A 71,328-nucleotide genomic window follows, 5' to 3' on the forward strand; every position below is an offset into this window, starting at 1 on the left:
AATTTGCCTAAAGATTCCTCAGAAGAAACCAAAAATCTTGAGCGGTATCCAGTTTCTAGAGAAGAAAGAGAACAAGTTGTCAAAAATTCGCCCCCCTACACACCTCAAAAACAGCAGGCCCAAGGTTTTAGAGGGCAGGTAATTTCAATGGTATTTAAACTGGTCTAGAGTATAGAAAGAAAATCTTCTTTTTGTAAAGAAAGTATTACATTGGTATCAAAACCTGGTAAATGTTTCACACATGGTAAAAACTAAAGACAAATCTCACTTCCTATCTATGCAAAAATCCTAAATAAAATATTAACCAACAGAAAGCAACAGCACATCAAAACAATAATATGTCTTATCTAAGTAAAGTTGATTCTAGGAAGGCAGAGATGGTTTCATATTAGGAAATCTATTGATTATTCATATTTATTGATCTAAGGAGAAAAGTCATAATGACTCCTTAGGGGATGAAATGGCATCTGATAAGCTTCTACCCCTAGTCTTGATTAAAAAAAAAAAAAAAAGGCCAAATACCCTACGAGCCAGCAGTTGCATTACTAGGTATTTACTCAAAGAAAACAAAAATACTGATTCAAAGAGACACACACACCCTAATGTTTACAGCAGCAGCATCAACAATAGTCAAATTATGGAAAGAGCCCAAATGTCCACTGACTGATAAATGGATAAAGAAGATGTGGTTATATATAAATATATACAAACACACATACAATGGAATATTATTCAACCATCAAAATGAATGAAATCTTGCCATTTGCAATGACACGGATGAAGCTATAGAGTACTATGCCAAGTGAAATAAGTTAGAGAAAGAAAAATACCATATGATTTCACTCATATGTGGGATTTAAGAAACAAAACAAATGAACATAGGGAGAAAAAAGAAGCAAAAGAGATTCTTAACGAGAGTGAACAAACTGATGGTTACTAGAGGGGAGGTGGGCAGAAGGATGGCTTAAATGGGTGATGGGTATTAAGGAGGGCACTTGTGATGAACACTGGGTATTGTATGTAAGTGATGAGTCACTGAATTCTACACCAGAAACCAATATTACACTGCATGTTAACTAGGTTGGATTTAAATTAAAATTTGGAAAAAAAAACATAAATAGATGACAGCCAAATAACATAGGTAGCTTTGAATAATTCTGTGGGTATGTGTACATATATGTATATAGGTAACATATATACATACATATACACATATACATATATCCTTGATATATATTCCTTAATATGTTATTTCTCATATGTATGTATATATCATATACATATATATGATATGTACACATACATACACTTATTCTGAAGACAGCAATCTAATAAAGTCAGAAACAAGAGGCTCACTCTATTACAACTTAACCTGGTCCCAGGAGTAATATGAATATAATTATAAACCTAACTACACAAGAGAAAGAAATGAGAAGTATAAAAACTGGAAATAGCAACATAAAACTACTACTGTGATGTGATATATCTGGAAACCATAAGAGAATCGACAAAAAAAAAAAAAACTGCTATGAGCAACAGGAAAATTCAGTAAGACACATGATTGATAACAAAGAAAACTGGAAGGAGCCCCAAAATCCATCAGTTGGAGAGAGGTAAATTACACTATGTACACAGAAGAACACCCATTAAAAATAATGATGCATAACTATATTGATATAAAAAATGCTCACAAAATATTGAGTGGAAAAAATTACATTAAAAAATAGTATGTGTAATATAGTCCCATTTATATAATATGTATATATGTTTGCATGTGTGTGTTTTTGTGTGTGTGTATGCCTAAAGAGATATTTGGAAGGATGTGTACCAAAATGTAAACAGTAGTTATCTTTGGCTAGTAGTTTGTTGATGATTTATTCTTTGTATTGTTCTACATTATTTGACATTTTTGCCAAAAGATTGCATTATTTTTATAAAAATAATAAAGCCATTTTCAAATCATACTGAGACGTTAGAAGAAATTAATAGCCACTATCAGACGATGTTTTTGGTCCCTTGCAGCTATAGAGATTCATTAATGCTGTGTATGCCCTTATATCACACAAGGGTTTTGTTTGGGTGTTTGTGTATGTACAAAATTAGCCCTCAAAAAAGACAGACTTACTTACACTTGAATTCTCCAATCTCTCCTTTCCAGTGGATTAGAACTCAGACTTCACAAGAAGAGGAGGAGAGACAAATCTGAATGGCTAAAACCTAAACCTCAGTCAATGCCTTCCTTGTAAAATTTCCAGTGGCCGCACTATTCACAGTTTCAAAGAGTTCTGTTGTACAAACTTAGACATGGGGAAGATAATGTGCTGTGGAAAATGTCAGATGACCCCAAAATGGCTTTAGTGAAGACAATGATACTAGTGATAAAAATGCACATAAAAAGATTAAATAAAATTGTTTTATGAGGGGTGCCTGGATAGCTCAGTAGTTAAGCCTCCAACTCTTGATTTCCACTCAGGTCAAGAGTTCAGGGTTGGTGAGATCAAACCCCTGGTTGGGCTCTGTGCTGACAGCAGGGAGCCTGCCTGGGATTCTCTCTCCCTCTCCCTCTTTCTCTGCCCCTCCTCCCCTCTCAAAATAAATAAATGAACATTAAAAATTTGCTTTAGGAAATGTAAGAGTGTAAAATGTAATATTCTAAATTAATGATTTTCTGCTACTTGAGATTTTTTAAGGCTTTTTTTTTTTGGTTGTGGGTTTGGTTTTTTGTCTTGGTTTGGTTTGTTTGTTTGTTTTGAGAGAGAGAGAGAGAACACAAGCAGGGGAGGAGCAGAGAAAGAGAGAATCCCAAGCAGGCTCTGCACTATCAGAGCAGAGCCTCACACAGCTGGAACTCACGAACCATGAGATCATGACCTGAGTCAGATGCTTAAGGGACTGAGCTACCCAGGTGCCCCAACTTGATATTTAATAGGTGTAACAAAAGTAACAAAAAATATGTATTAAAAGTAGACATGTGGCTTTTTTTTCTACTCCCTTGAAAGTGTGTGTGTTCAAAGGAGGCCACTTAAAAAAAGATCTTTTTTTCACATTTTCTCCAAAAGGAAAAAGAGTACTCGCCTTGTCATTTCATTACAGGACAGCTTGAGAAGCAGTATGGGGTCTGCAGGCAGAGGTCTAGAGCTCCTACTTAACTGGTACTCCTACCTTCTTTTTCCGGGCCCAGTGAAGCCCGAATCCAAGGACTGATGATAACAAAGCAAAAGGCTGGAGGCCGGGGCAGGGCAGGGGAACTGAGGACGCGCCTCCTTTCCTTTTCCCCCGGGGAACCCACAATTAGTGTGGCTGTGGAAAAAGTGACAGAGCGTCAAAGCAAAAAGTCTTGGTGGCTGATTTACAGGCTAGTCATCTCCAAGGCCACGTGGTGGGTGAAAACCCACCGCAGAGCAGCTTTCCCCTGAGTTGGGCAGGGGCTGCCCTTAAGGAAGCGACTGGAGACTTAGATGGTGGAGGGGAGAAGGGGGCGGGGGGCCAGAGAGCGGAGCTGGCCCCACCCATCCCCGCCCCACCCACGGCAGCGCCCAGGGCCCGGATGCAGCGTCTGCCCGCCCACTCCACTCCAGGAGCCTTGTGAGGCGACCTGCCTTGCCAGTGATTGAGGCCTGGAGTCCTTCAGGGCGCGTGCAGATACTCACACTGACGGACGATGATATGTACAAGGAGCCCTGGGCAGTGATGGCAAGACACACTGAGCATCTTTGGTCTGAGATCAGAAGGTCCTCCCGAACCCTCCTCCCTTCCTCCTGTCCTTTCTCCCTCCTTCTCCAATGCAGAGAGGCTCAGGGTGTGCTTGGGAGTGACTTGGACATTCATATTCCGGGGTAGCGGTGAGAAGAGCCTCTGAGCACTCCCTGGAAGTAGAGAGAGATGGTCTGGAAGGGAGAGAGATATGGAGACATCCTTGCCCTGCTCCTCCAGGAAACTCAAAATGTAACCAGAAAAGGGATATGGCCAAGTGGTTACTGCCTGCTAAGAAACCAGCTGACACTTTGCTGGACATTTTGATGCGGCTATATTGATGTGGCCCGGTGTTTTTGGAAACTTGGGGTTACTAAGAAATATGAACAATTTAATCAGCTAGCCTCATCCCTTGCCCAAACCCCACCCCATTCCTGACCCTCACTCAGCCTGTATTTTCTTCTAAGTGTAAGGGAAAGTGGGCATGGGATGACAGGCTGAAGCTCAGGGAGGCAGCCAGGGATGAGCAAGCATCAGGATCAAGGTGAGAGATGGGGTGAGGCTCAGGCTTGGGGTGGGGGTCTGCCCGCATTCTTTGGTAAAACTGGTTTTGGGTGACAGGCTCAGAACTCCTCTAAATCATAACAGGTTTAGTGGGGGGTAAGTGAGAAAGAACTGCCAACAATGAGGAGCTGTGCCGAGAGTGACCCGGGGAGGGGGAGGGGAAACCACTGGCTTTGTGTGAGTCTACAGAGACCCAGAGAAGAACCACAGAGGGGAGCTAGCCTGAAACACCCACCCCATCCGTGCCTTCCGCTCCCACTCCCAGCTGACAGACTTTGCCCCAGGTCAGGAGGACAAGGACGTTTGAAGATGTTGCTGCCCCCGCCTCAGGGCAGACCTGGCCTGAAAGCTGCAAAAGACCTAGCCTCTAAAGAGCAGCAAGCACTTTAGGAGTAAAGCCTGACACACGCCCATCAGGGCCTTTTATTGCTCCACTCAGTCTCAAAGCTTTCTGGGTGAGCTGAGTGGCTCCCAACCGGAATAACCACTTCTGTGGCACAGGCACCAACAGCAAGAAGAGAAGCTCGGAGGCACCCAGCAAAGCTGGTACAGAGCAGGAGTTAATCCTACTTCTGACTGGTTTCCTTTAGAAAATGATACTTTTTTAAGCACTGACAACTGCTTAGTACTGGTTGTAAGGAAGTCATACTAGGGGTGCCTGGGTGGCTCAGTCGATCAACTTCAGCTCAGGTTAAGATCTCACAGTCCGTGGGTTCAAGTCCCACGTTGGGCTCTGTGCTGACAGCTCAGAGCCTGGAACTGCTTCAGATTCTGTGTCTCCCTCTCTCTCTGCCCCTCCCCTGCTCATGCTCTGTCTGTGTCTCTCAAAAATAAATAAAACGTTTAAAAAATTTTTTTTAATAAATAAACACTAAAAAAAAAAGAAGGCTTAAAAAAAAGGAAGTTATACTAAAAATGCATTACTTAGTAGTAATTTTATTAGTAGTCCAATAAAATCACACCCTGACGAAGACCCTCTCCTTCACCAAACTTTGGTTAGGCTCCTCTCAGTCTCTCAACTAGGCCTCAGCTTTGGCCTTGCCCGTTCCTCTTGTCCTTGCCAGACACAGCCCAGTTGTAGCAAGAATCCTCCCACCCTGAATATCTGATCTCTCTTGATATCTGATCAAGTTCTTCTTGATGTCTAGGTCCTTCTCCTGCCTTCAGCAAGAATCCTGTTAGGTCACTTTAACAAAACTCCTCTTACCCTTTTAGTAATTTAGTAAAATTTACTCATTTCTAGTCATTGATCCCCTGACTCTGCTTGTTAGTTATAAATCCCCATTTATCTTTGCTGTATTCAGAACTGAGCCTGAACTCTCTCCCCTATTGTGATATTCCTTTTTTTTTTTTTTTATGTTTGTTTATTTTTGGAAAGACAGAGCACAAGCTGGGGAGGGGCAGAGAGAGGGGGAGACACAGAATCTGAAGCAGGCTCCGAGCTGTCAGCACAGAGCTCAATGCGGGGCTCAAACCCACTACCTGTGAGATCATGAACCGAGCCGAAGTCGGACTCAACCAACTGAGCCACCCAGGCGCCCACCCCCGATTGTAATATTCCTATTGCAGTAGTCCTGAGTAAAGTCTCCCTTACTATTTTAGTAAGTATCAGAATAATTTTTAACAACATGTAATAATAAAAATAATAGCTAATGCCTACTGAGCACAGACTCTCTGCCTGACACTGTGCTAGGAGCTTTGCTTTAAGTCCTTACACCCACAAAACAACCCAGTAAAGCCAGTTGTTTGCATCCCCATTTTACAGATGAGGAGTCTGAGTTTCAAAGAGTTTAAGTAACTTGCCCAAGACTACACAGTTAATAATGGGTGGGACCAGGATTTTAACTCCATCTGTCTCACCCCAGGGCCTGGGCTTTTAGCTACTAAATAACATTGACTCTCAGAGAAAAATTTTTTAAATACTATAATCCCAACTGGGTAAAAATTATATTATGCACATAAACAAAAAAAAAAAGGGAAGGTATACACAGATGCCAAAACAGCTGTTTCATTAAGGAGATGATATTTTAGGAGTCTTGTTTTATCTCAACTTTTTCTAGATATTGTAATTTTATTATACTGCAACCAAAAATATATATCTATAAGATATATAGATATATATTCCTATTTCAACTTTAACCAGAGATAATCTGATTCAGAAATAATAATTCTATAGTCAACTTCTCAATATATTTACCATTATATTTCAACCACAACTTGACAATAATGAAAGATAATGATAAATGTTCTTCTGAAAACTTTTACGGCATTATTGCCTTCCTCACATACTATTTGTCCCCACAAATAGTTGCTGTTGTTGGGCAGCAACAAATTGCCCAAATTTTTTCATCAGCGTCAAACTGCTGGTGCCATGGGCAGTTTAGCACAGTGCTTAAGACCTTGGTTCAAATCCCATCCCCAGCACTGACTACATGTATGAACTCACCAGATGTATGAACTCATTAAATACGCGACCTTGGGGGGCGCCTGGGTGGCGCAGTCGGTTAAGCCTCCGACTTCAGCCAGGTCACGATCTCGCGGTCCGTGAGTTCGAGCCCCGCGTCAGGCTCTGGGCTGATGACTCAGAGCCTGGAGCCTGTTTCCGATTCTGTGTCTCCCTCTCTCTCTGCCCCTCCCCCGTTCATGCTCTGTCTCTCTCTGTCCCAAAAAAAATAAATAAACGTTGAAAAAAAAATTAAAAAAAAAAAATAATAAATACGCGACCTTGGATAATTCTCCTAGCCTCAGTGCCTCATCTGTAAAAAAGGAGATAACACAGTACTTACCTCGTGGTATAATGCTGGTACACAAAGAATGCATGGAATAGTTACTTAGCACACAGTAAATGATCAATAAATGTTAGTTCTATTGTTCCTATATAATATAATGATTTAATTTTATCTCCACACTTTTATGATCACTAACAACAACAACAACAACAACAACAACAACCAGCTCACTGCTTACTTTCCGAGCAGCACCATTACATAACAAGATTCAGACATGGGAAGATACAGCAACATATACATTTTAAGACTGTGCTTCAGGGAGTTTCTCGGTGGCTCAGTCGATTGAGCGTCTGACTTTGGCTCAGGTCATGATCTCGTGGTTACTGGGCTCAAGCCACAAATTGGGCTCTGTGCTGACAGCTCAGAGCCTGGAGCCTGTTTGGGATTCTGTGTCTCCCTCTCTCTCTGCTCCTCCCCTGCTCACACTGTGTCTCTCTCTTTCTCTCAAAAGTAAGTAAACATTTAAAAAAATTTTAATTAAAGACTATGCTTCAGTTTTTCCTTCAGAATAGAGGCTTTATTCTGGAAGGGGCACTCTCAGATTAGTAACATTTCTTCCCTCCGGGACTGAAAGAAAATGCTCATTGTTAGGGTGTCAAAGTCCAGAAACTAATTCAACATAAATAGCCAGACAGGGCTTGAGAAGTAAAAAAAAAAAAAAAAAAAAAAAAAAAAAAAACCTTTTCCAAACAGCCCTGCCACGTAATCTTCAAACAGCATGGAAATGAGGTCCACCCAACTCTTGGAGCATTTGAGCTATTGGCAAATCTCACCGTTATACAAAGAAGGTTAAGTGAATACGTTGGGCACATACTGATTTAATGGTTCCTTTCTTCCCATCGTGTCTTAGTTTTATTGAGGTCTGTTAGGAAGATGTGATATCAGTAACGAGCCCAGCACTCTAACTGGCAGGGAAAAAATGGCAACATGATGGAATCCTCCTGAAATCTATAAGCTAGGGAGTGGAGAGTGCTGGGGAGCAGAACTTGGAGGAAAGAGTCTGTCACTGAATTTGGATTTCTAATTTAATTCATATATAGTTCAAATTAACAATTTTCTAGTATCCTCCAAATGTTTAGTAAGATATATCTTGTTAAAAGGATACTCAAAAAATAGTAGATATGGAGAGAAAACATGACAGAGAGCAAGTGAGCAAAAGACCAGCCCCTTTAAGAGTTCCCTTCCTACTCAGGAACGATCTTCTGGAGGTTAGCTTCCATTCCTTCAGAGGTACAATCTTGATTAAAAACAAAACAAAACAGGGTGTTTGGATGGTTCAGTTAGCTGAGCATCTGACTTTGGCTCAGGTCATGATCTCATCGTTCGTGGGTTTGAGGTTTGAGCCCTGCATCTGGCCAGGCACTGACAGTGTGAAGCCTGCTTGGGATTCGCTCTCTTCCTCTCTCTCTGCCCCTCCTTAACTTGTGCTTTCTCTCTCTCTCTCAAAAGAAACAAATAAACTTAAAAAAAAAAAAAACCTTTATAAACTAAAACCGCTAACTGGTTAAGGATGATTTTATTTCTTTTATTCAGGTTCAGGGATTTTGAAGTGGACGTGACATCAGAGAAGGGCAAGTCTGAACAAAGCACACATCAGTTTCCTGTGATATTTGCTCATTAGATCCAATTGCTGCCAATTGTGGCCCAAAATGCACATCCATTTTCCCAGTCTCAGCCATTCCATGAAAATCAAATCAAAGTCTGACATATGCATATTCTGTCATAAGCCCTTGAACAGCCAAGATCTCATTGGGTCCCAGTTAGGCCCCCCTCTATCTATGAGCAAGTCACCTAGACTCCCAAATGAATGCCAAGAACACCACAGGGAAGCAATTTTCAAAGTTAGTATAAGTAAGATCCTCCAGGTATGTGTGTAAAAATGCAGACTTCTGGGCCCCACTGTCAGATTCTGATTCAGTAGGCCTAGGAAGGGGCCCAGGAGAATGCATTTTAACAAGAACCCCAAGTAATTCTGAGTCAGGAGTTTTCCAAATGTACTTCCAAATGGTATGCTATGTTGCATACCATGTAATTTAATCAGCTAGAATCGATTTTGCACTGTTCACCTTTTGTTTATTTTTTTAACATTTATTTATTTTTGAGAGACAGAGAGAGGCAGGGGAGGGGGAGCGTGAGCAGGGGAGGGGGAGAGAGAGAGAGAGAGAGATACAGAATCTGAAGCAGGCTCCAGGCTCTGAGCTGTTAGCACAGAGCCGGACGCGGGGCTCAAACTCACGAACTGTGAGACCATGACCTGAGCTGAAGTCAGATGCTCAACCGACTGAGCCACCCAGGCGCCCCTGTTCACCTTTGTTTAAACTAGATTTATCATCTCTGCAACTCAATTTCAAGTTTAAATCCTAACTTTGCTATTGACTAGCTCTGAGATCTTCGGCAAGTCGTTTGACCTTCATGAGCCTGTTTCCTCAGCTGTAAAACAAAGGAAATCAACTCTAAATGTGCTAATGTTGCTAGTGCTCACAATATTTCCAGTTCTGCTCCTCTTCCTAGACATGCAGAAAACTACATATCCAGCCCCTTGCACATAGATGGAGCCATCTATCAGGAGGACCAGATAGCAATCCAAGCAGGAACAAACCCCAAATCTTCCGCTAAGAGGTGAAGTACAGAACCAAATCAGAAATCTAGGAGTAGGGTGCTACTTGAGCTGGTATACATCTCTGGACTCTCCAGGTTCATATGCCTCCTTCATGAGAGGGCAGAAGTGCCTGACAATATTTCTTACCAATGAATATTTTTTGACCAGTGAGAAATTATTTCTAATTACCTTTATGTTGTTTAAAATCCTTAATGCAACTAGATACAACATAGTTGGAGCAGTTAGAGGAATCATTGAAGAATGTAGGAATATACTTCTTATTGAGTATTTCTGATCAGGGTGCTAATGTTAACTGCTCACCCCTAGAAGGCAGATTAAAACTCTCTCTCTCTCTCTCTCTCTCTCTCTCTCTCACACACACACACACACACACACACACACACACACACTATCTTAGGTTGAACAGTGAGTAAATTACAGACCATATAACACCAAGGATAACATAAATATATGTGATCTATGTCCTTATCCCAGAAATGAGTGAGCTAGGGCTCCAATCCTCTAACATCGAATGAATTGCTTTGTGTTTTCTTGCTTGCTTCCCCTCTGCCTTCAATCCTTCTCTGGTTCTACACCCTTCTCTTCCCTACCTTCCTCACTACACTTAATTGTTTTATTTCCACAGAAGAATCAACATGGCACTGTGGAAAGAGAACTGGACTCGAAATTAAAAGGTCTCTACACTAGCTCTGCCAGTCCATTGACTTTGGGACTCCAGGAAAGATACCTACATCTCTGATCTGTTTATAAAGATAACCAATATTTACTAAATGATTATCATGTCCCAAGGCATGTGCTAAGTGCCTTACATAAATTACCTTATAGAGATGTGGTTAATACCATTTCTATTTCCATTTCTACATAAGGAAGTGGGCTCTGAGAATGTTCAGTTCAGGTAGCCAGAAAGTATGAGAGTCAAGGATTAAGATTCCAGAGGCTCTTTCCCTGGCACCATGCTTCCTGGACAAAATAATGGACTACCTAAAAATCTAACTAACTGCAAGTGATCTAGGATAAAGCATATCATCAATAATAAATTAAAAAGTTGATTCATTTCAATTCCCTTTCTTTATTAAAGGGGAACAATAAGGCCATCTGTTCCATCTATCTCAAAAAACTGTCCTGAAGACCAAATGATAAAGACACTCTCTCAGGGTTTTCTAAGTTGTAAAGTGCTGTACAGACATAAGGCATCCTTCCCCAAGTCTTCTACCCAGCAAGAGCAAATACTGGTGGCTCAGGGATAAAGAGGTCTCAATTCTGCCCTAAGGTGAGACTATCTTTGGAAGCAATGCCTCTTGTAACTTATCAGTAAAGAAAATGAAAGGAAAGTGGTTTGGAGACTTCTCAGCCTTGATACAATACTGGGACTCCAGTTTGCCTCTCTAAGAGAAAGACAGTTTGGCAGAAAAGGAGAGTTCCTGGAGGTAATGCCAAATCCACAGTGGCCCAGTACTTGCCCAGCGCACCGCCATTCCCTGTCTTTAACCTAAGCTTTTAAAAGGCTGCTTGTGTCTGTTTAAATTAATTTGGAACAGGGACATATCCTAAGAGATGCTGTGAGTGTTGAAGATTAAGACACTAATGGCATCACCACTTCATCCATTCACCCTCTGATCTTTAAGATGATGAGAGTTTTGTTTTGTTTTTGCATTAATCAGTATGTAGGGGAGCAAAATTTGACACCCCCAAAATGTGTGTTTTTGGCATGAGGATTAATTTAGGCCTATTAGTTTTTAGAAACAGAAGACTCAAGACGTTTTTCTTTTTTGCCTCCCTGCTACTTTCTAAAAGAATTTAGACAGAGGACCTGCTCCAGGAATGGAGCCATCACCATTCCTATGTCCCATTGTTTCTAGATGGCCCAGTAAACATTTGTTTATACCAAACATTTACTCTTTTCATTTTTCCTGTGAATTGCCTTCCTTTCCTTTGTAGCCCCAAATCCTTACCCCTTTCTCTCCTTAGTCATATATATATATATACATAAATATATATACATATATATATATACCACATTTTGCCCCACTGTCTTTGGAAACTTTCATGTCGATGTGGCTTCCCTGTACATACATAATTAAATTTGATTTTCTCCTGTTAATCTGTCTCATGTCAATCTAATTTTCAGACTAGCCAGAAGAATCTTGAAGGTAAAGGAAAAAATTTAATTCAGTCCTTTTAATTCAGCTAAAATTTTCAAAAAAAAAAAATCCCAAATTAGAAGCATCACTGTTGGGGTGCCTGGGTGGCTCAGTAGGTTAAGTGTCCAACTTCGGCTCAGGTCATGATCTCATGGTTTGTGGGTTCAAGCCCCTCATCCAGCTCTATGCTGACAGCTCAGAGACTGGAGCCTGCTTTGGATTCTGTGTCTCCCTCTCTTTTTTGTCCCTCTCCAACTTGCACTCTGTCTTTCTTTCTCAAAAATAAATAAACATTAAAAATTTGGGGGAAAAAAAAGCATCACTGTTAAAGAATTATAATTATCTTGATACTTTAGAAATTGACTGTAAGAAAGTGGCCCTACGGAGTTAAGCAGATGAAGCAGAAAGATTAGGTAAATAAAAGCTACCTTGCATCCAGGGTCTCTCTCCTCTATAGCATCTGCCAAGATCTAAAATCAAGAACTCAATAATGGCTAATAAAATACACCTAAGAATAATGTCCTTTCTAGGTGGCTTCTATGCATTGACCAGTGGTTTTCAAAGTGTGATCCCTTGACCAGCAGCATTAGCAGCATCTGGGAACTTGCTAGAAACGGAAATTCTCATACTGTTTGCCAGACTGATTCGCTAATCAGAAACTCTGGAGATGGAACCCAGGATTCTTTTTTTTTTTTTTTAATATTTTTAACTTATTTTTGAGAGAGAGAGAGAAAGAGAGAGAGTGTATGTGCAAGTGGGGGAAGGGCAGAGAGAAGGAAAAGGAGGATCTGAAGCAGGCTCTGTGCTGCTGACGCGGGGCTCAAACTCACGAACCATGAGATCATGACCTGAGTCAAAGTCAGACGCTTAACCTGATCCACCCAGGCACCTCCGGCACAGGATTCTGTGTTTTACAAGCCTCCAGGTGAGTGTGATACACGTTTTGGTGGTAACAGAATCACCTGGGAAATTTGGTTAAAGAAAGTACTAAGACCCCTGGCCTTATCCCATACCCATGAACCTGGGCTTCTGGAATTTGCTCTCCAGGTGATTATGATAAACACCAAAATTTGAAAATCACTGGTGCTAACATATAAGAGGACTGAGTCATAGGCAAATAATACTGAAGAGATTATTAGCCCACCAAAGTTATACAAAATTTGCTTTAAACTAAAAATATCTGATTGGCAGCAATAGAAAGAAACATTACCTAAACTTAAGCAAAGCCTCCCAAAAGTTCAGCTGCAGATGACCCTGCTCCTTTGAGGGAGTTTCCAGAGTGAGAAAAGACTGATCCTAGCACTGGGAATTGTGAAAATTCAGCTGCCTATTAACACCCAGAAAGCACAATAGAACCTTCTATACTTGGCCACTGCAGCCCTGAACTACCCCTCTTTGTTGTTGTTGTTGTTGTTGTTGTTGTTGTTGTTAAGTTGGTGTATAAACCTTTACCTCTGGCTATTCAACAAGTTACTCATTACTAAATATTCCCTTATGCAAATGTAAATAAACCTTTTCTTTTCTCCTTAATCTATTGTCAGTTAATTTGCAGGACCCTTATCTTGAATCTAAGTGGGTAGAGGAAAAATTTTCCTCCCAAAAGTGATATCCTTATCAAGAATCACAGAGGACTTAGATGGAAACCAAGAACAATGAAATTCAGGAAGACAATGTTCCAAGACCACCATCTGACAAATATTGGTTGCACTTTGAAACTAGCTCTTGCAGGACACACATTTTCCAAATGTTAAAACAGCAAGACAAAAGAAAAAAAGGACAGTATCTGAAAATTGAAAGAGCCCCAATAATTTTAATACACAGATCATTAACCAAAAAATCACTTTACTCAATGATATCAAAGTTTCTCCCCATCCAGAGGAATTTCTATTTATTTATTTATTTATTTATTTATTTATTTATTTATTTAGAGAGAGAGAGAGTGTGTGTGTGTGTGTGTGTGTGTGTGTGTGTGTGTGTGTGAGTGAGTGGGGAGGGGCAGAGAGAAAGGGAGAGAAAGAATCCTAGGCAGGTCAGAGGCTGATGCGTGGCTCGATCTTACGAACAGGAGATCATGACCTGAACTGAAACCAAGAGTCAATGCTTAACCGACGGAGCCACTCAGGCACCCAAGAGGAATTTCTAACAAAAGCTAGAAGCTTCAGATAATCTACTGCAGATTATTACACAACAGACAGATTGCTGTGGAAGGTTTTTTGTTTATTTGATTATTCATTTATTCTGAGGTACCCTTTTACTGAAAATGGACCAAGCTGTTCCTTCCTTTCTAGCAATGAGTGGGTTCCCAAAACTTTGAAAAGAAACAAACATACAAAATATCCATTCATAGGGGCACCTGGGTGGCTCAGTGGGTTAAGCGTCTGACTTTGGTTCAGGTCTTGATCTCATGGTCTGTGAGTTTGAGCCCCACGTTGGGCTCCGTGCTGACAGCCCAGAGCCTGGAGCCTGCTTTGGATCCTGTGTCTCCCTATCTCTCTGCCCATCCCCTGCTTGCTTTCTCTCTCTCTCTCTCTCTCTCTCTCTCTCTCAACAATAAAAAAATATTTTTTTTAAATTTTTAAAAATACCCATGCATAACATATGCCAGGTCTCCACTTGGGTTTTGACACCATATCTCATTTAATCTTCACAACGGTATGATGACAGTAGTAGGGAACCATCAACATCTATAAGAAAACAAGTCTCAGAGGCCTAAAGCATTTAATATTGGATGAGGAGAAACAGCTGGCCTTACTGCTCTAACTCTACACCCTGAATCTCATTTTCCCCATAAAGTTCTCTGACTTTAACTACAATATTCAAGATGACTATTTCTTCCTTAATACTCTGACACCTTTCACCCAGGACTAGTGCAATTTCTCTTGGTTCCACTGACCATAGTTGGGACAAAATAAAACTTTCAAAGGACATTACTAAATAATAAACTAAGGACTAACAAATGGGAAATAAACATACAGCACTTAGAACAAGTAGCATAGAGAAGTGGATAAGAACATAGTTCTAGAGCTAAACTACCTGGCTTTAAATTCTGGCTGTCATTTACTAGCTGTGTGACTAGTTTCTTAATCCCTCTGTGTCTTAATATCTTCATCTGTAAAACAATAATAAAAGTATCCATCTACCATCTTATAAAATAGCATCTGGCACATAGCACTTATTTATACACACACACACACACACACACACACACACAATCAGTTTGGCTTGTAAAGTTCAAGTTTTAGTGTGCATCACAGTTACTTTGCTCTCAGATTCACCAGTTTTGTTCTGTTCTACCCAATATTTGGAGAAATCCAATCGAATCCAACAAAGAGCCACCCAGCTTCACAGGTAAAGGAAACTAACCTCATTTTTAAAGATGATAAAACTGAGACCGATCTGCAATTCCACATATCTAAACTCATCAGACTTTAAAGGTTTAAGCTCAAATACCACTTTTTTAAAGAGCAAAATATAGAAATCAAATAACTTTGCATATGTATCCTAGGTGATATAAAACTCAGAATGTCGTTTTCAGTTGGTGATTTTCTTTATGAAATAAAATGGAAGGAATGGAAAAAATGAATTCTTATACATTCAAAAAGTTAAAGTTAATAGTATTTAAAAGTGTGTCCATCAAATCCAGAACAGAAATTAACTGAATGCAAATTCCTAGGAATTGGTCTCCAGGCATTGTAAATGTGTGAATTAATCACAACATCCAAATCTTCTGCCCACATCATCAAAAGTGTGAGAAAAAAAATATGGTAATATTCTTTCATGGAGATAGATACCTACATACATACATAGGTAGATATATAGATTTGTATTTCAACTAATATCACACACATACATACACACACACAAATTAATATTAAAGAGTTTCGCAAAGGAAGTCCACATTCCATCCACTGTAACTATGATAGATCATAAGATTATATAAAAACTAAATTTGTGGGGCGCCTGGGTGGCGCAGTCGGTTAAGCGTCCGACTTCAGCCAGGTCACGATCTCGCGGTCCGTGAGTTCGAGCCCCGCGTCAGGCTCTGGGCGGATGGCTCAGAGCCTGGAGCCTGTTTCCGATTCTGTGTCTCCCTCTCTCTCTGCCCCTCCCCCGTTCATGCTCTGTCTCTCTCTGTCCCAAAAATAAATAAAAACGTTAAAAAAAAAAAAACTAAATTTGTATCCTATACATTAGAAAATATTAAGCTTCCAGATACTTTGATAATACCTTACCCTTGTAGAGTACTTACAGTTTACAAATCACTTTTATCACCATAACTTCCTTTGAGTTTCATGGAATAGGAGATGTTACAACTCTATCTGGACTCATTTTTAAAAAGCAAATAGTACAGGCTTAGAAAATATAGGTCTTCTGCCCTAGGATGTAGAGCTTAGCAGAACCCAGGTTCCCTGACTCCAAATCTCATTCTCTTTCCATTAATACCCCAAAGACAGGTCCTATGAATGGAAAAAAAACTAATATATTTTACAGTGATAAATCCCCTCTTGCAAGAGCAATGTATATGTATCTTCTTTTAATTTTTGTTTAGGAAGATTGTTTGAATAACACAAGAACAAATAAAAGCTAACGGATAAACTCACAATATTTTTTAGAAAAAAATTCTCCAGGGAATAGGAATACATGTATAATTACCTCTCATGAGTCAAAGTGTAAGCCAATCTCCCTCTCCACTAACCTCGTCCTTTTCTGTTTAGGGGAACCAACATTGTGCACTGGATCCAGTGAGACCTTTTTGAAAACTCAACAGACAATAGCAGTGACCATCACAACCTTGCCTGGGATAAAGTGGGGATTCATGTGAAACCAAAAGGCCAGCTGATGTATTTAGTAACTTCTAGTGTGAGAGATTTTTCTTTTAATTACATGTACCAACTGAAGGACTTTTCTTCCCATTTACACGAAGTAGGACCTGCCCTATGAAATGGAGCCTTTGAATATTTCAAACTAAAAATTGAAAAGTTTCACTATTCCCTTCAGTTTTAGCTGAAGAGGTTCAGAGATCAGGTTCAGGCATAATACTGAATATCTGCACAGCACTTTAGAGTTTCAAAGCTCCATGCTCCATATGCTCAAAGCTCCATATGCACTGTGTCTGGTTAGATTTTTCCAGCTACCTAGTGAGATTCAAGTTATTATCATCCCTATGTCACAGATGATAAAATTGAGGCACAAAGACAGCATCCTGCCCAAAATCACAATGAAAACAGCAGGTGGAGACTTAGGTCCACCTCAGTCCTGAATCCTGTGTGCTCTTTTCACTTCTCCCTTGCTGCCTCCCTTAACAATGTCTTCTCCCAAACACACACCCCAAGCCCCTTCAGAAGAGACTAGTTCAAATACTGGTTTCCTTCTTCACACATGGAACTAAGGTCTTAGACAAGCAGGAATCTCCTGCCCTTTTCCCATTTCCCCTGGGAGGAGATAGGAAGATGCACCTCATTTATCCTTATCCTTCCAAGCCAACAAGGGAGACCTCGCTGCCTGGTGCCAGCGCCAGTACAAAGCTGGGGGAAAGGATCCGTATGGCGGAAACTGCGTTGCTTGCTACTGTTTAAACCCCTGTGAAAGACGGTCCTTCTGAAATAACTCTCTATTGACAGAAATGAATCTTAACTTGTAAAAGTTATGGGCAAGAAAACAAGGAAATTGAAATCCTGTTGAGAAACAGAGCCTTCATTTCTTCCCCTGCTGGTAAGAAGCCCCCCACAGGTCTCCAGGCAGCAGCTCCCTGCGATTCCTACATCCCTGTGCGAGATAAGACTCACCCGTGGCGCTACCGCTCCGGGGCAAGTAGGGCTGGGACGTACTCTCTGCACGCTTCAGCACCGCGGACAGCTCCAGACTCTCTAACTTCCCGCGCTCTTCCGGGCTCGCCGCGGCGGACTGAGCCTCCCAGGCTGCCGACGGGTCTGGCGTCTCCGCCCGCTCGGGTCCTAGTCTCCGGGTCTTGGGGAAGGCGAACGGGTCTCTTCGAGCAGCGGGAGCAGCCGGTGGCTCCTCGAGCTGCGGTGAAGACGAGCCCAACTGCACCACAGCGCTGCGGGACCGCGCCAGCGCGGAGGAGAAGGAGCCCATCTCAGCGGGCCGAGCTGGGCTCAGGTGAGCGGCCACGTCTCCCCGGGAGACCCACACTCCTTGCCTGCCAAACAGTTACTCCCTCTTCTCGCCGGAGCGCCCCCAGCCTCTGCTCCGCCTCTGACCCCGCGGGTTGCAGCCCCTCCTGGTGGAGGAAGAGGAGGAAGCTGAAGAGAGGGCTGCGCGCCCACCTCAAGTGGACCAACGACAACCCGGGCCGTCTCCGTGCCTGTCCGACAGTCCTGGGTGGATGGAGACACTTGGAGGGAGGGGGACGTACAGAGGTTGTTTGGCGACTACTGGAGAGTTGGGGGAAGGAAGACGTGTGGCATTAAGTTAGGGATACTTTTTTTCTCTACTTTCTGCCCTTGGTTCGCCTGGGGCCAAGAGTCTGGCACGTACTTCCTCCTCCTCTCCACACTCCTAGTTCTCCTTTGTCCCGCGAGAGAATGGAGGATTTAGCGAGGGCGGAAGAGAAGCCTACATTTGTTTCCTTCTCAATTACTCTTCTTAGAGCCAATATCACTACCCTTTTAGGTTGTGTTTTCCCTAGGAGTAGGGCTCGAAGCTGTCCCTGAAGAAGACTTGTAAATCCCCCTCCCCAGCGTGCCTCCGCTCTTGCCCCGCACCCAGGGCGCCTCCCCCTATGGGAGCCACTACCGCCCACCCTTCCTGTGGGGGTGGGGGGGAGGGTTAGGCCTTAGGTGGCGGTGGAGGTGCAAGGGGAGACCACTCTGCTAATTCCCTGCAGGGATGCGCGGAGGCAGGCGCCAGCGGGCTCTGGAGGCTCTCCTGACGGGAAGCCAGAGCAGCCAGGGGCCCTATTAATAGGCCTACCCTGCCGGCCCCATCCTTTCTCTGACTGCAAAGCGAGGGTGGTGAGGCCTAATACGTCGCTGGAAGCAGGAAGGGCAGCCTGGTATTATGTTTCAGCTAAAATCCTGTTGCCCAGATAGGTTTTAGGCCTTGCCCAAGGTTACACAGCCAGTTAAGTGGTCGGTTTGGGTCTTGTGTGGGGGGCTCTTTTTTCTAGATGCAGCCTCCTACCACACTGCTCCCCATTGCAAAGGTTTTCAGGCATTGAATTGTGAAGCGAAACAACTGTGTGATACACAGCATATCTAAGGTTGGAGTTTGTGAAGAAAGAGTGACTTTATCAGTGATTCCTCAGCTGTCCTGGGACCCAAACTACCTTCCTCCTCATTCAATGCCCTTTCTATGACAGCATGACACTGGACATTGTCATCGGTAAAGGGGCATACAAATAAGTATATGTAAAGTAGTATTATCATGGAAGTGGCTTCCAGATCAACAAGCCCCAAGATGAAAAGAGAAAAAAAAAAAAAAGTTCTTAAAATACTCAAAGGGTATTTAGAGAAGACAAGTCAGAATTAACTTGGGTGGGACAGCTGCAGGTCCAACACATCCCTCTGTCCTTGGCATTATTTCCTGTGAGGCGGGCAGAAGCAGAAATCATAGGTCCTGAGCTAACATTACACCGCCCTCTGCCATTTAAGGGAACACACACCACACACACTTGTGATCCACTTACCATATAAGGATGATGCCGTGTCCTCTCACCTCAGCCAACATCTCTGAGAGAGAGCCCATCCTCTCAGAGCAGGCAAAAGGAATGCAACAGGGTCCACCTATCCAGGTATCTGTATGGCTATATTAATTGCTTAATAATTTTAATCACTTTGGGGCACCTGGGTGGCTCAGTGGGTTGAGCATCCAACTTCGGCCCAGGTCATGATCTCACGGTCCGTGAGTTCGAGCCCCGCGTCGGGCTCTGTACTGCCAGCTCGGAGCCTGGAGCCTGCTTCGGATTCTGTGTCTCCCTCTCTCTCTGCCCCTAACCCACTCTCATTCAAAATATATAAATAATTATATATTTATAATATATAAATATTAAAATAAATAAACAAACATAAAATAAATAAACATTTATAAAATGTTTATTCAAAAATAAATAAACATTAAAAAAATTTTTTAATAAATAAATAATTTTAATCACTTTTCATTATTTCCTTGCTCACCTGATGAATTAATAGAGCCTGGTATAAATGCTCACTCTGGGCAAAAGACTTTTTAGAAAGGGAGCTCCCCGGGTAGACATTTCCTATTCTTGCACCTTGACTTGATTTCTTTGCAAACCTGACATAGTCATCATTAGGAATAATATAAAGATGGGCACAGAAAGAGGTAAGATGTTCTGGACTTAGACTGTGTGACATATTCCACTTGGCTCTACCTATTGTGAAAGTACATAAACATAATATTTCTGAATGGGATGATAAAGAGCTGCTACCCTAAGCCCCCAGAGTCCCCTGTTCCATACTAGCCGATCCAGGCCTTGCCCCAGGACACACACACACACACACGCACACACACACATGCACATGCAAACCCTTTTCTTGGAGCGTGTTGAGATCAACTGGGCTTGGTTGTTGACATTTCTGCTGATAGCCAGAATCTCCCAGTTCTCTTGTCAGTGGGAAGAAATGAGCTTGGAAAACTGAAATAATCCTCACTTTTCCACTTGCATTTCAAAAAATGCAGCTGTGTACGGTCAGCTAGAGTTTAGAGGAAAATGTTAGAGAATGTGCTAGCTATTGGTGACATTCTCATGGCCCTTGCCTTTCTTCTTCCAGGCCTCTGACCTCATCCATCAAGAACAGGAGAGCTCCCTCCAGATTTCCACCAGTGGGTGCTCAGCAAAGTGTTCACTGAGGGGCATTGGAAAGACCTTCTGACTTACCCGTCAACATCCTGCAAAGATGTCACCAACTGGGTGCCTTTGGATCCTGAAAGTTTTACCACTGACAACGTTGAATATTACCTGAGCCCTGTACTCCTGGAAAGTCATGAAGGTTGAGAAGTCCCCTGCCCTATGATGTTCTGGAAAACAGCTTACTACAAAAACCACCCTTCATCAAATGACTTAGGTAAGACTCAAGGATGCTCCTTTGTTTATCTATGACAAAGCTAGGACACTGACCCTCCCTCCAAACTTCCATTCTTTGCCTCATAAATGATTAGCTGAACTATTTCATCCCCATTGATCAACTGGATATAATGATTGTTAACCAAACTTTAGTTAAGCTTATCTCCTTCCTCCAGGCCCCTGAACTTTGACCAACCTCAGCCTGAGCCAGCACAAAGCCCCCCTGAGAACAGGATGGCCTCAGGGTAAAATATTCCCTGATCTGCTATCTGATCCTGTAATCCCTTCATCCCACTTCATCACATGCAGTTCTTTTTGGCTTTGTTTACTCCTTTCTATGAAAGGAGACCCCTTTTTGCCTAACTCTTTAGACACTTGCAGATCTCATGGTCAGGGCATTCTCCCAATTAAAATAGTCTCTCCCCCTTGCAACAATCCTTCAAATAAAGCCTCTCCTTACTAAGTTCAGATTTGTTTTCGTTGACACCATCTTTAAGAATCCCTTGTAGAATAGAAGTATCCCAGGGCGCCTGGGTGGCGCAGTCGGTTAAGCGTCCGACTTCAGCCAGGTCACGATCTCGCCGTCCGGGAGTTTGAGCCCCGCGTCGGGCTCTGGGCTGATGGCTCAGAGCCTGGAGCCTGCTTCCGATTCTGTGTCTCCCTCTCCCTCTGCCCCTTGCCCGTTCATGCTCTGTCTCTCTGTCCCAAAAATAAATAAACGTTGAAAAAAAAATTAAAAAAAAAAAAAGAATAGAAGTATCCCTATTAGAGAGTACTCCAAGCCTTAGTTAGCTAAAGGGTTTTTTTGAGATTCATTTACCCCTGTTTGAGTAAAGGAAGAGGACAGGCAAGAATATTTTGAGAACCCACAGGGCACTAGACACAGCCCTAGATAATATATATGGTTTGTCTCATTTAATCTTTTTTTTTTTATTTTTTTAAATGTTTTATTTATTTTTGAGACAGAGAGAGACAGAGTACGAGCAGGGGAGGGTCAGAGAGAGGGAGACACAGAATCCGAAGCAGGCTCCAGATTCCGAGCTGTCAGCACAGAGCCTGGCGTGGGGCTTGAACTCACGAACTGTGAGATCATGACCTGAGCTGAAGTCAGGCGCTTAATCAACTGAGCTACCCAGGTGCCTGTCTCATTTAATCTTTACCACAATCTTACAAGTATTATTATCCTCATCTTACAGATGAGAACACTGAGGCTCAGAAATGTAAAATGATTTCCTGAATACCCTGCAGAGGCCAGACTGGAACCTAGATCATTAAATTGGAATTAGCAGCTCTACACAGACAACAGCCCCCAAGGAACCTTAAAGATCCCCGAGTCTAGCCTCCTTCTTGGTCATGTTGGGGAAACTAGAGCTGGCGGCTTGTTAGTGGCAGCAGAGCCCAAATCTTCCACCCCAACCACTGTCTCATCCCAACACAACGCAGTTAACATTTTCACCAGCTTCACAGAAGTCTTGTCGTCTACCTTATTTTAACTGCTCTCTGCTGAGGAGGTCTAAACAATTCTCAAGGAACTTCAGAGGGCTCCAGAAAAGACCCCAACTCATGAGACTGAATGATTTCAGGTCAAGTCAGAACACACAGGAGCAAAGAAGCGATTCAGTCAGGCTCCTTTAACATTGATTGGGTACCAACAGCTTGTTATGGTCAGCCAAACAGGATTAAACATGGCTTCTGCCCAGGGCTGGGGACTATGGGAATATAATACAATGCTGGAAACCTGAGCTGTACCACAGGCATTGGCAAGTAAAAGGAAAAACTCCTATAACTCAACCTTGAAAACACAGAGGATGACCTGCTCCAGGGAAATCTGAGAGCCAGAGAAGGGTTGGGATGTGGAGCCCTGGCGCTGTGACGGCATTGCTAAGCCTCTGGGTACAATACAGGAATAAACATGGCAAGTATTGTTCTTAAAAACAATGACACACAGGATGTTTTCCCACTAATTCCACTGTTTCATTTGCCTTTGTCGTATCCTGGGAAATTAGAAAGGTTAAATATATTATCCACCCTATTCTATATCCAAACAAAATAAAAATTTAAAAGCTGAAATGGATGGCCCAAACCTAAGTGGGGGTAAGAATAGACACAAGTCCAGTTCTGGCTTTCATGTCTTCTGACTCCAACAAATGTTCTGTCTACTGTAAAAAGCAAAAAGAAAATTTAAGTTGGATCTTTGGGCCATCTATCTTTTCCAACTTACCATCCAGTGTAGGAGTTCCTTCTATAGGGCTCTGCCAAAAAAAAAAAAAAGTAAAATTAAAACTTATGGCACCTAATTAATATCTCAGTAATAGAGAGTTCATTTCTTTTTATAATATATTCTTTCAGTGATTATTAAAATGATACATTTTCATGGGATAAAATTTGGAAACTACAAAAAAGCATAAAAAATAAAATTTAAACCACTCATAACCCCACCACACTTTATCTTCCTTTTGCTATTAAAACACAAGTGAAGTTTATGTTGATTATTTTAGTGGTATTACATAGGATGATACCTAAGACATAATCTATATTATTTTTGGAATAGTGTCTCCCAATCATAAAAACCCATCTAATCATAAATACCCAGTCCATTATATCCATGTTTTACAAAATTAGGATCATATATTATATACTACCCTGGGACCAGATTTTCTCCCTTAATACATCATCATCTTATTTAATTTACATTTGTCATAAAATGTGACTTGGGGCGCCTGGGTGGCGCAGTCGGTTAAGCGTCCGACTTCAGCCAGGTCACGATCTCGCGGTCCGTGAGTTCGAGCCCCGCGTCAGGCTCTGGGCTGATGGCTCAGAGCCTGGAGCCTGTTTCCGATTCTGTGTCTCCCTCTCTCTCTGCCCCTCCCCCATTCATGCTCTGTCTCTCTCTGTCCCAAAAATAAATAAAAACGTTGAAAAAAAAAATTAAAAAAAATAAAATAAAATAAAATGTGACTTGAAATGTCTGCAATATATTTGTTCATTCCTTGACATCACTATAACTTATTTAGCCTCTACTCTAATGTTGGTCATTTACATTGTTTCCATTTTTCACTTTCATAAAAATAACATGGAATAAGTATTAATCTACTAGCCTGCTCATGTAAATAGTTTATTCACTGCAACTTTGTAGTAAGTTTTAAGAACACTTTCTAAAATCTCCTTGGATTTTCTTATACAAATTTTTTTCTAGATTTACCTTTTCAGCATCTCCTATAAAGATGAGATGTTGTTTGAAATACAGTCAATGTTACAGATTAGCCAAAGGAGAATTGATAAATTTGCTCTTATTATTGCTTTCTGAGACAGTCTACTTACCAATTAAGCAGCACAAATGTTTTAAAAAGCTGTTCTTCCTGGGATGTCTGGGCAGCTCAGTCAGTTAAGCCTCCGACTCTTGGTTTCGGCTCAGGTCCTGATCTCACGGTTTCATGAGTTCAAGCCCCGCACTGGGCTCCTCACTGAAAGTATAGAGCTTGCTTGGGATTCTCCGTCTCCCTCTCTCTGCCCCTCCTCCACTCACACTGTCTCTGTCTCTCGCAAAGTAAACCTTAAAAAAGGTAAATAAACCTTAAAAAAAAAAAAGTTGTTCTTATCAATATTTCTAGGCAATAATCTTTAATGGCCCCTAATATCACAAGAAAGACAAGACCAACAAATAGTCAATGCCTCCTGGTGTAAGTTCACAGCACCACCTAGAAGTTGTCTTGCCAAAAAATCAAACCTGAATCTGACCAGATCTCTAGATCTACTACCAATTTATTGGAAATACAAGGGATAGAGGATCATGGTAAATGACAACATAGAGTTACAATCAGCAAAGTCCAGACTCTGAAATTTTACAGGACAAACAACTAATTTCTTCAACCAGTACATTGGAAGTAGAGGTGGAGGAGAATCTTATACATAAAAGCTATTTGAAAAGCATATCAAACAATTGTAATGTATGAACTTTATTTGGATCTTGATTCAAGCAAACTGTTACCAAAAAACTTCATGTGACAACCGGGAAAATATGAAAACTATCTGGATATTTGATGGTGTTTAGGAACTACTATCAGTTTAAAAAAATTTTTGTTTTATGTTTATTTATTTTTGAGAGACAGAAAGAGCACAAGTAGGGGAGGAGCAGAGAGTGAATGAGACAGAATCCCAAGCAGGCTCCAGGCTCTGAGCTCTCAGCACAGATCCTGATGCGGGGCTCAAATTCACAAACCGTGAGATCATGACCTGAGCCAAAGTCGGACGCTTAACCAACTGACCCACCCAGATGCCCCTATTAGTTTTTTAGATTAAATAAATTTTATGCTTAAGTTTTTATAAGCAGTCCTTATCTTTTAAGGACACCTTCTGAAATATTCACAGATGAAACGATAGGTCTGGGATTTGCTTCAGAACAACCCAGGTGAAGGCATGGAGGGAATAGAGATGAAACAAAACTGGCCATGAGTGAGTAATTATTGAAGCATGGTAATAGGTCCATGGGAGTTATTTATCCCATTCTCTCTATTTTTTATGTTTTAAATTTTCTATAACAAAAAGGTTTTTTTTAAGCTGGTCTTAACACTTTGCTGAAATCAGTCTCACTTCATTTTGTGCTTAATTCTGTTGTCTAGAGCAGAACTGTTCAAGCTGTGGTTGTAATCCTCCACTGGGTCATGAAATGAATTCATATGGAATGGAATAGAATAGAATAGAATTAGAGGGCATCACAATAAGTAAAGTCAAGAACTGTTTCATGAATCTTTTCATTCATTCTGTGTGTATGAGTGGTATTTGTCCATTTCCCAGATCACGACATAAGTTATATTTCATACTCCAGATTATAGTGCAAATTTTTTGGAAAACATTTCTCTAGAGCAGAGGTCTGCAAACTTTTCTATAAGGAGCCAAATAGTAAATATTTTTGGCTTTGTAAGCCATAGAGTTGCTGTCACACTATTCAGCTCTGCAGTTGGATTGTAAAAGCAACCATACACAAGACAGAAGTGTATATGCACGACTATGTCCCAACAAAACCTTATTTATGGATACTAGAATTTGAGTTTCATATAATTTTCACTTGTCACAAAATATTCTTCTTCTGATTTTTTTCCCCTAACCATTGAAAAATGTAAAAATCATTCTTAGCTCTAGGACTATACAAAAGCAGGGGGCAGGCTAGTTATGGCCTGTCCTTTGCTCTAGATTTTCTAATGGAAAGGTTTATTGTGGGAAGGAGGAAGGTCACCCTGCTGAGGTTTTAGGAGTCTGTGTGATCGGTAAAAACACATTAAAATTTACCATTGCTTAGATTTGTTTGGGGACTAGATATTCAATTTATTTTGAATAGCATTTCAGTTCAGGTCGTGATCCCGTAGCCGGTAGTGAGACTGAGTCCCTTGTTGGGCTCTGGGCTGAGCATTGAGTCTGCTTGGGATTCTCTCTCTCCCTCTTTCTCTGCCTCTCCCCCCGTTCTCTCTCTCTCTCTCTCAATAAATAAACATTAAAAACAAAAACAAATAAAACTAACAGAAAATAACAAGTACTGATAAAGATGTGAAAAAATTGGAACCCTGTACACTGTTGGTAGGAAGTAAAATGGTATAGCTGCTCTAAAAAACAGTATGGCAGCTCCTCAGACAGTTAAACATAGGATTACATTTGATCCAGCAATCCCACTTCTGAGTATATGCGCAAAAAAAAATTGAAAGCAGGGACTCAAAGAGATATTTGTACACCCGTGTTCATAGCATTAATCACAAGAGCCAAAAGGTGGAAGCAACCTAACCATTAACAGATGAATAGATTAAAACGTATGTGGTATGTATAGGCAATGGAATATTACTTAGCCTTGAAAAAGAAGGAAATTCTTACATTTGCTATAACATGGGTGAACCTTGAGGACACTATGCTAAAGGAAACAAGTCAGTTACAAAAAGACAAATACCGTATAAGTTCACTTGTATGAGGAACCTAGAATAGTCAGACTCATAGAACAGAAAGTAGAATGGTAGTTGCCAAGGCCCGGGAGGAAGGAGACATGGGGAGTTGTTTCAGTTTGGCCAGATAAAAAAGTTCTGGAGATTGGGTGCACAACCACGTGAATGTATTTAATACCATTGAATTGTATACTTCTAATGGACTAAGATGGTAAATTTGATGCATATTTTACCACAGTTTTTATTAAATTCAGTTATTGAGAAGAAAGAAACAAAGACTTTCAGAGCAATACCAAATCTGTGCCTTCTTCTAGGTGATAAAATTGTAAATATAGAAGACAGCCATTGTGCTCCATCAGACTTCTCTTACTCAAGCCAACTGTTTTCCACTTCACCAGCTCTTCCCCATATGACAGGCTGTTCAGGCCCTTTGCTTTCCTCCATTGTGCTCCTTCTAATACCTTCTAGTTGTTGTGGGGTTTATTTTGTTTAATGTTTTTCTTAAAATTGAATTCCCAGGCTGAAGACCATGATCCAGATGTGGTCTCCTCGGGATAGAACACTTTGGAATTGTCCCTTCCTATGATGTATGTGGCAGACCCTGGACCTTCCACAACGTGCTCTGAGAATGTTATGTCTCGTACCTCAGGCCTGTTTTGTGGAATCTGCTTCCCCCACTTGGTACATGGGCCTTTGAACCTAAATGCAGAATGTTTAATCTACTCCTATTTAATTTCATGTTTTGCCCCAGTTGTGTTAAATTAAATTGAAAGGAACTACTTCCAAGAATTTAAAAAAAAAAAAAAAAAAAAAAAACCTACAGGGGCACCTGGGTGGTTTAGTCAATTAAGTGTCCAACTTGGGCTCAGGTCATGATCTCATGGTTTGTGAGTGTGAGCCCCGCATCAGTCTCTGTGCTCACAGCTCAGAGCCTAGAGCCTGCTTCTGACTCTGTGTCTCCCTCTCTCTCTGCCCCTTCCCTGCTTGTGCTGTGTGTGTGTGTGTCTCTCTCTCAAAAGTAAACAATAAAACATTAAAAAAAAAAAAACCCTACAAAACACAAACAAAAGAACACACTAGATTTCATGATCTGAATATAAAAGACCAAATCTGTAAAGTGACAAGAGTCTTCCTTCCCAGCTTCTTCTTTCCCAGCGTCTTCCCCTATTCTTCACATGATAAACTGTAACAACTGAGCTTTTGTTAGATCAAGATTGAGACAAAAATAGGGGCGCCTGGGTGGCTCAGTCGGCTAAGTGTCCGACTTCAGCTCAGGTCATGCTCTTGTGGTTCACGGGTCCTAGCCCTGTGTGGGGCTCTGTGCTGACAGCTCAGAGCCTGGAGCCTGCTTCGGATTCTGTGTGTGTCTCTCTCTCTGCCCCTCCCCTGCTCAAGCTCTATCTTTCTCTCTCTCTCAAAAATAAGTAATCATTAAAAAAAAAATTTAAGATTGAGACAAAAATAAAGCAGACACGGCAAAACAGTTTCATTTAGTATGCCTGCATTTGACTGATGGTGGCTGCCTGCAGCACTGTGTTTAGCAGGAATATGGAGCCATATCCATGCGGAGCAAGAAAGAGTACAGTAAAAGATTAAAGGTGTCTGTCAAAGACAGAGGTAAAGAGAGAGAGGCTAGGAATGCAAGCTGGTGCAGCCACTCTGGAAAACAGTATGGAGGTTCTTCAAAAAACTAAAAATAGAACTACCCTACGATTCAGCAATTGCACTCCTAGGTATTTATCCAAGGGATACAGGGATGCTGTTTCGAAGGGGCACGTGCACCCCAATGTTTATAGCAACACTAACAACAATAGCCAAAGTATGGAAAAAGCCTAAATGTCCATCCATGGATGAATGGATAAAAAAGATGTGGTATACACACACACACACACACACACACACACACACACACACAAAATGGAGTATTACTCGGCAATCAAAAAGAATGAAATCTTGTCATTTGCAACGACGTGGATAGAACTGGAGGGTATTATGCTAAGTGAAATTAGTCAGTCAGAGAAGACAAAAATCATATGACTTCACTCATATGAGGACTTTAAGAGACAAGGCAGACGAACATAAGAGAAGGGAAACAAAAATAATATAAAAACAAGGAGGGGGACAAAATAGAAGAGACTCATAAATATGGAGAACAAACTGAGGGTTACTGGAGGGGTTGTGGGAGGGGGGATGGGCTAAATGGGTAAGGGGCACTAAGGAATCTACTCCTGAAATCATTGTGGCACTATATGCGAATTTGGATGTAAATTTAAAAAAAGAAAAAAAATTTAAAAATAAATTAAGAAAGTGAGCTCTTAAAAAACATTAAAAGAGAGAGAGAGAGAGAGAGAGAGGCAAGTATGCCACCAATTTGCAAAAAAAAAAAAAAAAAACCCATGGGTTTTTCTGTGGTTGCATTTTTGCCAAAGGCCATATAACCAAAATCTAAAGGCTATTAGCAAGAGTGTTTCAATTGCTCTTATTTGTCACTACCCTATAGTAGGAAATAAAGCTAGAAAAGGAAACCTAATGTCTGTAATTCCCTCAGACTTCAAAGGACATCTGCATGTGCTGGGCTGATAATTCTGTTTTATCCCCACCCAACTTTGAGCCAGAGTCTAAATAAGAAACAGGAAACACAATTCTAAAGGAAACCAAAGGATAGAGGAAAACATTATGATGATATTTTTAATTATACTTAATATTACATGAAACATATGTATGTGAAAATAATTTTTAATTTTATATGAAATGTGTGTATGTATATAAATCAATCCATACTAAGAGAGACAGATACCTTATAACATATACCATATATAAAGACATATAAAATCATAGTAGGAATACATGGGGAAACGAATGATTAATCTTAATATCTTCTGTATCCTATTAAGTTAAAAGAAATTCAGTGTATCTTTATGATATAAGGCAAATGATGGCCCAGACCCAAATCTGGCCTGTCATCTGTTTTTATGTGGCCTGTGAGCTAAGAATGTTTTTTATACTTTTTAAATGGTTGGGAAAAAATTAAAAGAAGAAGGATATTTCAGTCAGTTAAGTGTCCAACTTCAGCTAAGGTCATGATCTCAGTTTGTGAGATCAAGCCCCACATTGGGCTCTGTGCTGACAATGCAGAGCCTGCTAGGGATTCTCTCTCTCCTTCTCTCTCTGCCCCTCCCCTGCTCGCTCTGTCTCTCAAAATAAATAAATGAATTTTAAAAATAAAAATATGAGGGGCACCTAAATGGCTCAGTCCGTTAGATATCCAACTTCGGCTCAGATCACAATCTTGCGGTTTGTTGAGTTCAAGTCCCGCATTGGGCCCTGTGCTCACAGCTCAGAGCCCGGAGCCTGCTTCAGATTCTGTGTCTCCCTTTCTCTCTCTGCCCCTCTTCCCCTCACACTCTGTCTCTCTCTCTCTTCCTCAAAAATAAATATTGAAAAAAATAAAATTAAAAAATATAAAAAGTACATGAAATTCAAATTTCAGAGTCCACAAATAAAGTTTTATCAGAATAGAACAATACTCATTTACATATTATCTATATTTGCTTTTGCATTCAACAGCAGAGTTGAGTCTTTTGACAGAGACTATATGGCCCACAAAGCCAAAAATATTCACTATCTAGCCATTTATGGAAAAAGTTTACTAAAGGGTAGTGGTCATCATGTCCAGGATATAGTTTCTTTCACAGATTTAGCATTGCAACTTGTATTTTGGACCCAAAAGCAAGTAAGATTTCAAGTGATTTGGGGTTTGTTCCTACCCATGTATTTCTATTATAGTAGATCTTAATATAAAATAACTTAATACACCTTTTGGGATGAGCACTGGGTGTTGTATGGAAACCAATTTGTCAATAAATTTCATATATATATATATAAAATAATAAAAATAAAAATAAAAATGGCATATAAAAAAATAAAATAAAATAAAATAACTTAATAAATGATAAATCAGTCTAAATTTTTCACAAAGTCACAAAAAAACATTGATTATTGTACTAAAATTGTTAACTATTTCTTAACTTTTAATTATGATTTTTAATTTTCTAAACTTTAGAAATTATTAGATAAAAATTATTATAATAACCATTTTCTTTTTACATAGGAAACACCTAGCACCTGGCATATACTAGGCATGCAATAAATTTTTTTAAAAAATTTTTTTTTCAACGTTTTTATTTATTTTTGGGACAGAGAGAGACAGAGCATGAACGGGGGAGGGGCAGAGAGAGAGGGAGACACAGAATCGGAAGCAGGCTCCAGGCTCTGAGCCATCAGCCCAGAGCCTGACGCGGGGCTCGAACTCCGGGACCGCGAGATCGTGACCTGGCTGAAGTCGGACGCTTAACCGACTGCGCCACCCAGGCGCCCCGGCATGCAATAAATTTTTGTTGCATTTAGCTAAAATAGTTTAACTCTTCCTATTTCAATTCATTAAATGAAGCAGTTGCTCCAAATGTGTGAAAATAAACGAAGAGCACCCAAATGAGAAAAAACAAAGGCAATTAATTCAGGGCTTGCTATAGCAAAGGCATCTCTACCATGACTTCCACTTGGAGAGACGAAAGGCAGGCAGAGGAATGGTAAAGCTTTATAGTAGGAAAAGGGGATGGTTCTGGCCGTGCCTTGACTGGAGGCTGTTGGCATGCACAAGCTGTAAGCAGACTAACAAGAAACAGAGTATCCCACGTGATTGGCTAGGGCAGCATATTTGGCTTTCTCCAGTTGGTCCCAAGTTAGAAGTGGGGACAAAAAGTAAGGAAGCTGTCAGCTATTAATCAAGTCCGGGTAATTTGGGGCCAGTTGCTACAAGAGTTATCGTTTGGCTTCCTGGACTGGTTGCTGCAGACAACTGGTCCAAGTTGTATTTTTATATATGGTCTCATCGTTGTTTGTATATTAGTCTCTCAAATGCAAAAGGCTAAAGTTCTCTTCAGTGCCACAAACGTTGCACAACCACGAGCTATATGCCAGGAACCACATCAGATGCCAGGAATAAAAGATAAAGATGACATCGTCACTGCCCTACATTGTGGGAAAGGAGGCACATACAAAATCTATAAGGAAGGCAGTCTATCCCTTATGTCTTGTAGAGATGGAATTAAAACTTGTCTACAAAGAGCTGTTGACATATAACCTTCCCAAAGAGACTCCACCACCTTCAAAGGCAGTGCCAGGCTCTTAGATTTAGGAAATTGTTTTTAGATATGTCCTGCTGACATTTAAGACAATGTTCTCAAAGCCTACCCAGCAAAAAGATAAATTCATGGAATTTCTTAATGTGTTTTAAAATTTTTTTTTACATTTATTTATTTTCGAGAGACAGAGAGAAACAGAGTACAGGTGGAGGCGGGGCAGAGCGAGAAGGAGACACAGAATCCAAAGCAGGCTCCAGGCTCGGAGCTGTCAGCACAGAGCCCAATGCGGGGCTCAAACTCACATACCATAAGATCATGACCTGAGCCAAAGTCGGACGCCTAACCAACTAAGCCACCCAGGCCCCCCTGTTAATGTGTTTTTAAATTTAAATCCTCACAATAGGATTTCTTTGATTCACTGTTACTTATACTCTTACAAACCAGAAGAATGAAAACTCTATAAAAAATAGATTAAACTAAGATGCAACATCTTCCCACAACCAGTTTGTTGATTTTTTTAGAAACATATTCTTGAATATTGAATGGCACCAGTCAAGTAGCAATTATTATACCCCAATTATTATATCCCTCTTTCCCAATCCGATTAGGCAGAACTCCCAATTTTCCACCTGTAGCCTGGTTCTCCCTCCCTGTTGTACTTCAGGTTCCTCCACTCATCTGTCTTTCTTGGATCTTACAAGTCCTGCTGTGCTCACAGAGTTTTATCAATGGTATCCATCACTTCTGACTCATTCTATTGGCCAGAGCAAGTCAGATGGCCAAATCCAAGTCAAGAAGGCAGGGAAGTAGGCCCCCAGCACAGGGAGGAGAAAGAATCAGGGCCAATGATATAGTGTACCTCACAGCACCTGTCTCTGCCTCTGCATACTCGTGTAAAAGCGTAAACAATAAAGTTCATGTAACTCGTCCCACAGCTCCAGCTTTTGAGTCTCCTCAAGCTCATTAACAAAGCACAGCATAGTAGTAAGCTGAGCTTTGGAATAGACAGATGTTGGTTTGTTCCCTAGTTCTCATCGTGTACACCAATGAAACCCTGGGAAAATTACATAACGTTTCTCTGACCTTCATTATTTTCATCTGCAAAATAGAGATAATAACATTACATGTCTTTCATCAGTTGGGGTAAAGCAGGAAGCAGATGGCACTCTCAAACTGGACAACGTAACAAGAGTTAAATAAAAGGTCTCATCTATAAAGGTGTCAATAATCCTATTGTACCCTTTTCCTCTCCTCAATGTAGGTTCTGGGCTTCTCAGGCCAGCCCTTATGTCTCTCAGTACCAACTAATGAAAAATACCAGGCACGGCTGTGAAAACCAAATGCCCTCCCAGCAGCTGATGAAAGAAATCTCCACGAGATAGGCCACCCCTCCAGCTTCAGAAAAGCAACGAAGAGCCTATGTCACAAAATTGCCCTTGCAAATGGCTTTTCTAACAAAGGAGTCTTCTAACACAGCTAGACTGTGAAAGTAAGCTTTCACTTCTTTTTTTTTTTTTTTTAATTTTTTTTTTCTTAAGTTTATTTATTTTTGAGACAGAGAGAGACAGAGCATGAACGGGGGAGGGGCAGAGAGAGAGGGAGACACAGAATCGGAAACAGGCTCCAGGCTCTGAGCTGTCAGCACAGAGCCCGACGCGGGGCTCGAACTCACGGAGCGCGAGATCGTGACCTGGCTGAAGTCGGACGCTCAGCCGACTGCGCCACCCAGGCGCCCCAAGCTTTCACTTCTTGAAGTCTGTAATTTCACTTGGTCTTTCCTAATAATGTATTGCCTTGGTGATGATACCTAAATTGATAGCTTTGTTTTCTGGGAAGTATAAATATTTGTAAATTTTCTTTAAGCCAGGAGAAAAAGTTAATGGCACTTTCATTTTCTTCCACATGCACAAGCTATTTAAAACCTATGACTCTAGCTAGATTTTTTTAATTTTAAACAAAGAGTTTGAAGGTCTATATTAAGATTAGAATTAATAATAGTATCTATCTCATTGTGCAAATTAAATGGGCTACTGCCTGGGAAGTAGTTAACAATTACACGTAATAAACTCGCTTATTAGAGACTGGCTCTCAAAACTGCAAACTAAGATTCATGCACATGTGCATTAGAACAGAAACTCAAAAGTGGGACAAACGAAACCAGGTGGGGTGTTACATGCAGCCCGTAGGAGCCAGGCCCTGTGACCAGCCCTGGGAGAGAGCAGCCAGGGAGAGGAGCCCATCACCCAGGGCCTGTCTAGAAGCCTCCATCATGGGCATGAGTGGGGCCCGGCAGGAAGGCAAAAACAGTGACACGGTGACACGGTAATAGGGAGACTATGAAAAAGTGGTATACACAACAACAAGCAGGCAGGCCACATCTGACCATAGGAGGTGGGACTCTCCCCAATATGTCTAAAATAATTTACAGATGATTACAAATTACATTTTTTAATTTTTTTGTGTTTATTTGTTTTTGAGAGAAAGAGAGAGAGAGAGCACAAGCAGGGAAGGGGCAGAGAGAGAAGGGGACGCAGAACCCAAGGCAGGCTCCAGTCTCTGAGCTGTCAACACAGAGCCCGACGCGCGGCTTGAACTCACAGCCACCGTGAGATCATGACCTGAGCCGAAGTCATCCGGATGCTTAACCGTCTGAGCCACCCAGGCGCCCCACAAATTACATTTTAAACTAAAACTAAGGTTTAACACTTAGTTTTAACACTCTTCAGTGCTCTTGCAGCTTGCATTATTCTTACTTTTACCAACTTTGGAGCATTTTAAGGAATTTTAAACAAATTCATCTAATGATACTTCAGACTTAATATGCATTTATAAACAATAATAATCAAAGGTATTCTTTCTTCAGCTCTTCCTATGTGCTGGGTGATGTTGATGAGGCACTTCACTTATGGTTTACAGCAGAACCTCTGGTGACAGAGATCCTAGGTTCAAAGCCCAGTGCCGTGATTCACCGGCTGCACGATGCTGGGGGATTATCTCACCTATACTACGCTTTAAGTTCTTCATTTGTACGATGCTGGCTGTGCATAAAGTGCGTGCCCACAGCAAATATTAACACATTAGCACACGTCATCTCACGTCATCACTACGACACAGCAAGGTCAGCATAGTATTAATCCCATTTTATGGTCAAGGAACAAGTTCAGCGAGGTTCAGCTACCTGTCCAAGTTTATGCAAGTTCAAATCTAGGTCTTTCTGACTCAGACCCACGCATGTTCTTACCCACTGTGCTATGCCAAACTCCCACCATTTATCAAATCTGCAGCATTTTGAAAATGACAGAATTGTTTTGGATCTGTGTGCATTTATTCTATTTTTTTAACTTTTAGAGAACTTTTTTGCCAGTTTATCTAAAGAGCCATTCATTCAGAATAGAACTAGGATCTCAACAAACTATCCAGCCATGGCCTGAAAAACAGGGGATGAGTCACAGGTCAAGGGTATGAGGAGGGGGCTGGGTCCCAGCAGGGAGTCCAGTGGCAACCTAACCTGTACAGGGGGTCAAAATAGGAGAAGCAGCAATGCCCGGCTGAGAACAGGACATTTCCACCTCCCCTGGTCTCCACAATAACAATTAAATATAGGTATAATTATCTGGCAATGTGGAAACTGCGACATAAATAGGTTAAATGACTTCCCCTTTAAGTAAGGCTGTAGCTAGAACTTGTACTGGAGCTTAAGTACCGTCATGGAGTGGAAGAAGGGGCCAGATGACACAACAATGGAACATTCCTCTGAAGTGACCCAAGGCAGTTGCCTGTGGTGTACTGCATCTATGCCCATGAGCTACGGGGACATTGTGGGGCCTTGTCTAGGTTGAAAGGATCCCAGACACAAAGTGGGACACACCCAAGTCTCACCGGAGCATGAGCTGCTTCAGGGTTCTCTCTCTAGGCTAGGAGCTGCTGCCCCCACAGGCAGATGCAGTTCTTACAGAAAGAAAGGAAGGGTGTAGATGAAGGTAAAGGAAGCCCGGAGAGAGAGAGAAGAAGCAAGCAAGTGCCAAAGTGAACATTGGCACCAGCTCTGTAGAGACCTGACCCCAGTATGCTGCCTAGCAAGGAGAGCAAACCCTTCCCAACCCCAGGGCACTACCTCAATTCCGCAGCTGCCTCTGGTTGCAACTTGGAAGCTCCAAGATGAGGACACCAAAGCATCCAATTTCATCTAGCCCATGACAAAAGTCGGGGGGAATACTTGGGTTCTGTATCCAATGCACATAATGGAAAACTTGATCAACAGTAGCTTAACCACAAGCATATTTATTCATCTTACCTAACAAAATGTCTGGAGATTGGTGGTTCCAAGGTTTCTCAGCCTCTCTGCCATTGTATTGACCTTCTTCTTGGCATCACAAGATGGCTGCCGAAACTCCAAGTATTGCAACCTCACACGATAGCAATCCAAGCAGAAAGGAAGAGGACCAGTGGGAAAGGGCCCTCTCTGTACAGATCTCTCTTTTATTAGGGAGGAAAACTGTACCCTAGAACTCAGCCCCCTTTACATCTCACTGGCCAGAACCAGGTCCTATGCCCAGTTCTCTAAACTGCATCACTAGCAAAAAAGAGAGAGAGAGAGAGAGAGATTCCATGATTAGCTTAAACCAAACTTGGGGCTTCTGGTTGCCTCCAAAAAAATCAGCTTTCTTTTAAAGATTACACAAGCAACATGGGGCGCCTGGGTGGCTCAGTCAGTTGGGTGTCTGACTTTGGCTCAGGTCATGATCTCCCCAGTTCATGGGTTCGAACCCTGCATCAGGCTCTGTGCTGACATCTCAGAGCCTGGAGCCTGCTTCGGGTTCTGTGTCTCCCTCTCTCTGCCCCTCCCCTGCTCGTGCTCTGTCTCTCAAAAATAAATGTTAAAAAAAATTTTTTAAATAAAGATTACACAAGCAACAGTGGCTCCATCTCCTATTCCCAACCTACCCATTATCCCTCCCTCTCCCATTATTCTCCACTCTCCAAGAACCTGGTCCTTGATGAATCCAATCCCTTTGGCCTGCTCACAGAAGAAGAGAGGAGCGCTCTTCTCAAAGAGTGTAGAGGCACATTGTGTGAGCACCAATTTCTACTAATTATACCGCTGGAGTTCTTACCACAAACATTACCCATGGCACCCAGATAATGTGTATCTCCCAGGGCAGTTTCTGCTATACCCTACACTCAGGGCCTCAGCACTTTGGAACACTCCAAACCAGGCTGATTTCATGACAAATTTGCTAGTCATGGGTATTTTAGTGAAGATTCCATGGAAATGGAAACAGAGGAGTGGAGAGGCTCAGCACCAAGTCATCACCCCAACAAGTCTCCCTACTTGGAGACCTACTTTGGAAGCTCCTCACTTTCCCTCTTTGCCCTTACTTCACACATCCTCTACAAAAACTGCCCTAAGTAGTCTGCTCTTGCCTCAGCCTGCTTTTTCCACTCGGCCAAAGGCTCAACGGCCGTTCATGGATCTGCAACCAAATATTATTCTTCAAGCAAAGCGACTAAAATTATCACTCACTATTATAGATGTTGATAAGTAGAGTGAGTAGGAGAGCAAGGAATAAAGCATAGGAATTAAAGTGAGTAATTTCTAATAGGGAATGTTGGAAGCAGGGTGTTGATTGTTTTATCTTGGGACAGGTATTCACATTTTAGGTCACCCAAGAGTAGCTAGCTTACAATTCAAATTCCTGTCTCTGTGAGATGAAATACATACCCAAAGCAAGAACAAGACAAATGACTTTAAGCTGCCATACCTCATTCTCATTAGTTCTAATTTTATGTTCAAACTGTGTGTGCATGTGAGAGAGAGAGAGAGAGAGAGAGAGAGAAAGAAAGATCAAGAATAATTAGCCAAATGGACTCAATTCCCCAAACCCCTTGAGAGCTTGCTGTGGTGAAACCAACTTTACAGGCGTCTGTCTGACATAGACAGCCAATTATTGGGATCCCTCTAGAATCCACTGGACCTAAGGGCTTGCCATGTTACCTTTCCCTCCAGTGAGATGTAGGCCAAACAGACTGGGGATCAAGTAAGTGAGGTGTTCAAAGACCCACTGACCTTAACCAGCTGAGAACTGAAGCTGAAATAGCTCACAAAGGGGGTACACTTGTTACCTTACTGGAGATAGGAACAGTGGTTAAACAGAATCACTGAGACCACTGATTGAGACTTTTTCAAACAGTAAACTTCACTCAGAAGTACTCTTTCTGGTTGCACTCCAGGCAAACTTCTCTCACCCTGTTTCAGTTTTCTATTGCTGGATGAAACACACACACACACACACACACACACACACACACACACACACCAAAACACAGTGAGTTAAAACTATAACAATGTATCATTTCTCCTAAGTCTGTGGGAGACTAGTTGGGGTCACTCGTGCAGCTTTTAGCGGGAAGCTCAGTTAGGGATCCTGTTTCTCCTTCGTATGGTCTTTCTTTCTATGTGACATCTCCAACTCTAGCATCTCCCCTTGTGGCTTGCCTCTAACAGGGTAGTCCTGACTTTATCACAGCATGGTATTTGGGTTGCAAGGATGGTCCAGAGGACAAGCCCCGGTGTACAACTGTGTATCTAGCCTCTGCCTATCTTAAGCTCACTAATGTCACATTGGCAAAAAAAAAACCCCACAGGGCCAATGTGGGAGGAGACTCCACAAGTGGCTCACTGGGTTCACTGTCTACCACAGCCTCAAAGTGCCAGTTTCTCTATTTACCCCTCTGGGGAACATAATACTCTTCAGGGAGGACAACTGTGAGACCCTATGGGCTGAAGACTCTAAGTCACCAGAAACAATTCAATAACAGTGAATATAGAATTGAGTTAAAGAGGATTTCAGAATATGTCTTAGGAAGATTTGTTATTTGGTGTTAACTTAAAAAAATCATATTAGAAAGGGTCGGTGAAAACATAAACCCCCCAAATTTAATCAGATGGTTTAAATTATTGAGTCTGGAAGGTAATGAGTGTGCCTAATTGAAATTTGTCTTCAGATATGCTTCCCTGATCTGCCTCTTTTCTAAAGTTAGTACTTAATTCATCCATTTCTTTATTCCTTCAGTAGGTGTTCATGAAGTATCAGGCATGACTCTACACGCTAGGAATTTGTGCTCAGCCCTAGTCCATCTCTCACTGTCTCTACCTGGATTCTAGCAATGGCCCAATACCTGGTCTCTCCATCCCAACTCCATGTGCTCCCAAGTCCAAAAACACAAAACTAAACCCATTTTGTTTCAGCTTCAAAAGCTTCTGGCAGTGTATAAACCTTCCAGAGTGGCTTTCAAGACCCCTCAGAACCTAACTCCCATCTACTTTCTGCTAAAAAGTACTTTTTTATGAAGAGTAAAATCATGACTCTCATACAGATATGAAGTGAACACCTGTCTCATACAGATATGAAGTGAACATTTTATTTGGCCCACTGATTAGTAAGGACCTGGTAAGGTGTTATTAAGATCAAGTTCAAAGGAGTATCTTCTACAGAGCAGACACGTGTACAGACACTCAGGAATACTGAAATGAATGTATTTTTTTAATGTTTATTTATTTATTTTGAGAGGGGGGGCAGAGAAAGAGAGGGAGAAAGGATCCCAAGCAGGCTCTGTGCTGTCAGCATGAAGCCTGACTCAGGGCTCGATCTCACAAACTGCTGGATCATGTCCTGAGCTGAGACTAACAGTCGGATGCTTAACCAACTGAGCCACCCATGTGCCCCTGAAATTAATTTCTTAACAGAAGCAAAACAGAATGCTTCCTTCCACCTGTATGGCTTGGGGTTGGTGGAGGTGGGGAATCAACTATACCTCCACCTGACAAAATTGATTTTCGTTTCTCTAGACAAGAATCACTTGCCTTACTCTTAGAGTTGTATAACTTACAGGGTTGTAAATAACTCAGACAGTGAGAGGCACAGATCACTATAGAACCACATAATATGGAAGAGTGCACTGGACAATGCCCAGCATTCTGTAAGATACCCAATAATCTTTTCTTTTTCCTTTTTTTCCATTTCAAAGTCTGATCATTTTTTTATACCTTCCAGCCTCATCATCAACTGTTTCCTCAGCCCTCCACCCTATGTTATTGCCACACTATGCTCCTCATAGCTGCCTAGGAAAGCCCCATGTGCTTCTGTTCACAATTCTGGTGCACTTTCTGTACCCTCTGCATGGAATGGACCCACTCTCTATTTGGAAATATACCCATCTTTCTATTTATTCAGCATATACTTCCTTCTACATCAATAATAGGCCAAGAAGTAATGATTCAGAGGTGAAGAAGAAAGGCAAGGTCTCAGCCTAGCCTGGGAGTTATACTATACGTGTGCTATCTACCTTGAATCATCGAGACTTTAGAAAATGCACAGATGTCCAACCATTGTGTAACTATGAGTGTCAGTGGGACTTCCCTTGGAGTGCCAGGACATTTCCACTGGTGATCATTCTGAATGAAAGAGGAGCCCTCAGAGGAGACTGAGAAGGAACATTCGGCAGAGGCAAAAGGACCAGAAGAGACCAAGACAAGACAATCGGAGCAGGAGGAAGGACTGGCCAACAATGCAACCACCATGGAGAGGTCCAGCAAGAATATGAATTAAATACACCCGTATGTTTTGGAAACCACATTTTGCAGAGTGTTTCCATGGAAAGACAGAGGCAGAAGTCATTTTACTCTGGGCTATAAAATGACATAAGGGGTAGAGAATTGTAGAGACTGGATGTGTTTTTTTTCTTTTCAAAGAGTAGAAATTCAATTTAGAACTAGAAAGGGGAGAAGGATGGAAAGAGAAAGTGTAAGTATATCTGCTAAGTCATTTCCCAAAGCAAAGCCAGCTATATTATCATGCAGAAAGAGCACTGGATTTGGACTACAAGCAAAACAAAACAAACAAAAAACACACAAACCTTGCATTCAGATCCTCCTTACGAGATTTGGGGTTTTCTACGCAATCTCTTTGGGCTTTAGTTTTCTTATCTGTACGGTGGGTATGGTAATGCCTCAAAATATCATTCAATGACATAATCTTTATAAAAGAACATAATATAAAGTCTAGGACACATCATTTGTTCAATATGTATTATTTTAAGCCTCAGAGAGACATTCACTGAGGTTTGGTTTGTTTTTTACATCCCATCTGGCTGGGGTTCCAGAAGTGAAGAGTAAAAGTACCCACTGTTCAAGGGCTTTGAATTCTTGGTAGTAAGAATTTGCATTTCAGGATCCGTTCCTAAGTAAGAACCTGGGAGATGATCTTGCTTTGCTTTGCTTTACTGAAGGGCAAGGCCCCCAAAGGTGATCGCAGAACAGACCCGAGAAACCAGGTCTCTTGAGAATGGTACCCTGCCTTTTCCTCCTTACTAATTAGACCCCAGAAAGACTCTAAATGGAACAAGTGGGAAATGTGAACAGCTCCTTTTTATCGCTGAGGAGACTGAAGCAGCTCAAAGTAGAACTGATGCAAACCCTAGGCCTCCTATGACTAATCTACCACCAGTCACCAAGCCCCCAAACCTTCCACTCCCACCCCCGAGGAAGAATTAACTACTTGAACAGATGACTTTAGGTTTCCCTTCTGTCTTCAAGAGGGGAAAACTTCACTTTCTTTTCTCTAGACAGCATCCTAATTTGTTTCCACTTAGCCACATAGCTCAGGACAAGAGCTTTTAAAATTAATGATGCTTTTCTAAGAGCAACTGCTTCTGCTCTAATCACATGCTATTTCTTGCTACCCACGGAGCCCAACATTAAGACTGCCTAAAGAAATCATCAAATTGCCCAAAATGCACTGCTCTCAAGCCTCCAGGTTGCTTAATAAATGATGATGAGTCACCCTTAGCTAGGTAGTCACCTCACATCCCTTACAATGTGAGCTTTCATGTCAATATGCTCCCTAGGAGGCAAATGTGGGCTGGGAAAGGTCAAGGCTCAGGGTTTTCGAAAACCTTCCCAGCCGTGTTTGTTTGGTTTTTTTTTATTGAGGTAAATCACATAACATACAATTAGCTATTTTATTTTTTTATCTATTTTTTAAAATTTATTTATTTTGAAAGAGAGAAGAGATCAGGGGAGGAGCAGAGAGAGAGAGGGAGAGAGAGAGAATCCCAAGGAGGCTCTGTGCTTTCAGCAGCTAGATGCTTACTGACGGAGACACCCAGATTTAGCTATTTTAAAGTGGACAATCAGTTGTATTCAGTATTTCCACACAGTTTTGTGCAACCATGAGCTCTCTATGGTTTCAAAACTTGCTCATCACCCCATTAAAACGCCTTGCACCCATTTAAGAAGTCATTCTTCACTCGCCCTTACCCACATCCCCTGGTACCACTAATCTGCTTTCTGTCTCAGTGGATTTGCACATTCTGGATACATCATATGAAAGGAATCATACATGACCTTTTGTGCCTGGATTCTTTCACCTAGTGTAATGTTTTCAAGGTTTATCCATGTTGTAGTATGTATCAGCACTTCATTCCTTTTTATGGCTGAATAGTATTCCGTTGTGTGTATATACCACAATTTGTCTATCCACTCATCTGTTGGTGGACACCTGGGTTGTTTTCACTTTTGGATTATGATGAGTAATGCTGCTATGAACATTCTTGTACAGATTTCTGTGTGGATCCCAGTGTGTTTGATATGCCTCTTCACTCCTTCAGCTCATGAAGAACGCTTGACTGGAACAACTTCCATGAAACCTTCAGCAAGAAGGAACAAGATATTCTTAAGGACAAAGGGATGTTCTTTTTTGTCATTTTTAGTTCACTGCATGATTTTATTGAAAATGTTTAGCATAGTATTGAGAAACATCGTGTTCCCTACAGACGCCAGAGTGTCACTATTCCTGGATATTGCCATCATACAGTATGGTCTAATATGAATGTCTGTAAATGTTTTTATATAATTTAAGTTTGGGATTCAATGACTTTTGCATGTTCTTATTTCCCTGACTCCTTTATTTGACGACATAGAGGCTGAGCCTCTCCTGATTCAACAGAGTTAGACATGATCAGAAAATGTGGTTGGTGTTTAGGACCAAAGAGGAGCAAGAGCTGGGGAAGGCCTGGGATCAACTGATTACAGAGGATCTTTATCAACTTGGTTGGGTAGCAATCTGAAAATCTTAAAATTTGGCCCCTGAATATGGCCAAATTCATACCAATTAAGTCACAAATGTATATAAAATACTTTAAAATACAGGAGTGATGTTAAGTAATGGTAGAACAATACACTCTCAAGCCAGGGATAGACAGTGCAAACTTCTAACTCATGTTTTCTTTCTGAGGATCATGATTGTAAAACTAGTTCAATATATTCTTAGACTCCAAATATCTCAAAGTCAAATGTTTATCTCGAAATCAACTGGTTTTAGCCATGTCAACATGTCTGTATTGAGAACAAACTGAGGGTGGATAGGGGCGTGGGGGAGAGGGGAAAATGAGTGATGGGCATTGAGAGGGCACTTGTTGGGATGAGCACTGGGTGTTGTATGTAAGTCAATTTGACAATAATTTTTTTTAATTTTTTTTTTAATTTTTTTTTCAACGTTTTAATTTATTTTTGGGACAGAGAGAGACAGAGCATGAACGGGGGAGGGGCAGAGAGAGAGGGAGACACAGAATCGGAAACAGGCTCCAGGCTCTGAGCCATCAGCCCAGAGCCCGACGCGGGGCTCGAACTCACGGACCGCGAGATCGTGACCTGGCTGAAGTCGGACGCTTAACCGACTGCGCCACCCAGGCGCCCCTTAATTTTTTTTTTAAATTTACATCCAAGTTAGTTAGCATATAGTGCAACAATGATTTCAGGAGTAGATTCCTCAATTCCCCTCACCCATTTAGCCCATCCCCCCTCCCACAACCCCTCCAGTAGCCCTCTGTTTGATCTCCATATTTAAGAGTCTCTTATGTTTTGTCCCCCTCCCTGCTTTTGTATTATTTTTGCTTCCCTTCCCTTATGTTCATCTTTTCTGTATCTTAAAGTCCTCATATGAGTGAAGTCATATGATATTTGTCTTTCTCTGACTAATTTCGCTTAGCATAATACCCTCCAGTTCTATCCACGTAGTTGCAAATGACAAGATTTCATTCTTTTTGATTGCTGAGTAATACTTCATTGTATATATATACCACTTCTTTATCCATTCATCCATCGATGGACATTTGGGCTCTTTCCATACTTTGGCTATTGTTGATAGTGCTGCTATAAACATTGGGGTGCATGTGCCCCTTCGAAACAGCATCCCTGTATCCCTTGGATCAATACCTAGTAGTGCAATTGTTGGGTCATAGGGTAGTTCTATTTTCAATTTTTTTAGGAACCTCCATACCGTTTTCCAGAGTGGCTGCACCAGCTTGCATTCCCACCAGCAATGCAAAAGAGATCCTCTTTCTCCACATCCTCGCCAACATCTGTTGTTTCCTGAGTTATTAATGTTAGCCATTCTGACAGGGGTGAGGTGGTATCTCATTGTGGTTTTGATTTGTATTTCCCTGATGATGAGTGATGTTGAGCATCACTTACTTAAGTGATGTCGCTTGGCCATCTGGATGTCTTCTTTGGAGAAGTGTCTATTCATGTCTTTTGCCCATTTCTTCACTGGATTATTTGTTTTTTGGGTGTTGAGTTGGATAAGTTCTTTATAGATTTTGGATACTAACACTTTATCTGATATGTCATTTGCAAACATCTTCTCCCATTCTGCCAGTTGCCTTTTATTTTGCTGATTGTTTCCTTCGCTGTACAGAAGTTTTTATTTTGATGAGGACCCAGTTGTTCATTTTGCTTTTATTTCCCTTGCCTCTGGAGACGTGTTGAGTAAGAAGTTACTGCGGCCAAGATCAAAGAGGTTTTTGCCTGCTTTTTTCTCGAGGATTTGATGGCTTCCTGTCTTACATTGAGGTCTTTCACCCATTTTGAGTTTATTTTTGTGTATGGTGTAAGAAAGTGGTCCAGGTTCATTCTTCTGCATGTCTCTGTACAGTTTTCCCAGCACCACTTGCTGAAGAGACTGTCTTTATTCCATTGGATATTCTTTCCTGCTTTGTCAAAGATGAGTTGGCCATATGTTTGTGGGTCCAATTCTGGGTTCTCTATTCTATTCCACTGATCTGAGTGTCTGTTCTTGTGCCAGTACCATACTGTCTTCATGATTACAGCTTTGTAGTATAGCTTGAAGTCTGGGATTGTGATGCCTCCTGCTTTGGTTTTCTTTTTCAAGATTGCTTTGGCTATTCAGGGTCTTTTCTGGTTCCATACAAATTGTAGGATTATTTGTTCTAGCTCTGTAAAGAATGCTGGTGTTCCTTTGATAGGGATCGCGTTGAATACATAGATTGCTTTGGGTAGTATCAACATTTTAACAATATTTGTTCTTCCTATCCAGGAGCATGGAATCTTTTTCCAGTTCTTTGTGTCTTCTTCAATTTCTTTCATCAGCTTTCTACAGTTTTCAGTGTATAGATTTTTCACCTCTTTGGTTAGATTTATTCCTAGGTATTTTATGGGTTTTGGTGCAACTGTAAATGGGATCAATTCCTTGATTTCTCTTTCTGTCGCTTCATTGTTGGTGCATAGGAATGCAACCGATTTCCGTGCATTGATTTTATATCCTGCAACTTTGCTGAATTCATGAATCAGTTCTAGCAGGTTTTTTTTGGTGGAATCTTTTGGGTTTTCCATATAGAGTATCATGTCAGCTGCGAAGAGTGAAAGTTTGACCTCCTCCTGGCCGATTTGGATGCCTTTTATTTCTTTGTGTTGTCTGATTGCAGAGGCTAGGACTTGTAATACTATGTTGAATAACAGTGGCGAGATTGGACATCCCTGTCTTGTTCCTGACCTTAGGGGGAAAACTCTCAGTTTTTCCCATTGAGGATGATGTTAGCATTGGGTCCTTCATATATGGATTTTATGATCTTGAGGTATGCTCCTTCTATCCCTACTTTCTTGAGGGTTTTTACCAAGAAAGGATGTTGTATTTTGTCAGATGCTTTCTCTGCATCTACTGAGAGGATCATATGGTTCTTGTCCTTTCTTTTATTCATGTGATGAATCACATTGATTGTTTTATGGATATTGAACCAGCCCTGAGTCCCAGGTATAAATCCAACTTGGTCGTGGTGAATAATTTTTTTAATATATTGTTGGATCCTGTCGACTAATATCTTGTGGAGGATTTTTGCATCCATGTTCATCAGGGAAATTGGTCTGTAGTTCTCCTTTTTAGTGGGGTCTCTGTCTGGTTTTGGAATCAAGGTAATGCTGGCTTCATAGAGTTTGGAAGTTTTCCTTCCATTTCTATTTTTTGGAACAGCTTCAAGAGAATAGGTGTTGCCACTTCCTTAAATGTTTGGTAGAATTCCCCTGGAAAACCATCTGGCCCTGGACTCTTGTTTGGGGGGAGATTTTTGATTGCTAATTTGATTTCTTTACTAGTTATGGGTCTGTTCAAATTTTCTGTTTCTTCCTGTTTCAGTTTTAGTCATGTATATGTGTCTAGGAATTTGTCCATTTCTTCCAGATTGCCCATTTTATTGGCATATAATTGCACATAATATTCTCTTCTTATTGTTTTTATTTCTGCTGTGTTGGTTGTGATCTCTCCTCTTTCATTCTTGATTTTATTTATTTGGGTCCTTTCCTTTTTCTTTTTGATCAAACTGGCTAGTGGTTTATCAATTTTGTTAATTCTTTCAAAGAACCAGCTTCTGTTTTCATTGATCTGTTCTACTGTTTTTTGGTTTCGATAGCATTAATTTCTGCTCTAATCTTTATTATTTCCTGTCTTCTGCTGGTTTTGGGTTTAATTTGCTGTTCTTTTTCCAGCTCTTTAAGGTGTAAGTTTAGGTTGGGCATCTGAGATCTTTCTTCCTTCTTTAGGAAGGCCTGGATTGCTATATACTTTCCTCTTATGACCGCCTTTCCTGCATCCCAGAGGTTTTAGGTTGTGGTGTTATCATTTTCATTGGCTTCTATGAACTTTTTAATTTCCTCTTTAACTTGTTGGTTAGCCCATTCATTCTTTAGGAGGATGTTCTTTAGTCTCCAAGTATTTGTTACCTTTCCAAATTTTTTCTTGTTGTTGATTTCGAGTTTCATAGTGTTGTGGTCTGAAAATATGCACAATATGATCTCGATCTTTTTTGTACTTGTTGAGGGCTGATTTGTGTTCTAGCATGTGGTCCATTCTTGAGAACATTCCATGTGCACTGAAGAAGAATGTATATTCTGCTGCTTTAGGATGAAATATTCTGAATATATCTGTTAAGTCCATCTGGTCCAGTGTGTCATTCGAAGCCATTGTTTCCTTGTTGATTTTTTAATTAGATGATCTGTCCATTGCTGTGACTGGGGTGTTGAAATCCCCTACTATTATGGTATTACTATCAATGAGTTTCTTTATGTTTGTGATTGATTTATATATTTGGGTGCTTTCACATTTAGTGCATAAATGTTTACAATTGTTAGGTCTTCTTGGTGGATAGACACCTTAATTATGATATAATGTCCTTCTTCATCTCTTGATACAGTCTTTATTTTAGAGTCTAGATCGTCTGATATAAGTATGGTTACTCCAGCTTTCTTTTGTTGACCATTAGCATGATAGATGGTTCTCCATCCTCTTACTTTCAATCTGAAGGTGTCTTTAGGTCTAAAGTGGGTCTCTTGTAAACAGCATATAGATGGATCTTGTTTTCTTATCCATTCAGTTACCCTATGTCTTTTGATTGGAGCATTTAGTCCATTGACATACAGAGTGAGTACTGAAAGATATAAATTTATTGCCATTATGTTGCTTGTAGAGTTGGAGTTTCTGCTGGTGTTCTCTGGTCATTTCTAGTCTTTGTTGTTGCTTTGGGTCTTTATTTATTTGTTGTTGTTGTTGTTGTTGTTTTTTCATCTTTTCTCCCCTCAGAGAGTTCCCCTTAAAATTTCTTGCAGGGCTGGTCTAGTGGTCACAAACTGCTTTCATTTTTGTTTGTCTGGAAAACTTTTTATCTCTCCTTCTATTTTGAATGACAGCCTTGCTGTGTAAAGAACTCTTAGCTGCATAATTTTCTGATTCAGCACATTGAATATATCCTGCCACTCCTTTCTGGCCTGCCAGGTTTCTGTGGATAGGTCTGCTGCAAACCTGATCTGTCTTCCCTTGTAGGTTAAGGATTTTTTTTCCCTTGCTGCTTTCATGATTCTCTCCTTGCCTCAGTATTTTGTGAATTTGACTATGATATGCCTTGTTGATGGTCCGTTTTTGTTGACTCTAATGGGAGTCCTCTCTGCTTCCTGGATTTTGATGTCTGTGTCTTTCCCCAGGTTAGGAAAGTTTTCTGCTATGATTTGCTCACATAAACCTTCTACCCCTATTTCTCTCTCTTCCTCTTCTGGGACCTCTATGATTCTGATGTTCCTTTTTAATGAGTCACTGATTTCTCTAATTCTTAAATTGTGCTCTTTTGCCTTAATCTCCCTCTTTTTTTCTGCTTCATTATTCTCCATAAGTTTGTCCTCTATATCACTGATTCTCTGTTCTGCCTCATCCATCCTTGCCGCCGTGGCCTCCATTTGAGATTGCAGCTCAGTTATAGCATTTTTTATTTCATCCTGACTAGCTTTTACTTCTTTTATCCCTACAGAAAGGGATTCTAATCTATTTCCAACTCCATCTAGTATTCTTATCATCATGATTCTAAATTCTGGTTCAGACATCTTGCTTGTATCTGTGTTGGTTAAGTCCCTGGCTGTTGTTTCTTCCTGCTCTTTCTTTTGGGGTGAATTCCTTCATTTCACCATTTTGAAGGGAGAAATGGAATTAATGAGGTAAAAAATTAAAATAAAAAAAATAAAATTTAAAAATATTAAAATTTAAAAAATATTAAAATTAAAAAATTAAAAACAAACACATACACACAAAATCGAATAAATGATGCTAGATCCTAGGTGTGTTTTGGTCTGGGTGTTGAAAGGGGCTTGATAGACTAGAAAAAAAAAGAGGAAAGAAAAAAGAAATAATGAGAAATAAATCATTTGAAAATTTGAAAAAATGAATACACTGAAGTAGACTAAAATGAAATGATGGAAGTAAAATAGAATTTGAAAAAATTTACACAAAAGTAAAAAATATAGTAGAAAAAAATTAAAGAAAAATATTTTTAATAAAAATTGAAAATAAAAATGAATTTTTTCTCTTTCCATATTCAAGAAAAAAGAAAATAAATGAAAAGGAAAAAAGAAAAAAGAAATAAAATTGAAAAGATGGACCAGCGAACAGACTGAAATATGACTGAAATTACTTCATTTTCCCCTAGAAGTCAGACTATGAAGTATTATATAGTCTATAAACAAAGGAGGCAGAAGAGACTTGGGGTCCTGAAAAGTGAGGTTGGCCCACTTGGGTGGGGCTTAGTGTAACAGCTCTGTTCTCCACTAGATGGCGCTGCTTAGCTTACTGGGGCGGCTTGTCGTGATGCTTGTAGGTGCGTATACGCATGCGCGTGAGCGGTGAAAATGGCATCACCCAGCAACCCAGTCTCTAGTGTTGGAACTCTGTTCTCACCGATCCGCAATCACGCACCCATCCTTTGTCTCTGGCTTCATCCGCTCCCCGCTTTTACACAGTCTGTGACGAAGCCCCAGGCAGCACCTCCCTCCTGAGTTTTGTCTCCAATGTGACTGTTTTTCCCGACCCCTTACTTCTGAGGGACTATGGCTTTGACCTGTTATGCTCCTCTACAGAGGGTCTCACCGAGCAATGGTCGGGTGCCGGGTGCACCCAGAAACGTTTGCAGGTCCGTGCTGTTACCGATGTCCAGAGACTGTGGCCAGGTGCCAGCCCGCCCCAGAAAAAGTTTGCGAGACAGTGTAGCAGCAGCGTTTCGGGGATTATGGAAAATCACAACACACATTTGGCATCAGGCTTCACCCACAACGACCTTGTTCCAGCACCAGCGAATGTGGCTGTTCTCCTGGGTCCATTGGGGCCTTGCCTTTGGGGGACCCACACAGCCGCTACCAGGTGTCCTCCCAGCAGGGGAACTGCCTCTCCCCGTGTGGCCTGAAGAACCCCGGACCCCACTCTGCTCCTGGGGATTCGCCCTTCCCACCAGAGCATCGCCAGGTATGGAGCTGCAGCATTTCAGACTCTGCCCTCCCCTGTTTACAGTCTTAATGGAATTTAAACCCTCTCCTTTCTCCTTTCTCCCTTTTTAGTTCAGTCCCTGCGGCTGTTTCCACTTTTCCACTTTCTCTCCAGCTGCTTTTTTGGCGGCATGCTTTTCCTGTATCCCCCCCACCCCCATCTCCGTCCCCTCTCCGCACACAAAATTGGCTCCCTGCCCTCTGTGGCTTCTCTCTCCCTCAGTTTACCTCTCTGTGCCTTGTATGTGCTGAATTCTGTGGTTCAGGTTGTGTAGACTGTTGTGTGAATCCTCAGATCAGTTTTCTAGGTGTGCAGGATGGTTTAGTGTTGGTCTGGCTGTATTTCATGCACACAAAAAACTTCCATGCTGTTCTGCCATCTCGACTCCTCCTTGACAATAAATCATATTTTTAAAAAAACATGCCTGTATTGGCATGTCAGATGTCTTCATAAACAGGTCAAAAACTACATTTCCATTTCTCCAAGGAAAGATATTCAAATGCAGAATTCATGTATTTCTCAAAAATAATAAATACTACACGGCTTCAAAACATGGCCCTTTCATCATGCTAAACCAATTCTTTCCAGATATACATTGTTAACATTGTAATGCTTGTCAGATTTAAATAAAGTTCTCACTTGAAAGCTCCACACCTTGTCTTCCATAACAACTAAACGCTCCTTGCTAGCTTTAATTTTGACCTCTTACTATATCAGAGTTTAAAACTGCAAATGGTGGGGCGCCTGGGTGGCTCAGTTGGTTGAGCATTCAACTTCAGCTCGGGTCATGATCTCACGGTTCATGACTTCGAGCCCCGTGTCGGGCTCGGTGATGAAAGCTCAGAGCCTGGAGCCTGCTTCGGATTCTGTGTCTCCTTCTCTCTCTGCCCCTCCCTCCACTTGCACTCTGTTTCTCTGTCTCTCAAAAATAAATAAACATTGAAAATAAAAATAAATAAATAAATCTGCAAATGGTATTCAAATCTCCTTGCTAACTAGCTTGGATTTTCAATTCAGAACTTAGATCAGAGATATACTGTCTCCCTTATGAAATTAGAGCAGAAGGGAGGTTCCCAGGCTTTGTCTAGCCAGGCAAATCCCCACCTTTCTTTTTGATCTGAATTATTCAGGTTGCATATTCCAGCCAATATTTATCTAAAGTTCAACTTTTCTCTGTGGCAGTAGAGCATCTCACTTAGGGAACTGTTGTATATTATCAGCCTGTGGGTCACATAATCCTCAGTGAGATTTTCTCCATCCTCTCTTTTGCCAATTTTTGAACATTATCCCAATGGAACAATTAAGGTTTACTTATTAACACTTTTTCTTCACTTTCTCTTACCTATATCTTTCAGACAAAATCTGCAGTTAAAATCATTTGCTTAATAGACTTGCTGCTTCAGAATACAAAAAGCAAATAGGTATTTAATATGAATGAAATAAATACAGAAAGGGGATAGTGTTTAAATATGCCTTTAGAAGCACTCATAACAAATTTATCTACTTCTTATATCAAAAACCAAAATAAGAGATCAGACTGAATAAGTGTTAATGGATTTAAGGTAGTCTTTATTTTGAGGAAAATCCACAACATAAAACGATTGAGGAAAAAATGATGCATATATTAGAGCACACCTCAAAAAACTAAGAAATACTGGACAGCTTCCAGCTTCAATTTGCAACCCACTAAGGCAGTCAGAAATTGCTCATCAATTTGATGATAAGTTTGAAGAGAGTAGCTCTATTGCTGGACAGAACTTTGGGATTTTAAGACTTAGAAGTTGAAGTAAGTGTGGGTACTTACCACGTGTTTTTAGAAGTGGTAGTTTTAAAAATTGTGGTGATGTCCCGGTTGGATTAGAGGTAATTCATAAAACTGCATTTATTTATGATTACATTGCCTGATTTGTTTAACTCCTATGAGAAAATAAATGATTCACTGGCATTTTTAGCTAAATGAAATTCGGTTTAAATTAAGCAAAATAGCTAACTGGCTTATTTGAACCCTGAAAGTTAACATTCGGGGTATTTCATGATTTTCTAATGTACACTTGAAAGGAGAGAGCTAATTTGGGCTTTACTTGAATGTTCATAATATTATTATTACATGTAAACTAGTACACAAAATGTTTTCATAGGAAGCTATCTTTGACAACCTCAGAAGTATGTAAAATATGAATTTCCTCAAGGGGATTATATTGTATAAGAAAATTGTGCAATTATATGATTGTGGCCTAAGACTATCATAAGAACAAAGGTAAAAGTTCCCCGTCACAACAAGACAAAATGGCACCAACACTTCTTTTTTTGTTGTTTTAATGTTTATTTTTTTATTTTGTGAAAGAGAGCATGCATGCAAGGGACGGGCAGAGAGAGAGAGAGAGAGAGTCCCAAGCAGGCTCCGCTCAATCAGTGCTCAGCCCAATGTGGGGCTCAATCTCACGACTGTGAGATCATGACCTGAGCTGAAATCAAGAGTTGGATGTTTAACCAACTGAGCCTGACACTCTGACACTGACATTTCTCATTCAAGCGCTCTGACACTGACATTTCTCATTCAAGTTCAGTTAAAAACCAAACGAGCATTCCTGTATCCCTAGCCACTGTTTCCTAAAACCACAAAGATACATTCCAAGGCTTAAAACAGAGATCTGATGCTTTAATAGTCATCATTCTATATTTTACTGAATTCTGAAGTGAAAAAAAATTTAATTCAAGATATCACGTGTGAAATCATAATATCGTGGAGATATGAAGGGCCATGGCTAAACAAGTGGGAGACACGCACCATTGTCTGCCCTTCTGATTGCCTCAGCCAAAATCACTGAAACACCCGTAACTTGCATCTTAGAGCAATGTTTTGTTTTGTCCTCTTGTAGAATGGTCTCTGTGATGTTGATAGCTACAGAGGCAGCATTATTAATTCTGGAAATAGCTGGCCCAGAGAAGATCCCATGAGTAAAGATGGCATAAACTTTAGTGGCTTTGGTGTAGCGTGGCTTGACTGCAGTATATGGCATATGTTGTCCACAAGGATGGCTACCTGATCTTTAATTAAGCACCAGTCCGAATCATGCTACCCACCTCCATGGCTCTCCTTCTTTCTCTGTGTGCCAAGGCCAACACCACATGCAGTCTGTCCGTGAATGATGCAGCCTCCTGCTTTGGGAGAAATGACAACACACATCCTCTAGACGGCAATATTCTCTTGTTTCTCCATGTGAGTCACTCACAGGGATGGCAAAGAAGTCCTGGATGAGCAGCATGAAGGCCCACGGTAGTGATGTGATCTGCCCCAGCTACTGGAAGCACAGAATTATTTGGGAACATAGTACTTCTGGAGGTCATCCCAGGAAGCAAGTGGGGGAGCAGAGAAGTATGTGATGGGATGTGTTAATGCTGCTATGACAGCTAGGGCTCCACCCCATTGAGATCCCTCCAGGAGACTGAGTAGAACACACCTGAGAATTACCCCTACCTAGAAGCAAGAGAGCTGGAATTTTTATCCATCAACTCCTGTCCCCGTTAGTCAAGAGTCACTCTTGGGGGCAGTAAATTCCAGGCATAGCATGCGCATGAGGCCAGAGAAAACCTTCAAACAGAATCATGTGCTTGAGTAGGTAATTGATGTGACACAGAAGCTGACCACCCAAGTTAAAAGTGACCTCCATGGTGGTCCAAGGGGCTATTGCAGGGGGCACTGACAGCATCTTTTACAGTTCCCAGAACCCACTCTACAGGCCGACCCCTCAACTTCCACAACTCAACCACAATCTCCTCTCTCAGATGTTCTTGTTGTCTATTTTAACTAGATTTTATCTGGATTGAAACAGTGATGGGGTGGGGAGTGGTTTCCCCGTAGTGTGCATTGGGCTAGCCCCCAACAGTAGTTCAGGAAAGGACAAGACCTAACATGTGTTAAATACCCACTATAGGCCAGATTCTATACATACAAAGACTCAGGGTGATGCTCAAAACAGCCCTATGACATACATAATATCCTCCCAATTCTATATATGTATACATATCCATACACATACACATATACATATGAAAACTGAGACCTGGAGAGACAAGTAACTTACTCCATCTCGAATGGCTAGAAAGTGACAATGCCAACAAGCAAACCAAGTGTGCTTAACTCCAAAACCTCCTGCCTTTTCCTCCTAACACATAAAGAGAAACCAGAGTCTCTTCACCTCTCAGGAAAAACATTTCCCCTAGATCAAGAGACCCCGCTTAAATAATTCCTGAAAACTTCAGAAAGTTCCAGTTCTCCCAGAGCTTAGCGTGAAATAAACCTGATTGCCCAGCAAAATATCTTTTACTAATACTGAAATTGTACCTGACCCCTGAACTACATAAACCACTCCTTAATACACATCCACTCAACACAAAGCCCTTTACATATCAGGCTATTTTTGCTGCTTTGAGTTTATATGAGGAGGAACTGCTGTGGAACAGGCCACAGGACAGAAACCTACATGACCTTCCTCTAGGGGAACATTTCCCAGAAATAGGTCCCAGCACCTATTAAGTGGAAAGAATCTGGGTGACGTGTGTGTGGCAGTATTTTCACGGGTCCATCATGCAACTTTTAAAACACTATGCCCAACACCTTGGTGGCATTTTAGAAAGCTTCAGTGCCTTGGCATAGTCTGTCCCCACTACCTGGAATGCTTTTCCCCTTCCTGGGCAAACAACCACTGAAACTCAGCTCAATGATTACCTTTTCTGGAAAGCCTTTCCTGACCCCCTCCTAATGGAGGTGATCACTCTCCCCTTCTCTTTGTGCACCTACAGTCCCCTCTTTCCATTCCACCTCTAGCTGTCCATAGGGGCTCATTTGTGGTCCCCATCGCTATGGAAAATCCCTTAAGATTCTGCAATCTCCACCTGTAGTAATGTGAGCACCCAATCTGGATCTAGAAGAAAACCTGGGCCAAACTGTCCCACTGAGCATATCACTTCTTTCCTGTCCTTTTCTCACCCCTTTGCTGGCACAGGTTGCCTCTTGCCTGACTTAATTTTCTCCACTAATTAAATGTCACACTTCCAGCAGCAATCACCAAGAGATGCTCTCCAGGCAATTCAGTAGAGGCAAAAATAAGGTCCTTCCCATTTCTTTTTTTTTTTTTTTTTTAATTTTTTTTTTTTTTTTCAACGTTTATTTATTTTTGGGACAGAGAGAGACAGAGCATGAACGGGGGAGGGGCAGAGAGAGAGGGAGACACAGAATCGGAAACAGGCTCCAGGCTCTGAGCCATCAGCCCAGAGCCCGACGCGGGGCTCGAACTCACGGACCGCGAGATCGTGACCTGGCTGAAGTCGGACGCCCAACCGACTGCGCCACCCAGGCGCCCCAGGTCCTTCCCATTTCTTACTACCCTCTTGAGATGTTGATGGTGAGGCTGACTATAACTAATGACAAATAATAGCGTTGCCATGAGGAAGTATTAATGTGGCCCATGGCTTAAGGAGCAGCAATTAGGAGACAAAATGCCTTCCTTGCTTCCCACTCCCACCCCCCCCCCACCGTCCACATGTTCCAAAAGCTAATGTATTCATCACACTGTATCACACTTAGGAGATCCCTCCTATCTTTCTGGCCAAGCAGGGAGCTTCTGAAAGGCAGACACAAAGTAAGTGCTCGACAAATGTTAGCTTTATTAATGAATTAATGATAACTATGAACAAAATTTGAAATCTCCCTGCTTCTTTCATTCCAAACTTAAAACGAATTGCTTTGTAAGTTCAGCCATTTTCTGATTAATAAAGGCCACTTTCTCAGTCTCATCCTAAAAATAAAAAAGATTCCTACTCTGTTGTCACCACTTAATTCAACAAATATCTTTCGAGTCCCTTTGCCCAAGCACTGTGCTTTGTGATAGAAAATTCAAAGATAATAAGAGCTCAATTCTCAGAGGAAATGTTGTGGACTAAGTGGCAGGTAGCTTAAATTGCTGAAATGGAATTGCTGTGATGGAAAAATGATAAAAAAAATAAGTTGATCCAGTCTCTTTAAATAGTAGTGGTAACTACTGCCATTTATTGAGCACTTACTATATGATTGAAACTATACTGGATGCTTTACATATATTATCTTTGTTAATTTTTACAATTCTAAGAGGTGGTTATTCTTCCCAAATTACAAATGAGCGAATTGAGGCCAAAGACAGTAAGTAGCCACCTAAATTCACACAACTAATAAAGGATTGATTGGGATTAGAGCCCAGGTAAATCTGATTCTGGAGCCCTTGTTTTTATCTACATTGTACTTAAGTTTTTTACAGTAAAAAAAGGGCACCTCAAGTAGAAAATGTGAATGAAAACAGATTCCTCTTTGTCAAAAATCAGTGTAAAATAATAACAATTCAACCCTTTACCTACCCTTGTGGTGTGATTCAACAGTAAGTACAGCAGAGTGGAAGCCCAGAAACCTCACTTTGAAGCTGGATTTGGGAAAAACACAAAAGCCTGGACTTTAGCAACAAACTGCCTGTTCCACAATGCACTCTGGTGGCCAGTTGGTGTCATTCATGGTTATTTTTAAATTTAAGAATGAGATTGTCAACCAAAGATTCAGTCAGGTTCAACCCTGGATAAAGTAGATTAAATCTGGGGTGCCTGGGTGTCTCAGTAGGTTAAGCATCTGACTTTGGCTCAGGTCATGATCTCATGGTCCGTGAGTTTGAGCCCCGCGTTGGGCTCTGTGCTGACAGCTCAGAGCCTGGAGCCTGCTTCAGATTCTGTGTCTCCCTCTCTCTGTTCCTCCTCCACTCGCACTCTGTCTCTCTCTCTCTCAAAAATAAATAAAGATTTAAAAAAAAAAAGTAGATTAAATCTGTCAAAATGTTTCAATATTTAGCCCTTATTCTGTTTTTGATACTTGGAAACAACCACCTTCAAATAGTTTCCTCTGTCTTATTCCCATTAGTCTGACTGCCAGTCTAACACAGGACTTACTTATTAAGTAGTAATCAATTACTAGTTAATTAATTTCAGTAAGAAACATTGAGGAATACAAAAACTTGTGGGTTAAAGTGGAAGGATGAACAGGATATTTGCAACAGGTCTTGGATAGTCACCACATAAAATATTTAGTAAAAACGGAGGAAAATGTAACTTTACAACGGAAAAAGCTGGCAAATATCAAAGCTCAAGATTAACAACATTAGAAATGGAACTAGTCTGGGGCGCCTGGGTGGCTCAGTCGGTTAAGTGGCCGACTTTGGCTCAGGTCATGATCTCGCGGTCCATGGGTTCGAGCCCCGCGTCGGGCTCTGTGCTGACAGTTCAGAGCCTGGAGCCTGTTTCAGATTCTGTGTCTCCCTCTCTCTGACCCTCCCCCGTTCATGCTCTGTCTCTCCCTGTCTCAAAAATAAATAAAACATTAAAAAAAAAAAAAGAAATGGAACTAGTCGACGTAATGTGCAATGAGATGCACTCGGAAGGATAGCATTCCTCCTGTGACACACTTCAGAAATGCACACCCTGAGCTTACTCATGAGGAGACAACAAACAAATCCAATTTGAGGAATCTTTTACAATGGCTAGTCTGCAACCTTCAGAAATGTCGGAGTCGTAAAAGTTAAGGAAAGACTGAAGAACTGTTAAATTGAAGGAGATTGGAGAAACCTGGCAACTGAATACAGCACATGATCCAGGCCTAGATCCTTTTGCCATGAACACTGTTACGGCAACTGATGAAAGTTGAGTCGGGTCTGAGTGTTTCTGATTCCTGCAACTTTTCTTCAGTGAGTCTGAATATATATATTTTATAAAATACGATTTTATTTTACAAAATACAGTTTTGTAAAGTGTATATTTACAATATATATTTTACAAAATATAATTTGAAAAATAAAAAGCCCCCTGCATAGGCATCCCTCTTTTGACTTATAATAATTTCACTAATATTCTTCTCACGTTCAATCCTAGAAGATCTCATATTTCCTTTACAATAAGGGCCCCCCTTTTTTTCAACTGATAGAAATCTACCACACCTGTGGGTGAAGCTGCAGTTTTGTACCCTGAAATCTAAAGATATGATTAGAACTTGTGTAATCAACACATCAACGCTCAAGAATGAAATTGAGACCACCTGGATGGGAAGTGACCCCCAAACCTATGGACAAATTCCTCCTTGGTCCAAAGTCCAACATTTGAGGCAGCAGATGAATCATTGCCTACCAAGGCTTGGCACTAACAATGTAAACTAGAACTCCACCAGTACTCCATAGCACACAGGGAACTTAGCTGCCTTGCAGTTTAAATGCAGCAAAAACTGTTCTCTCCACTAACACAACCACTAACATATACAGATTCTCTATCATCAGATCCTTGCTTTAGTCACACCTGCTTTAAAAGCTGTCTCTGCACCAATCTACACTCTAAGGTGTGGGGATAAGCTTAGGAACCCCCCAGGTTTACACCAATGGGTTGACAAGGCATAAAGAAATACAAATTCATGAAACGCTCACACCTGAGTTTGGGTAAACCAGATTGGCACCCCAAGGATAGGCGGTGCAAAGGCACCCCAAAATAGTGAGGGGGTGCAGAGCCCCCAGAATTGAGAGAGGCAAAGACCTAAAATAGGAACAGGCGCAAAGGTGCCCAATACATAGGTGTATGAAATAAACAAGATTAGATGTTCAGGGTGGAAGCACCCCCAATTTAGTACTGTAGCAGAAAAGCTGTTTTCACAGGATAGGGCCAGGTTAGGTAAATTGGTGAATTGGACTATGTACCGCTGTGCTGCAGGCAAAGCAGCCCAGAGCAGAGATGGTTAACCAAAGAAAAGGTGCCTTATTCACCCTGAGGTTATTTCCCCTGTCTCATCCCCCTAGGCTAGCTAAGATAAACAGAGGTGCTGCCTCATATCTGCTGTAAACAACCTTCAACCCAACTGCCCGGTGCCTGGATTTTGTTTTGTATTAACCCAAACCCCTAACCCCAAATATCTTCAAGACCCCCTTTCCCTCACGTTCACAAGTTAATGTTCACAGATTCATTGTCTCTTTGTGCACGTCCATCGCCATATTTGTAAGCCTTCTGATCCTAATAAAAATGGGGGAAGGACCCTTATTCAGGGCTCTTGTCTGTTCCCAGACATTAGCCATCTCTCGCTTTTCATCTTGCATTTTGCTCTCTTGCTAGACAAGAGAGAACTTTAGAGTCTACGACACTAAGGCTGTGGGTCTCAAGCTTTGATGAGGATTAGAATTAGCTGGGGAATTGGGGAACTCCATAAAAATACACAGGCCCAAGGCCCTATCCCACTTCAATAAGCCTGGACCTCTGTGTTCTTTACTGGCTCTCCAAGTGATTCTGATAGCAGTTTTCAAACCAAAATTTGAGAAAAACTTACACAAGTCACCAATGCCAGCATAGCCTCTGCCTTTGCTGCCCTCATTTTTGCTGAGGCCTCACCATCACTTTAGGGCCCAGCACATGCAGCCCTGCCTCCAGAGAGGAAACAACACCTGTGTAAAAACAGCCACTCACCAGCAACCTGCCAAAGTGAAAATCCTATATGGCCAACACCTAACACGAGAACATTTCAGCTTCAAACTAACCATTCTACTCTACTGGAATTCTCACAGTATTTTCTTCCCCAATTTTATTGTCTAGACACAGTGCTCCTCACCCATGCATCAAACATGAGGGAATTTTAAAGGGCCCAGTAAATAGTATCTCTATTGTAGAACAGTGGTTCTTAACTATGGGTGATTATTTTGCTCTCAGATGACAATTGGCACCATCTGGAGCCATTTTTGTCACAACTGGGGAAAGGGAAGAAGAGGAAGGATGCTACTGGGATCTAGTGAATAGAGCCAGGGATGCTGCTAAAGATCCTACAATACACAGGACAGCCCCTACAACTAAGAGTTACCCAAAAATGTCGAGACCCTTATTTAGGGTAGTACCCATTCTAAACGAATTGCAGCATTAAGACAAAAACAGCAGCAGATGGGAGGCCTACCATCATCTTTATTACTGTTAAGACTAGATTAAGAGGTATCATTTACCCGTAGGCTAGTGAACTTCCTGTCACTGAACCCCAGAAATAGACTCATCTACCTTGCCGACTAAGTAATTGTATGCCTCTCTAAGTGAGGTCAGGCTTCTCTAAAACTCCTAGCATGTTGGAACTAAGAACATGTGCTCCTTGAAGGCTAATTCTTAGGGGGGGGGGGGGGGGAAATGAAGAGTGGAGTATGACCACCCATTTCCCATAGGATAGTGAATAAAAGGGTGAAAAGGGGGCACTAATACATTTGACCCCCCTCCAAAGAGAAAAAATAACAGGAGAAAAGCATTCCCCAACAAGGGTCAGAAGTGGCGAGGTGGGGCAACAGACTCCTAGTAGCTCCTGAGAACCAACTGCTAAATCAAGTTTGCAAGCTTGTGGTTAAACCCTTGGCAGCTTGAAATCAGCCACAGTAGGAGTACTTATACCGGATGAGGGTGGGGGAAGCACAAAGCAGTGCTTTGTTTTGGAAAATAAATTTGGATTGAAAAATAAAGAGGGGCACCTGCCTGGTTCAGTCAGTGGAGAATGCAACTCTTGATCTCGAGGTTGTGAGTTCGAGCCCCACTTTGGGTGTAAGGATTACTTAAAAATAAAATGTTAAAAAGAAATTTTTTAAGAAAAAAAGAAAGGTGGATCCTTTTTTGTTGTGGAATCACTAAAATTGAAGATGGGATGCAAGATTCAAATGAAACAAAAATAACAAAACTATATCTAATCATAGCAAAGAGGGTCTTTCTAATCCATGTGTACCGATGATAAAAATCATAAAGGATGAGATCAACACATGACTACCTAAAAACACATTTACGCCAAAAAAAAAAAAAAGTACCAAAAATAGACAAATTATAAACCGGGGAAATTACCTGCAAAATACATGACTAAGAGTAAACTCTTGGGGCGCCTGGGTGGCGCAGTTGGTTAAGCGTCCGACTTCAGCCAGGTCACGATCTCGCGGTCCCGGAGTTCGAGCCCCGCGTCAGGCTCTGGGCTGATGGCTCAGAGCCTGGAGCCGGTTTCCGATTCTGTGTCTCCCTCTCTCTCTGCCCCTCCCCCGTTCATGCTCTGTCTCTCTCTGTCCCAAAAAAATAATAAACGTTGAAAAAAAATTTAAGAGTAAACTCTTTAACAATTCTTACAAATTAGTAAGAAAAAGACAAGCATCCCAATGGCAAAAGCCTCAGAAGTAATTCACAAAATACAAAGGAGTTCAAAATAATGAAAACTTTAAACATACTAGGTTTTGCCTATCACAGTGGCAAAGCGAGATGGTAGAGCATAGCCAACATCGGTAAGTATGTAGAGTACTATGGAAAAAAATACCATGAAAAACTGCTGGCAAAGTGTAGGATGGTACAAACTTTTTGTTGGCAACACTATAACCTTTGACATCACATTATGAATTTCTTCTAAGAAAAATAAAAATGTAGGGGCACCTGGGTGGCTCAGTCAGTTGAGCCTCCGACTTCGGCTCGGGTCATGATCTCAAAGCTCATGATTTTGAGCCCTGCTTCAGGCTCTATGCTGACGGCTTGGAGCCTGGAGCCTGCTGTGTCTCCCTCTCTCTCTGCCCCTCCCCCACTCACTATCTCTCTCTCTCTCTCTCTCTCTCTCTCTCTCTCTCTCTCTCTCTCAAAAACAAACACTGAAATTTTTTTTAAAAAAATAGAAAAGAAAAATATATATAGACTACTATGGCCAATAATAAAAATCAGCTAAATTATGGTAAATCATTTAATGAAATACAATGCAAACATTAATGTTACTGAAACGACATGGAAAGATGTGCACCACTTAAATTTTTTTAAAAAGTCTTAAATGGGGCTACAGAATGGTGTATTCAGGATGAGCACGTTTTTGTAAAAATAATGTGTATGAGAGTGTACTGAGAAAGTCTAAGAAGGTATACAGCAAAGTGTAATGAATATTTTCCTTTTTACTTATCTCCATTTCTACAATGTGCATGTTACCTGTATATTTTGTTTTTTATTATTGAAGTATAGTTGACATACAATAGTTATACTAGTTTCAGGTGTACAACATAACAGTTCAACAATTCTAAACATTACACTATGCTCACCACTATAAGTGACTACACCATCTGTCATCATGTTATTATAATATTATTGACAATATTCCCCATGCTGTTACTTTCCACCTCCGTAACTTATTTATTTTATAACTAGAAGTTTGCTTGTTTTTGGGGGGTGTGGGGGGTTGTTTTTTGTTTTTTTGAGAGTGAGCGCATGCATGAAGGGCAGAGAGAGGGAGCAAGAGAGAGAATCCCAAACAGGCTCCACCCTATCAGAGCAGAGCCCAACGCAGGGCTCAAACTCAGGAACTATGAGATCATGACTTGAGCTGAAATCAAGAGTCAGACCCTTAACCGACTGAGCCACCCAGGTGCCTGCCCCAGTTTGCTTGTTTTTAACAGGAGTTAATGGAACTTAAGTTCGATAGAAAAATCATTTCAAAGCATCAAGAGTTTAAATGGAATTCTGTAAGTAATCATTTCAGGTTTTTCAAACACAACTGTTCAAAATCAAAGTGTGTCATTTTGTTCGGAACAATTTTTGAGAATCAAATGGTCATGTACCTAAGAAAATGGACATAAAATGACAGGAAAGCAAGTGACAAAATAACTACAATACTTGTTACACTGGCTATTGCAGCACAAAAAATAAAATGACAATTAACCAAAAACATTTTTATTTTCGTCTTCAAAGAACAAACTGTTATTCTTTTTCCAAGATAATAATGATTAACTTACAAAAATGGGCATTTACAATGCATCTTCAAAACATTTCCCTTCAACGGGAAACTTAGATTTACAGAATCCAAACATTAAAAGGTTAAAAAAAAAAATTCTATTTTGTTGTCATTATAAAACTAAACAGAGTTAAGTCAAGGAAATCCATTCATACTTCAGGTCCTTCTCCTCCAGGAACCAGCTGCATAGAAGGAAAAAGAGTTTATTAATAACACCACCACCCACACCATCTAAAAACCCTTCCTCATCAATCCAAGCCACTTGCGCCTCTCTGCACCTCCCTCACATTCCCATTTTCTCCGGGTCATCACTTCTGTTTACAGTTCCCAACATCATCAATTAATACTCAGAGTCTAAACAATGATTCTTGGCAAACTAAAAGATTAAATAGCCCAAGCAAACTAACTTTTAAGCCTAAAGTCATCTCCAGCAGCTCAGCTTTAGAGCCTTGATCACGAAAGCATCTCCTTCCCAACTTAAGCGCCACTGAGACATGAACATCTTATCAAGCAAGGTAATCTGTAATCCTTGCCCCACAAAAATGCGCTAACATCTAAATAAAACAGCTTTACTGTGTCTTACCATTGTTATATTATTTCCATTTAACAAAATCTGATCTAATTTAGTGATCCTTCTTCCTTCTGGTGTGATTTCACTAAATGAAGAGATAAAATAGAGTCAGGATAAACAATGATAATCAAAGCCAACATTTTGACCCCTAAAAAGGTTTTTCCTGTATATAAATGAATGTGAGGTCAAGCAATTACATCAGTAGTTTTAAGAGGCAATGGTTATTGACTGAATGATGTACATTCTTCCCCAAAGGCAACCCAGTGAACTGACTGGCTTAAGATCCACACTCACTGGGACTGACCTTCATAAAAGCTGAAACTTGCCAAAGAGATCAAATATGAAATGAAATATTTACTAGCCTCCCTTTTTTACTATTACTTACCACTAATCCCTATCTGTTAAACAAATCTTTAATCAATTCAATTTTGAAAGCAGTTACTAGTCATGATCTTTGTAACTAATATAATGGAACAAGCATTTACATTTTATGCTATACATAGCTAAATGCTCTTATTATCAGTACCTTGATTTGCTTCAGCCCAAAGATCCCTGGCAGTTTTGAATATTTTTTACTTTAAAGCTCTGTCTCCATTAACTTCTTAACAATTCATTAATAATTACATCATGGTTATAACTGTGTTCCAATTTTACTAGCATCCAATTTTATCAGTAGATAAAATTTCTACCTTCAAGGTATTTCTAACAGGCAATGTTTTCCCACAAATCATTTTCAACTCATTAATACTAATATTACTTTAAAGAAAGATTTCCCCCAATTCTTTAATTTTTAACACTACTCACAACTCAGTGACATCCTCCAGTACCATATCTGAAATTTGGTGTTAAGAAAATAAATATACCAGGTTGAATTTACTCTGGCTTCTGCCTTTATTCAGTTTTAGTTACAATGTTTAACATAATAGCTCAAATGCAAAATACATGTCAGTGGTAGGAACTTTATCTTCTTTCAGTATATGCACCTCTTAAAACACTATCACAAGTTCCCTGAGAATAAATTTTTATTATAATAATCAGTAAGAATTGACTGTTGATATTCTTACTTCTGTTCTTAAATACTGAAGAAAAACCCACACCACCACCACCTTTTAAAAGGATACTGACAAAGTCATCAAATCCCAGAAGTGTGCCAACAATCTCTTTATCACTCTTCATCACAATGTGAATTCTTGATCCTATACATTTGTCCACAAGTTCTATATTTAAAAAAAAAAAAAGAAAGAAAGAAGAAAGAAAAAAAGAGGGGGTAGAGAAAAAAAGATTATTTTACCATTACTTCAACAAATATTTAACTGTCTACTGGCACTTGTTCCTTGCATGCGGTGAAAGATAAACCGGGAAAAGTATTCATTCAAAAATTGTACATCTTATACTACATAGCTCTGTTGCATAATCAACAGAAAAATTTTCTGTATTCACTACTTACCTCTCCTTTGTTGAAATTTATCACAGTCGTGGTTTTATGTTATTGTAGGTTGTTTGATTAACCTATGAACCTCCTCCCCCTCAGAGCCTAAACCCCGTTTTCGCATGTCTATTTCCCCAATGGGCAATGCCTGACATATACTAAGTATTCAAAAAGAGTCTGTCGAATGAAGAAATGAAAACTTTTAAATCATGGCCACCTCCGATAACTCAAATGAACCCTTTAGCTACAAAATACTGGAAGAGAGAGGCACAACCGTCTTTACCAGAGATTTCTTCCTGTCATTATTTCTGTGCTCTGAACGCAGTTGAGTTTAGCTGACTTAGCATTACTTGGCATGATGTTTATTTACTTGTCCAGTGTTCTATCTCTTCCAATGCTATGTGCTATCTGAAACCAATGGATGTGATTTAAATTTGCCGAATAGTGCCCAGCCATTGCGTCTAGTGCACACAGGCTCAGTGACAAAACTAGTTTCCAGATCTCCCTTTTAGGCTCATTCCAGACGCCAGTGCTTCTCTCAAGAACTAGCCAGACTAACTGCAGGGTCTAATCCGGAGCCTAAATACCAAGTTGAGGAGTGGGTAGGATACCCATGACTGTAGAGGCGAGCCCACAACAAAGAAGGCCGAGGACACATTCACTAACTGTGGACCTTTTTGGGTGACGGTTTGGTTGGGGAGTCACAAGTTCCCGCCTCAAGAACTCCTACCACGCTTAAAAGGCATGAGCAGTTGGGGAAAGCAGAGACTTGGGAGCTTAGAAACCAGCCCCGGAAAAGTAAAGCAGTTGTTCCGACACAATTCCCTAACACTCGGCTAAGGGCTACTTCGGCTGCAGACCCTCGGCCCCCAATGCTTAGCTTGAGCTCTCCGGGTCCCCCTCCATACAGGACAACGATTACCTAGAGGAAGCAGCTGCGACGGGTTAGTAGTAGCGTTCGCCGCCATGGCTACGCCGGAAGTGGCCTGCGTGCATCGACGTTAGGACGGCGAGTTTGAAAGAGCGCGCTTCCGCTCTCACCCCCAACCCGCGCAGTCCGGGTAGGCTCTACCAATCTGAGGCCGAACATGCGATCCAGCCAGTCCACGCGAGTCGAGCCCAGTCAGTTCTTTCCGCGGTCCTGAGAGCTCGGGAAGTATTTCTGTCCAAGGGAAGTGGTGCGGCCTCAGCAGATATCTGCATTCCCCAGGCAGTTTCCGACAGACTTTAAAGGTACTGCCTTGTGAATAAATTCTTCCTGAACCTGAAAGGTTTTGCAAATTAGGAAAACCTTTGAGTCGTCTTATTTTATCCTATAAAGTTGCATCTCATCTCAAGTCAGGATCTTTTGTCGGACCAAATCAATTCGTTTTTCCCGCCACCAATTTACTGTGTTACAATTTTTGTAAAAACTGTTTTCTAAAGAATCAACCGCTTTTAAAAGTCCAATGAATTGAAAACCCACAACCTGCATTTATTTTTAACTTTTCTAGGGTGGAAATTTAAAATACGTTTTCTTTTTCTTTCTGCTACTTTATTTAATTTATAGGAGTCTAATTTATTTTAGACTTTGTATTCACTTTCAACAGATACTTACTGTTTTGTCTAACAAGCAACCACCAGATGTCACTCTTTGTTAAGGCCATCACACCTAGAAAACCTTAATGCTTTTTAACTTGTTTTGAAAAAAAAATTTTTTTTACATTTATTTATTTTTGAGAGAGCGCAAGCGGAGGAGGGGCAGAGAGAGAAGGAGACAAAGAGTCTAAAGCAGGCTACAGGCTCTGAGCAAGCATTCAGCACAGAGCGGGATGCGGGGCTCGAACTCACTAATGGTGAGATCATGACCTGAACCTAAGTCAGACACTTAACCCCCTAAGTCACCCAGGCACCCCTGCACTTGTTTTGAAAAGAATAGAAAGCAGACAAATTCTCTGCCTTAAGTCTGTTTTGTTTGTGTCCCAGGAACTTAAAGCCGAGGAGTCTAAACAGGAGAGAGCAGAAAGAACATCACTCATTCATACAACAGATAGTTGTGATGCAGCCATCATTAATAGTGTGCATTAGTTACACACTAGTTGGCATTTCGCTGAGTATAAAATTTACAAAACAGAATTACAAGGTCTTCCCTTGTAGGAGCTTAAGGATGAATGGGGGAGGAAGACTACTAACAAACATTATGTACAAGAAACAAGAAATTTAATACAAATTAAATTATAGCAATATAATATAAAAAATATATAAAGCAAATCCTAGAGAACTAGAGATCGTTGGTATGGTTTAAGGCAAATATCAACAAGAAGGCTTCAGAAGTAGATGGGTCCTTCAGTTCAAAGCTTCCTAGGGTTCAGCCTTCTAAATAACAAGCCAATTCTGGCTTTTTTGCATTTCATAAATACTGAGCACTTACTATGTGCCAGAAAACTTTCAAATACACTTAATCCTAATTTTTATGACTATCCTGTAAGACACGTGTTCAAATGGAGTTCCTCATACTCACAGAGGTTAAATAACTTGCCCACTGGTCACATAGTTTGGGAAGTTTCACAAAGGAATTGACAGAAGGTTAGTCTTAGGAGATAAGTAAGAATTGGGTAGGCAGAAAAGGGGTAGAAGCAGCATTCCAAACAGAGGGAACACTGTGTGCAATTGGCATATGTCCACCACCAAAACTCTTGCTTCACTTTTATGTAAATCTTAACATACTTCCTCTAAGTTTGTGGTAAAACTCTTACCTTCCCAAATGTTTTCCCTATTACTTCATTTTATTTTATTGGACTTAACGATGTTCTGCTACCAAATTATGGTAAAATGCTGCTCATCCTTCAAAACCCTGCTCAAAGGTACCTGGGTGGTTCAGTCGGTTAAGCATCTGACTCTTCATTTCAGTTCAGGTCATGATCTCATGGTTCATGATTTTGAGCCCCGTGTTGGGCTCTGTGCTGACAGCATGGAGCCTGCTTGGGATTCTCCCCGCCCCCTTCTCTGCCCTTCCCCAGCTCATGCTCTCTCTCTCTCTCAAAATAAATAAACATTAAAAAAAAAAAAAAAAAGACCCTGCTCAAATGTGACCGCCTCTGTGAAGCTTTTCTGACTTGCAGACTTGATAGGCTCTTTCATTGTCCCATGACAACTTCAATAGTTCTCAGAAGGCTCTCAACGTATTCTCCTATAATTATCTTTGCAGAGGGTTACCTCCCTCCCCAAAGACTCTGGAGTTCCTCTATGTCAAGAATTTTGGGAAGCTATAGAGTACAGTAATTAAATTCATTGGTTCTGAGGGGTGCCTGGGTGGCAAGGTTCATTGAGTGTCTGACTCTTGATTTTGGCTCAGGTCATAATTTCAGAGTCATGGGATGTAGACCCAAGTCGGGTTCCTTGTGGAGCCTGCTTGGGATTCTCTCTCTCTCTCTTTCTCTCTTTCCCTCTGCCTCACTCCCCTGCTCTCTCTCTGTCTCTCAAATAAATAAAATGCAAAAAATGTATATATATTTTTAATTCATTGGTTCTGAAATTACATGACTGTGGTTCAAATCCTTTCCCTACCACAATTCCTTCTAGTTAATTTGACCTTCAGCAAGTTATTTAACATAAGTGTCAATTTACCCACTGGAAAAAAATGAGGATGATAGTATCTACTTTAGGATTGTTGTGAAGATTAAATGAAATGATCCATGAAAAGTGACCAGCTGAGGACACAGTGCTTATTCATTAAATGTGAGCTATTATTGCTTATCTTTATTTCCTAATACTTATTAACATGATGGGTGGCTTCGAGTGAGTGCTACAAACGCTAGCATTGCTGGCTGGCTTCACATATATCTTGTTTTTATAACCAGACATAGACAACGGGGGGGGGGGGGCAGAGGAAGAGGGATAGAGAATCTCAAGCAGGCTCTATGCTGTCAGCACAGCCGCACTTGGGGCTCGATCCCACAAACCATGAGATCATGACCTGAGCTGAAATCTAGAGTTCAACACTTAACGGACAAACCACCCAGGTGCCCCTTAAATTTCTTTTTAAATTTCTTTTGATGCACTGTGCCTATCACAGTTCCAGGTACACTGTAGGGTCTAATGAATGTTCTTTAAATTGATTCCATTTATTCATCCCCATCAATATCCTCCTTAACCTTCATAGGATTCTAAAGACAAAGTAATGCCAAATTTGTTTGTGACACCCTTTTCCTTCCCTGGTTTTCTTTTCTATTTCTATCCTTGTTTTGTTTTCATGATACCATAATGAGAATAGGGACCAAATTCAAGACATTGTCCCTATGTGATAAAGTTTACAATTCAGGAAAAATTTGCTTTGAGAAAGTCAATACTTTAAGTTTTACATTAGCAATTTTCAATACTATTGATAAAGAATAAAGAAAATATCTTTATACTCTGAAAAAGGAAATATGGTTCATTTACACAGTAGAGTTAACGGGGATTGCTTTAGAGTGGTTTTATTTTATCATGTTCTCTCTTGAGGCAAGAGGCAAAAACAAACAACAGTCCAATTCCAGATGGAGAGTTCATTTTTAATGAACTTAAAAACATGTCATAGCTCTGTGTCTCCAGGGTTTTTCCCCCCTTAGCCCTTATTCACAGAGCTAACATAAAATAGAATCTATAATTCATCATAAAATATATATAACCAAAAGAGGCTCTTCAACTTACTACGTGTTCAGAAAAACTTTTCTAATTTTTCTCCTCTAGATAAATGTTATCATAAAAATACAAACAAAAGTTTCCTTTCAGAATAATGTTCAGAAAGTATTGTTATCTCAAATTACTCACAATCTTGATAATATTCTTCCAAAATTTTAAAATAAGAGAAATTTCTGGGTTTTTTTTCTCAATAGATATTTGTCCTTAAAAACAGTATCTTGTTAGTGAATTCATTCTATATTAATACAACTTATTCAAAAACCAATATAAGGGGCCCCTGGGTGGCTCAGTTGGTTAAGCATTCGACTCTTGATTTCAGCTCAGGACATGATCTTAAGGTCATGATCTCATGGTTGTGAGACCAAGCCCCACATCTGGCTCTGTGATGGAAGTGGAACCTGCTTAAGATTCTCTCACTCCCTCTCCTTCTGCCCCTCCCCTGTTTGTGTGAGCTACTGCTCTCTCATTCTTAAAAAACAAAAAAAACAAAAAAAAAAACCCACACACAATGTAAAAGCTATTCTAAAATTTTTTAATGTTTTTGTTTTGTTTTGTTGGGGAGAGAGACAGTGCAAGCAGGGGAGGGGCAAAGAGAGAGGGAGATACAGAATCCGAAGCAGGCTCCAGCCTCGGAGCTATCAACACAGAACCTGATGTGGGGCTCAAACTCTGGAACTGTGAAATCATGACCTGATCCGAGGTTGACGCTCAACTAACTGAGCACCTAGGCACCCCTAAAAATTATTATTCTAGATGGACCAGTCTGTATATTTAGAGTTGGAAAAAAATTCTGCAAATGCCCTTGCTCATTTTCTCTCCCGAATTTCCCAGTAACATACTTTTTAAACATTTAAGCAACCAAATAGTTATGAATAAATGATGTAGTCTTAGTTGGATTGTCTAGGATGCAAAGTGATATTTATAAAGCTGTTACTGGGTCTCCTGCACAATGAATTAAACAATTGGTGTTCACTGCAAGTGTAAAGTTTTTTTGTTTTGTTTTTAAATATTTTTTATTTATTTTTGAGACAGAGAGAGACAGAGCATGAACAGGGGAGGGGCAGAGAGAGAGACACACAGAACCGGAAGCAGGCTCCAGGCTCTGAGCTGTCAGCACAGAGCCCAACGCAGGGCTCGAACTCACAGACAGTGAGATCATGACTGAGCTGAAGTCGGATGCTTAACTGAGCCACCAAGGCGCCCCAGGTGTAAAGTTTTAAGATGCCCTGCCCTTAAATCTTTTTAAAAAGTTTGTTCAATTGGGGACACCTGGGTGGTTCAGTCGGTTAAGTGTCTGACTTGGGCTAAGGTCATGATCTCAAAGTTGGCTACAGCTCAGAGCCTGGGGCCTGCTTTAGATTGTTTCTCTCTCCCTCTCTCTCTCTCTCTCTCTCTCTCTCTCTGTCTCTTACCCTGCCCCTCCCCCACTCATGCTCTGTCTCTCTCAAAAATAAATAAATGTTTAAAAAAAATAAAAAAGATTGTTCTAGTTTAATTTTGGCTATGCCAATTGTGGAAAATATTGAGACAGATGAAAGAAAACAGTAATATATTCTGCATACAAGGAATAATATAGTTTTACACATAGTTCTGAACCAACACCAAGAATATTGCAATATAATAAAGAAATGAAAACTTTCTATAGTATTTTTTTTTAATATTTATTTATTTCTGAGAGACAGAGACTGAGCACCAACAGGAGAGGAGCAGAGAGAGAGGAAGACACAGAATCCGAAACAGGCTCCAGGCTCCGAGCTGTCAGCACAGAGCCCGATGCGGGCCCGAACCCACAGACCGTGAGAT

General features: G+C 40.9%; 1 protein-coding gene and 1 pseudogene across 1 annotated transcript; both read right to left on the reverse strand.

Moving 5' to 3' along the window:
* Positions 1-17,923: 17,923 nt before the first annotated feature.
* On the reverse strand, positions 17,924-53,394 carry LOC124523448 (ribose-phosphate pyrophosphokinase 2-like; annotated as a pseudogene).
* Positions 53,395-62,789: 9,395 nt separating this feature from the next.
* Positions 62,790-65,867, reverse strand: LSM5 (LSM5 homolog, U6 small nuclear RNA and mRNA degradation associated). Its single transcript, XM_047095863.1, has 5 exons — positions 65,789-65,867; positions 64,559-64,654; positions 64,242-64,269; positions 63,450-63,522; positions 62,790-63,048 (listed from the first exon to the last, which is right to left on the reverse strand). The coding sequence occupies exons 1-5, from the start codon at positions 65,832-65,834 to the stop codon at positions 63,016-63,018; spliced, it is 276 nt and encodes a 91-aa protein (XP_046951819.1). The 5' UTR covers positions 65,835-65,867; the 3' UTR covers positions 62,790-63,015.
* Between the last annotated feature and the right edge of the window lie 5,461 nt (positions 65,868-71,328).

This window comes from Lynx rufus, unplaced genomic scaffold (assembly GCF_022079265.1).
Source record: "Lynx rufus isolate CCGP_SWC_20201006 ecotype Redwood Valley unplaced genomic scaffold, mLynRuf1.p SCAF_4, whole genome shotgun sequence".
NCBI classification, from domain to species: Eukaryota; Metazoa; Chordata; class Mammalia; order Carnivora; family Felidae; genus Lynx; species Lynx rufus.

Coding starts and splice junctions, on each gene's coding strand:
- LSM5 (XM_047095863.1), bottom strand. CDS start 65,834: ATGGCGGCGAACGCTACTACTAACCCGTCGCAGCTGCTTCCTCTAG. Junction 64,655..65,788: donor GTCGCAGCTGCTTCCTCTAG/GTAATCGTTGTC, acceptor TTTTAAATATAG/AACTTGTGGACAAATGTATA. Junction 63,523..64,241: donor CTGGAGGATGTCACTGAGTT/GTGAGTAGTGTT, acceptor CTCTTCATTTAG/TGAAATCACACCAGAAGGAA.